The sequence below is a fragment of the Ammospiza nelsoni genome, chromosome 9 (assembly GCF_027579445.1).
Source record: "Ammospiza nelsoni isolate bAmmNel1 chromosome 9, bAmmNel1.pri, whole genome shotgun sequence".
In the NCBI taxonomy this organism is placed as follows: Eukaryota; Metazoa; Chordata; class Aves; order Passeriformes; family Passerellidae; genus Ammospiza; species Ammospiza nelsoni.
The window spans coordinates 13813947-13886035 of NC_080641.1; the positions used below are offsets into that span (position 1 = coordinate 13813947).

Consider the following 72089-nt stretch of genomic DNA (forward strand, 5'->3'; position numbering starts at 1 on the left):
GGGATGGGATGGGAGTTTTTGCATCTAAACTGAGGAAACAGGAATTAAACAGCATTGAAATGGGCTCTGAGCTTCCTTCCTGCTGCTGGGATGCCACGCAGCTGTTTCTCTTCAGGGGAGCAGAGCCACAGGAGGAGGAACAGTCTTTGCTGATTGCTCTTTCTCTAATTGATATGAATGCACTCAGTGTGCACATATATTTATATCGATATTTATGTTATACAACACAACTCGTATCTCGTTGGTCTTGATCCATAAAGAAGAAAGCCTGGGATTTTGTTCCCATCCATTTGGTTACTGTTTCTCTTGGAAGCATTTAAAAAGTTGTAAAAAAATGCTTATTTTTGGGTTTTATTTTCTAAGTCTGTGGGAGCTATCTACCCCCAGGATTATGTGGTACTTATATTTTTGTTTTTTCTATCTTAAGTGAGAAGCTGGGAGGTACTGTATTTATATTATGAGTGCCTAAAGTACAAAGACCAATTGCAGAAGGTATTAAATATCTTTTTAAATTTAAAAAATCACTACAAAATTGTTATCATTTACTTTCTCACAGGGCACAGTAATTGCTCTTAAAATTGCCTGTTTTGAGTTTGTCTATGCATACAGTGACATATTAATTATAACACATTTTAACCAGTTCACTAATTGTGAAGTATATGCTGCATCAATCTCGTGTCTATTGGATTGGTGAACTCCTCAAGACTGGAATTATACTTGTCTGCTCAGTCCCTGCTTTTAAATGCTGAGTGATATTTTTACAGTTAATTAATTTGTTATTTTATTCCTGAAAACGTTTACAAGAGTCTGATCCAAACAGTAGTTGTGCAGCAATTTCATGATTGTTGTTATGTGGAATATAACATTTGTATGTGTTTTAGCCACACTTGACTCAAAGAATGTGAAGTGCACCCAGTGACCTTCCCCCCCTGGATAGCTTCTGTGCATTCCCTGCTTCTGCTGGGTACGGCACCAGATGGGCTAATGTGGGCATGACCCTTTGTAGCGATGGGGAGCAAAGACACTCCTTGCTTGTCCTGAGAAAGATGGTTTATTGCAGCAAATATGCTCTTTATGCTCTAAACTTAACCCAGAACAAGAAGGTGTTGGCTGCCTGCCTCTCTGGCGTCACTGCTCCTGCATCCCTCCTCCCAGCCACCTCCTTATGGCACAGTCCTCACGTGCCTCGCCAGACCCTCACTGGCAGTCCCCACGTGCCTTGCCAGCCCATCACTTTCAGTCCCCACGTGCCTCGCCAGTCTGTCACTGACAGGCCACATGTGCCACGCCAGTCGATCACTTTCAGTCCTGACGTGCCACGCCAGCCCAGCACTGGCAGTCCTCACGTGCCTCCCAGCCCTTCACTGCCTTAGCCTATTTTCCTTCTGTCTGACCTGCAGCTGAACCCATCCCAGAGTGCTCACTGGTGAACAGAAATGAACAGAACTGAACTGGAATTTACAAAGGTGAAAAAGGCCCTTAAGGCCTTTCTTATTTCCCACTATCCTTTCCTCTGGATTTTTCCTGGTGGTGCTGCATGGACAGGCTCCTGTCAGTTGAAGCTTAAGATCTATGCCTGATCTACTCGTGGAAATTACAGCTGGAAACATCTCTTGTTTCTTTCCAAATAGCTGCTGCTCTTTTCTGCTCTCATGTATGTCTGCTGGTCAACTTGCTGTGCTGGTTTTAACATCCCTGATGATTTTTTAGGGTTTCGTTGTCATTAGTATTTCCAGAACCCTTTCTGTCTATCATAAGGAGTTAACAGCATTAACATTTTTCTCTGCACTGTGTCAAGGTAGTGTTCCTTTTTTTGGCAGTGGCAAATGATAAAAGGGCTTTCAGACAGTCTGTGTATTCAGTGTTGTAAATGATTTAAACATGTTTGTCTGTTATTTTGCCAGGCATATGCTGGGTTCTTACCATATATATCATTATATTTTTCAAAATTCTCTGACATATATTGTAGTATCATTAAAAATTTTCAGCAGCATTGAAGGAACTGTTGCCTGTAGCTAGATGAAAAAGTAATATGGTCATTTCTTTGCATTCACAATAGATTTTCTATGCTGTTCACCCCCAAGCTCTTAGTATTGAGGGAAATGCATTCCTTAATCAGACATGAGACCTCATTGTAATTGTAGATCTGCAGTGGAAAAAGGCCTGCAGACTACTTGCAATATAAGTGGAACATGTTCCAAGCTGAACAGTTACAGCTTGGTGTTTAGATTAGCGTGGAGTGGAGAGGTTTGATCCAGACCTGCAGAATTCAGAAACTCAGACTTGGGAATTGGAATATTACTGTGGTTCTTACAAGTCCTCAAACTCAGCCTTTCCTTTGTTTACATATACATTACACAACATTTAAGGTGGCTGTCTCCTAAATTTATGGGATAAAATACGTGGTTTAGGCCTCCAAACTTAAAGTTCCAATTATTGAGAAGTTTGGCTAATAAAGTGATCAAGTTACTAAGGTTTCTCAGGCAAACAATCTATTCTGCAATATGCTTGCAGAAGTGTGAGGAGTGTTTGGAGTTGGAACGAGATGAGGTTTGAGGGAGGAAGGCTGGCTAATAACCCAGGAAACATCAGTCTTCTTTTTGATCACTGCACAAGATTGTCTCTTAGCACTCTTCACTGCCGCATGTGCAGAATCTATTTTTTAAAAATCAGATGAAGATTTGTTGGCAATTGTTGCATTGTTCTAGTAGGAATGTTAAAGTTTTCAATATCTTGTTGTCTGAGAACATCCTAGATTACAACTATGCCCTCAGAGCATGGGAACTGCAGCTGAAGGCAGACTTTGGAACACAGAGTTGCACTGTAACATAAATTCAAATCAGGAAATTCCTCATTATGTGCCCCATTTTATTCAGCAAAGTGTTAACCTCTGTGCAAGGGGAACATGAGCCATGTACAAAGCAGGCACAAGAAGGAATGGATCACTGTACAATTAATCTGTTTTCCACATAAAAATACATGTATTATGATGAAATCTGGGCCTGAAGGAAGCAAGGAGGTTTCACCAGCTCTCAGATTTCTGTGTCAGGTTAAATAGCTTAAAATCACAGACACCCAACTGTTCACCAAATTCAAATTTCTCATCCATCTCCATTAATTATGAGGAACACAGAGGTTATGACTGGCCAGGTGTTTAGGTGGTGGTAATTGTGTGCAGTTTTATCAATGCCTTAAATATAGGCATGCAGTACCTACGAAAGCAAGAAAATAGGTGTGAACCCAGTAGTAAATTTCTGCAACATTACCAACTGTCAGAGTTCTCTGTACATATTTATTTTGAGGAAAGCCAAAATTCACAAGAACCATTCTGGTTCTGAAATTCTGATTTATATTCTTCTTCCATCTCAGACTTCACTTTTACAGTCAGCAGTCTCCAATTAAATAGAAGGACCGGTATCCCTTGAGAAAAAAGGCTGAGAAAGGGAATAGGAACATATAAGCAAAAATCGGAAATTGGAAAATATAAGCAAATTGCCAGCCATGGGGAGAAGCACTTGATGAGTGATAGGGAAAAAATAAGAGGAAAATGAGAAGAAATAATTCCCCAAATCTTGGCTTTGTAATGCTTTCTGAACCAAAGGATTTTGCAGAAATACATCTGTGATGAAAAAGACTGAACTAAGATAGGGAGCATTTGGGGCCATAGATGGTGCTGCTGAATATTGCTGACTAAACCTTTTCTCCCAAGAATAAGAACAGTGTGTACTGATGGTTTCCAAGAACTTGAAAAACACCCTTTTGTTTAACTAAATGGAGCAAGTTCCTCAGTGAAGTTTCCTTGTTTGAGCTGAGCTTTGCTGCAGTAGAACTGACTGTTCAAATCCCCGTCATTTTTCTCAACTGGGAGCAGTGGTGACCTACACAATCTTCATCTTGCTGTGATCAGGCAATTCTGAAAACTCTGCAAGTTTCTAACTCAGTTTGTCATTTTTCTGGTTTATGTTTTTTCTTAGCCCTTATTCTTCTTTAATGAATGTATTTCAAATTTCAAAATTATGACAAAAAACTGGCGTGCCTATAATGACAGCCTACAAGTGCAGTGGTTTTAAATTGTCTTATAGAGGAACATGAAGTGCCTTCATGTGATCTAAAGTAATTGAAATTAATTGTCTCTATTTCTTGCAAAGCAATTCTGCCATGCCTTTCCAGAGACACCTGCAGAAGGCAATGATGCATTCCTGAGCCTGCACTACACTGCTAGAAATGAAAAATGAAAATAAAAGCAGCCCTGGGTAAGGGGCAATCCCAATGAAACACTGATCTGCTGCTCTCTGACCTGTTTCCTTTACCCCTCTCTTACCTGGAGCCCTCCAGCATTTGCTGTGGGGCATTGAGGGAGTTTATAGTGGCTTCTCTAACACTTGTGGTCAAGCTGTGGCCTCACAATCTTGTCTCCCTTATTTTCTTTTTAACTCTTTAAAAGATCACTGCTGCCATTTACACTCTTCATACTTCTGTACTCTGCTCGCTCTGTAATCCCTGTACTTACAATAATCCAACAAAAACACTAATGGCACAGCACATAGTTTCCTCTGTCAATTATTATGTATTTCATAGTTGTTGATGCCAGCTGAAGTTTTGGACTAATATTTAAAATGTACAAAATAGGTGTATCAAGAAAAGGGAGCAGATTGTGGCTGCCCTCTGAAGATGTGTATATATTGCAGTGAATGTCATTCAAAGAAACTCTCAGATCTCTCTTGCTGAGGACCAACAACAGGGAAAACCAAAAGCCCTTAAACTCAAAAAGTGCTAATCTCTCACTGATCTTGAGTCACAGTGGGACACAGGCTTTCATGGAGTGTTCTGAATACTGGTAAAAGACTTGGAAAAAGAAAAGCTTCCTCATTTTATGGCAAACACTGCCCTAAAGTGTGGGTTTGAGGAAAAGAATAGTTTGTGGAGCAAAACTAAATTTTCATTTTGTAGAATCACTATCATTTGTGCTATCTCTGCAGACCTACAGCAGTGGGGATGTATGTCCCTACAAAGACCCTAGCACAAGCTTGGGGTGGCTGCCAAAGACTGCACCCTAACCAAAACCAGTGGAAGCATAATTAACTTGATTTGAAGCACTTAAGTCCAAACCCTATGTTAATAGTAAAAGTCCCATTCTACTACAAGGAACTCTTAATATCTCATTGTTGCTGTGGTTTTAATTTACTACTTTTACAGGACAAATCAATCCATTTAACAGTCCACATGTAAGCACTCAAAGAATAGGCTGTGTCTAAGCACATTAGATAAAACTAGATTTTAGAGATAAAATTTGGCTGTGTTAAATGTATTTCAATATGTGTGTGCTGTGTTTATATCCCACAGCACATTGTGGTGGGTATTATTTCATGCAGACATAAAAATAGACTGGGCATGCACTGCAGCATTAAGGTCTGAGGAATTATCTGTAGATTTGACAGCTTTTGAAAACTTAAGACAGTATAATTCAAATTTTGATTGGCTTGTGATGAAGCAGTTGTTTTGAAATCTTCTTTCTTAGTAAATCTGTAGCACAGATCTCAGAGGCTTAAGGAAAAGCACTTGGCCTTTTCCTTATCCCCAGAATCTTCACGCATAGATATATGTCTGCAGCAATTTTCTCATCTCCAGACTAATTATCTCATTTACATTTTTCCTGCTCTTTGCTTAGAATGCTCCATGGACAGCCAAGATGTAGTTGTGTGCTGTCAGACACAACTGGTTCAGGGACACACACACGTTGTGTGCATTTTATTTTATTAATATTGTTCTATATTACATGGTACTTTTAACATTAAAATAGCATATTATCTAGTGCTTCACATAAATATTATGTTAAAGATGATGCTCACAAAACTTAAAATATTCTAAAATTAAGGATTTTGTCTAATTGTTCCTGATCACCTCTTCCACCCTCTGGTATTACTTCCTCTGCACTTTGAGTCTATTGAGTGGAAGAATTCTTTCCTTTTGTCCTATTTAAATTAAGGGAATAATAAGATTATTGTACAGTTACGTTTTGTAGCTGCCATGCCATCCACCTAAAAGTTGCTTACAGTAGAATATCACTGATAAAATAGTGATCTGCTGATGAGTGCAAATACAGCAAGTTCTCAGCTATAGGTCAGTCTCACCTAATTAAAGATATAATTGGGTCCTTTCATGATCTGACAGTGCATAATCAGACAGTGTAGTTGGAGACTGCCTCAATTTGAGGCACCATCTATGTGCCTAGTACAAGTCCTGTCTTAAAAAAACAGTGATCTCCTGAGGCTACCAGCCAAGGCAGCACATTGTGGCTGTGTTCTCACAAGATCAAGCATCTTGGGGCCACACCTTGCTTTCACTTCAGGGAATCATGCACTCCTAAAGTGTAAGAGCCTGAATGAGGGATGTGGGACTCCAGGCAGCTCTCCAAAATGCAGTTTATTACATCCAAGACATTGCAGCAGTCCAGGGTTGTGGGTGACAGAGCCTGTGCCTACAGCTGTCAGCCCCAGCTGCAGGCAGCCCTGGAGACCCTTTAGTTTTGGTTACAAATGCATTATAGACTTTTCTTTGCTGAGCATCTTAATACAGTAGAACCAAACTATACCTTAACCTTTATCTATAGCCTATCATAACTGCTGTAATTACCATATTCATGTTACTATTCTCCAATCACTAAAAGTTAGTACATTACAATTTAAGCTACAAGTTGTTTTTCAGTTTTCTTGCAGTGGAAAATTCTGAGACCTCTTTCCTACTTGCAACATCTGCTGCCTTGTTTGCCTGTGCTATCTTTCTGCTTGGTAAAAACATCTTGTTTGAGGTGGGTTTATCTTTTGCTCATAAAAATCCCTTCTAACTAACACACCCTTTGCCTCCTTGCTTATCCAGTAAGACTGGCTCAGCAATTCTTTTCTTCTATACCAGAACTTGCTTCCATCTCCATTCCTTCATCAGTCTCTGCATTCAAAAATCTTTCTGCCAAGCATACACATCTGTGAGACTTTCTCGTCAGACTTTCATCCTTCCCAGCACTAAAGGTGTGGCAGGTGGAAGCCACAAAGTTGTTGTGCTCAGTGCAGGCTGTGGCTGTTCCAGGTTGTGCTCCACGGGTTTGGTGAGTGAGTTATTTCCCATGCAGGGCACAGAAGTGCCATGGGTCACTGGCTGATGGCTGCTAGCCCACTTCCCTGCATTGCAAGATTAATTTGCTACAGAACCAGCCAAATCAGCACCCATGACAGGCAGGATGTGTGTGCTCTCAGCAGCTGAAACCAACAGTTTTCCCAGTTAGTGCTGACCTTTCAGTTCTCCTGAAAGGCAGCTTTGTGCTGTTCCTTCATTTAGGGGCAGGAATTGCTACTCTTCCTCTCCTAAGCAGGAATAAAAAATAGCCGAACATGGGCTGCAATGAAGTTTAGACCTCCACACAGGTGGCAGGAGAACCTTTGGGGTCCTTTTCTGCTCTGAACTCTACCAGTCATTTTATATTTAAGAGTTCTGTATAGTTTACCATTGATTCCAAAAATGTCATGTGATGACAAATGAGCGGGAAATTTCTGAAGAGCCCCTGTCTGCAGGTATTATGCATGCATTACTGTCCCTAAAAAACCCAAAATATCTGAGCAGCCTCTAATAAGGAAACCTTAGATTAAAATAGAAGGTTGTGATCTATAGGTACAGCTACAAAATCAATAGGCAGTCCCTGAAACCACTGCTCATAAGAGACATATATTGTAGTGCATATTTGTCTGCAGCTCTGGAAAACAAATTCTGCTCAAAACAACATCAGTCTGTCTGAATAATTTAGGTGATGGAAAAAAAAAAACAACCAAAAACCAAAATGAACAAACACCTCCCCCCAGCCCCCAGAACATAATAGGAAAATATTTTGTGCCAGGTAACTCATCCAAATGCCAAATGTTGAGAACTATCTTTTGTTTTACTCTTGCCATCACTCTCTAGTGCTTTGTACTGCCTGTGAGAACAAAGAGGGCACTCAACTGCCTTTGTATTCAAGGTCTGTGCAATTTTTAAGTATTGCTTAGTGCTCATTTATGGTACCTTCACATACAGCAGCTTTTTCACACAAACCCCTCAGCAAACCACAACCCAAAAGAACCCCAACTACAAAAAATCCCAGTACAAAACCACAACACTTGAAGTGTTTCACAGCCACAAAATTAGAATCAGCAAGTTAGTAAAATCATGAAATGATGTGTAATAGCTCAGCTGTTGAAATGAGTATGTTCACTCCCTTCCATGTGCAGAAGAGCTAATGCTGTGCTCATCCTCAACCAGCTGAAACTATAAATACATTAAAGAGAAAGCCAGCTAATTATAATCTAGGGTGTATTTTCTTTTAACCTCCATAGGGGCTTCATAGCTGCAGTGTGCTTGACTTGTGGTGTTCACTGTATTTCAGTGATTCTGTTTTCTCCATCCCTATTTTAAACTCTTTGCTGCCTTACTCAGACTCTGTGCCCAGGAATTTGTGTCAAGAAAGAAGAAAGTGTTGCCGGGGCCTAATGGTTTTGACTTTAAATGTCCTGTTTAATTACAGTTTCCTAGACATTTGCACTCTTCCATATGTATATCTGGCAATTCCAAGGAAAAGGAATTCATCTAGTAATAACCCTGAAAGGGCATTCTATTTTTACACCTAATTTTGGGGATTCCAACATCTGGACCTGTGAAAAGCTCTCTCTGTCCTGAGGAATTCTCATCTATATGTTTAATATTATTTTTTTAGTTACAATAATTCTGCTTTCCATTGGGTATTTTAACCTTGAGGAGGAAGGATGTGCCTAAATATACTATTTTAGACCTTATTATTTTCAAATCTTATATGCAAATATAAGTATTTTTAAATTATCTGGCATTTCTTTGGACACATAGTGAAACAAGCTAAGATTTCCCTACTCCTAGGCCTGCTGGAAATTATTTTCCTGAAACTGAAGGCTTCTAAACAGCAAATCAGTTCCTTTTCTTCTTTTTTCTTCGGTCAGGGGGTTAAATTCCCAGATCCTTAATCAATTCATTGATTATATTCAGGTACAGTTTTCACTTAAATGCATAAAAGCTAAATTTAGAAGGGATGTTAACATTTAGCCCAGCACTCTCTGGCCACCTCTTGAGGGAGTCAAACAATAAATTAATATTTTTTTCTGAAAAGGCAAATGAAAAATTACTTGCCACTAGTTTAGCTGCATATTCATACAAGTTAATAGTGAATTTTGTGCTGATTTTAATGGGAATAATTAGGTGAGTTCTGAAATTCTGAGATTCTCAAGTGCCCAGCCTCTGTAATGCCCCTTTGTTTCTTCCAAAATAAAAATAAAATGCATCTGCAGTTGTTCCAAAGGCAATGGTTCCCATGGCTGGATCCAGGCAGCTCTGGTTAAAGTTCAGCAATCCACAGCTTTGAAATTGGTGCAAATATGGAGGTCCTTTAAGAGAATGAGGAGAATGTGGGTTTGGAGTAGTTCTGAGCTGCTGCACTCTGCTAGTTTGGAAGCAAATGATAATCACTCCTATTTTAAAAGTCCATATTCTTATCGTTCTGAGCAATTGAGTAAAATCACATTGCCAGTAAGAAAAGCTGTCTAAAATACCACAGTAATAATCAGCTTAATAAAAACGCTTTGAGTGAATGTCATCTCACAAAAGCAAAATGTGGCATGGGGCTAATTTGTAAAACCGCCTCGTTAACGGAAAGTATTTGTAGCTTGTCAAATATTAAATTGCTCAAATTGGTTTTTGTAATTGAATTTCAAGGAAATTAACAGTCTGTTGTAGTAATAAATTTAGTAGATTGCGTATTTGGTGCATTTTCTCCAAATGAAAATTAAGTAAATAAGTGGCTAAGACTTTTCACAAATTTCAATTTCTTTAATGGCTAAAAAAATCAAAAAGTTAACTTTCTTTTACTGCATTGCACTCAAAATCAATGTAAAGCTTAAGTTAACTTGAGAAAACCAGAATCATTAGAAAGGAATTTTGTAGGGTTATGTGTATTGTCATATTAATTTTGAAAATGAAATTACTCTGACAATAGTTTTCTGGTATTTGCTCAGTTTAAATTGTATTTACTCCATCTTTCCAGCCTTAAATGAATCAGCATGTTTTATTTTTTCCTGATGTATAGAATTTTTATAATAGAAAGAGAACCTAATTTTATCACTGTCTTGGAAGAAAATGCTCAGTAAACTTCTTATCAGTTCACAGCAAAAGTGGTGGCTGCTCATGGGCCCTGTACAATGAAGATTTTTCTGTGTACTGGGGAGGGATTTTTTTCCAAGTGTAAATAAACATAAGCCTTACATAAGAAAACCCTGTTGCAGAAACATGGTCCCCTATTACTGATTGGTTTTGTTAGCATTCATCATCGTCATCATCATTATCATCTATCCAGTGGATACAACTGGCTCACTCATCCAGTTGCAGCATTGTCAAGTGGTTAAATGCAACATTGTCAGGTTCTGAAGCATTTGATAAAAGCTGTGGCATTTTCTATGGTATTTTTGTGGCAATATCTATGGTATTCTTGAATAATTACCAATTATCCAATAAGTTGCAAATACCTGTGATTGTTCCTGCAAGTCAATAAAATGTACATGAATCATGTCTCTGAGCAGTAGAGGGGTGAAAACGTAACTGTTCTTTGTACACTAACAAAACCATTTTTGTTCCAGTGGACAAATGCTTAGTCAAAATTTGGGACTTTTCTGCACTGTAAGACAAAATTGAGGATTTGTGATGTTTATTCCCAAGAGGTGTGTGTAGGTGCCTGTTGTGAGAATCAGTGAGAAGGGAGGGCAGAGGTTTGGAGTCCTCAGAAAAGGTAACAAAGCAAATAGGAAAGCTTTGCTAAAGCAAAAACATTCACTGCTGCTTCCACCCTGTTTGGAAAAACTTTGCTGTCAATGGGAGGAACAAATGATATGAACAATGACATTCCTAAAGGGAGAAACCAAGAGTTTTATAGCTTCATTTGTTTGAGATGAAAATTCTGGAAGAGAAAGTGGCACACTGCAAATTGAAAAATTTTTATCAGTGCAGGAACTGATATTAAATGAAGTAATTTGGTTTGCCTTTTTTTTATTCCTGTGGAAAAAATAATCTGGAGTGTATGATTTGAAGACAGCTATTAAGCAATTTCACTTACATTACAGAATGTCTCATCTCCAATTCAGAAGAACCCAAATGCATTTACTTACTACAAATTTAATATAATAGAAAATAGTGTTTAAAGGCATTATGTGATAATGTCTGGTCATTAAGATTTATGGAAACTGAAGTAGATGGCTTCTGATTAGACAAGAATTCTCTTCCATAAAATGCTTTTTATGCTTATTTTCACTGCAGTAATTCAGCTGCTCTGTCAGGGCTCTGCAGTCTGAAAGGAGGAATGCACAGATGGAGCTGCAGTCCTGAGTTTCACCCCAATGAGATTCAGGTTTGACAGTGCCCTTCTGTTTGCAAGCACTGTTCACGAAATCTTTAAAAGTCCCCAAAGTTGCTGACTACTACTGGCCCTAATCTCTGACTTCCCTTGTTAAATTCTCCTTAAAAAAGTAACCACTGGGAATTTGTCATAGTTAGTCACAGGGAAGCAATTAAATATTACAGTAAAGCATGGAAAAAACCCTACTCATCATACCAGCACCATGAGTTTCTCAGCGTCCCGCTGAAGAGTTGCCGGCAGTTAAAGCCACCCAGTCTTACTGAATGGTGTTTGATCACTGAGCCACATTCCATCAAATCAGTGTGATAAATTTTCTGTCCTTTAAGAGTGTACATGATTCTGTTTTTTGAGTTTTTCAAAAGCATGCCCTCTTTTTCAAATGCCTTAGTGACAGTAACTAGTGAGGAATTTAGTTGTATTCATTAGCACAATTACAGAGTTACTCCACTCTTAAGCTAATGAAGCACAGCACTAGAAGTGAAGCAAAGATTTCAAAGTACTAGATGACAAAATGTTGTTCTATAAAATTCTGACAGCAGAAAATAAATTGATAAACATGCAAATAAATGAAAGAAAATTTGAAGTCTACTGCACTATCAAATACCCAGGAATTCCTGAAATAAGCAGTTCTGTAAAATAGTGGATCCTGATACATGTGCAGTGAGAAGTCAGACTTTTAAAAAATAATTTTGCAATATTTTTAATAATGCCTATTTTTGGCTTGGAAACAGAAGTGGTAATGGGCAACTGAAAAATAACTCTTGACATTTTGAATTGGTTCTGAGCCTGGAGGATGATCTTTTACCTGCAGAAAATAATGTACCTCCTAGAACTAGAATTCTTTTAGGTTCACCCACTTTATTTTCTCAATGGCAAATTGAGGTCTTGAGGTGGAAAAGCCTGCAGAGTGTTTCACAGCCCACGCATAACAAGTTCCTCCATCACTACTTTAATAATTCCAGGAATCACTTGTATATGTGAATGTGAATTACAATTATTTTTGTGATCATACTTATTACCAAAGATGTGTTATTCTGAATATTATTGTCAATCTATCTGGCCCTTCAGAGCAGTGGGAATGAATTAAATTTCCTGTATATTAAACAAGGATTATAAGATACTTTAGACAAACGAGAGTAATAAAATATGAAGTAGAGCTATTCATTCCTACATGCTCTGAAAACTTAATTGTGAAGCCTGCAAGTTATGACTCCTGTACTTTATTCCTTGCTTTGCTATGAAATTGATACATGGTGCCAATAGCTGTAAAGTCTAATTCCAGAAAATGCCTGAAAGCCTTTCTGCATTTAATGACACACTAAAGCATAGTGCTATGCTGTAGTGAAAACCAAAACTTTTATGTCTGCTGGACTTTTTGTAGGAAAGGTACCTTGAAAGCACATAGTCTGATATGATGGAGGAAGCTGGGGCTTGGCTTTTCTAGAACTTATGCAAGCCCCATAAAAGAATTGATGTCTCCTACTACTCACCACCAAGGCCTAGTTCTAATGATAAACATAGTAATTGCACAACATGAAAAACAGTGGGACAGCTTTAAAATCTGGACAAAAATAATTAAAAGCTCATTTGTCTAACTTCACTTTTATCTGGTGACTTCCTCACTTAACCCAGGAGTCGTTCAATGTGCTAAAATAATCCAATATAGAAAAAGTTGTAATAAGTTCACATGTTCAATGTGGAAAAAGTTGTAATAATTCCACATGGCAACTTTGGGGAATTTCAGAGCAGCAGTCTACAAGCACAGGATCATTCCTGCTTTCTGCCTGAGGGGCAGTGGCTTATCAAAGCAGAAAATCTGGCACTGCCATAGGAACCCTTATCAGGTAAATGTCTGCAGGCCACATATAATTTATGTGGCCCATTGGCTATTTGACAAAATAAGAGGCAAAGTCCTGTCCAAGAGAAACATCTCTCTCCAAAAGTAACTGCTCTTGGCTTTAGTGAGATTAGGTAAATCAAAGAGGAAATATTGCTGCACTTCAAAATACTCAAGGCTCAAGAGAAAAACAAAAGTGTGATGAGCCCTTACATTTTTTTTATTTGTGAAGATATTTATTTCTGTCGTCCAGCACAGGGAGCAGATTGCTTTTTCAAGCTTAAACACCTTCTTTACTGGCACTTTGTAACTCAGGAACAGAAAGAGTTGAAGTATAATTCATGTTCCAAATTAAGGATCCTTCTCTTGTCATTTAATGCTTTTGTGTTCTGAGATTTCAGCTTTGGTGCCCAGGATGCCAGTCTGGGAGAAGGCTTGTCAGTGCAGCCTCTCGCAGCAGAAGACAAGCAGAGCATGTTTTCATTGTGTTTAGAGATTTTCTTTGGTGCATTATTCCATGTAACCCTTTCCATTCTGCTCACCATCGAAATCACCTCAGATCTCCTTAATACCTCCAAAATCTTCAGTGACAAAAAACCATTTCAGCTTAATGTGTTAAGAAACAGTTGTATAGTTTAACTGTTTGTGCTTGCAAAGAAAAGCTTGGTGATATAACTGTAGGTCTGAAGAAAAAATTACAAAGAAATCACAGCAGTGCTATTTTAAAAACCAATCTCATGATAAACATATTTGCAGTTTTGGAAAGCTTGAGGGAAACTGTCTGTCACTTTTGACTCTCCCATCTCACAAACCTCAGAGTGCACCCTGTGACTTTCCTTGCTATGAATGCTTAGCACATCTCACCAATATAACAATGAAATTCTTATTTACAGCTCAGTGCAGCATGCCTAATAAAAAAGAAAAAAACCCATTAATATCATAGGAATTTATTCAAGAGTTTTTTGCAAGGAACTAAGCTTTTCCCTAAAGGATTGAGGTCACTGGACTGGTAACTGCCTGGTCACTTGTGCTGAAGTCTGATTGAGATGTTAACTAAGCAGTCAAGTGTCACAATATAAACAGAGGGACTCCAGTTTCCTCATGCTGGAAAGCCAAATCTTTATTACATAGCTCATATTTTTATAGGAATATCAGAAGGCACAGTATTAAATCCAATTGGCTAACAGCACGCTGAAACTCAGTTTATTGGTTGGTAAATGACCAGGGTGCATGTCCAGGGTCCATCAAGCCTCTCTATTTCTATTTCTTTACATATTTTTGTTCACTGATTCTTATGGGATAGATTTCGTGTTCATGCAGATGCAACCTATTTTTCTTACAAGAATATATTGTTATGCAAACTGATTTTCATTCTCATAATTATTTCTCATGGGAAGTTAACAGGCTGGCTGTTAATTCAGCTGAGCAAGGCCTGATTTTACAAGGCCTTTATTTTCTAAGGTTTTTACCTATGTGCAACAGCCAAGCATCCCAGACATGTCCTAAATACAAAGTGGATGAGATCCTTTACTTGTGACTGTTTTCCTGTAAATTGTGTCTGTAATAGACTCCAAGCTTTATTCAGTGAAATGTAGCTTATAGCTTGAATCAGCCAGCAATGATGGTTTTCAAAATGGACTAATACAAGACTACATAGTACATGCAGGCCATTATATTAAACCTGAATGAAAATATCTGTGGGGGGATAGAATATAAGAAAATAAAGATAGTGCAGAAAGTAATCTTTCCCCTAAGGAGTTGCAGCTGGGCCAATTATCAAAGATTAGGAACAGGCCTGACTTTAACAGGCCACAGCTGTAACCAGTGAGAAGAAGATGCTATAAAAGAGTGGGGTGGCTGGGTGAGAGGGGAATTGGAATTAGTTGGTTATGGTGTGAAGAATGAGCCAGTGCTCTGAGGAGCTGCCCACGAGGAAGACAAAGGTATGGAGCTCTTGTGATAAGGAGACAGCAGTATGGAACCCCTGCAATAAGATGAGAACACTCATCTTTTAATCTGGGGAGTGTTGAGTATCCCACCATCCAGTTACTACATTGGTATGATAGTGTGACCTCCATTTTGACTGTTTTAAAGGAGGAGATTAAAAGGTTAATTAAAAAAAAAAATCCTAATGATAAATTCCAGAATAATTCTTACCGTGTTCTCAGAATGCCTAATAGAAGAAAATCTGTGATTAAGTGCAAATGTAGCAGAATTAGGTGCAAACAGTTGCAGTTAAAGAAATTTCTAATTGCATTGTCTTTGTAAGACAGATCATAGAAAAGGTCTGCATCTGTATTTCTATTTCTGCTTGTGATGGATCCATTTACTGGTAATCAAAACAATATTGCAGTTCATGCTGCATTAGCAGTTACAGCTTAGTTCTTGGATTGCGTATTTTTCCTTTCTTTCACTCATTTTTAAAATGAATGATTTTAAATTACCTGAATAAGGAACACAAAACACTTGGCAAATTAGGCAAAACAAATGAGGAAAACCACTGATAGCAGGTAATGCCAAAGGTGTTTTCATGTGAAATGTTATTATTTAAAATAGTACTTGATCAGCTATCTTTAAGCATGCACTTGGAGCTTTTAGAAATGAAATTATTTTAAATTAATAAGGCTATTTCATTAACTGCATTGCAGGTATGGAAATGAGGCATTATATTTTTTTTCTCAAAACCCACATATTTTCAGCTATTCAGAATCCTACTGCTGATAGGATGTGTTAAACCCCTTTTACCTTCATTTTATTATCTTGTAGAAACATTGAATTGAAACATCCAGTCATAATAATTTTTCATTCAAATTGATCACAGCTTTGAAACTGTTGCTATGAAAGTAATCACATCATAAGAAAGACAAAAATTTAGGTCATTTGAATAAAATGGAAATTATCATACAACTAGAAGACATTCATATCTCTTCTTGCATGCAGCCTTTCAGGCAAAGTTGCACATTTAGCATTTTTGTATTCACTTGAATGTTTTAAGTTTTAATGAATTATGAATGATATTATAGCTGCTGTTGCCTTACACAGCATTTTGAAAAATGTTTCTAATTACAGTGACCTGTGACAGTTCTCATTAGCTTGTCACTTTGAGTACTCTCTTGAAATAAGAAACATGTCAGGGTTCAAATAAATATTAGTAATTAATAATAAAAGATATTTGTTGTCATAGTGGCACCAATATTTTCTAAGTGAATAATATGTCTGAAACAAGCAGAGGGAGATGGCTCTTCTGAAAATCACATCTCAGATATGATGACATGGGAAGGCAGGGATCTAAGAATAGAAGTGCTTGGGTAGGATCAGCCTGTGCCTGGAGCAAGCCTGGGGTGCAGGGGAAGCAGGAAGGAATCCCTCCTCCTCCTCCTCCTCCTGTGGGAGGTTTATCTTCCCTGCTGGCACAGCAGGAGCTGCTCTGGACAGCCCCAGCCACGGCAGGGAGATCCCTGGAGCCGGGTCCCCCACTAGAATCAGATGGCAAGATAAAGCCAACAGTAAAAGTGCAGAGCAATTTATATCTGTCAAGGCCAGTTTTGAAGTGTTTTTTGCTCGGGCAGTAATGATGATTGCTTTTTACAGCTCCAGCGTAAGGGCTCATAAACTAGGAAATGGAAATGAAATTCTGTTTAAGACCAGAAAAGTTTTTGCAGATTGTTCTTGCAATCAATAAACAATAACGTTTCTTTTTTGTCCCACCTTTCTTGCACTTTCTGCACTGGGTGTGCAGAAATCCCTCCTGGCAAGCCTTAACTGCTGCCCTGTGCTACATAGATCTGAAGCTCAAGCAAAAGCACCTTTTGCTAGGAGCCTTTTGGAAATAACATAGAAAGTAAAGTAGAAAAAAAGGTGATCTGAGAAGAGCATCTTTCAACTAGAAATGTAATTAAAATCAGATGCCTGATATGCAGTCAGTGTCATGGATTTTCCACTAAACAGATGGTGAATTTGCTTTTCTGAACACTAGACAATTTTGTTTAGCCTCACAGGAAAGCTAAAATATTTCTTAATAAATAGAAGATTAAGCATAATAGATAAGGGAAAAAATCTTCCTGTTTAATAATCAAAGAGTATTGTTATTTAAAAAAATATTTGCAGCAATATTCCTACTCAAATCAGTGTGTGTTCTGTGGCAGAGTCACTGCTGTGTTTTCTACTTGCAGGCTGTCTGTTACTGTATACTCCTTATTCCCGTTCTTTCAGTAGTAAATTAAATTTCTGGTCATTCTACATCCTTATCGGGAGGTGTATGGCTGTGTAGGGGGGAATTAATTGTTTCTCCTGCTGGATCTAGAACGTCTCTAGCACATAAACCACTTTGCAAATGTCTTTGCTTACAGGGGAGTGCCAGAAGTTTGGGCTCACAATGGGCTAGGGAGAGGCAAAATACTCTACTGTGCACGATCAAGATCCTGCTGTCCTCCAACTCCTTGATGTTATGTCTCTGTTCAAAATTGCTGATTTGAAAGCTGTATTAGCGGAAAAAATTTCTATTAGGGCTCTCCAAATGAAAAGTGGGACAGCCTAATCCACCAACATAGATAATTTAAGGTTTTCCATCTCTGTGTGTGAAGCAATTAGTAAGGCAGTAGGAAGTGTCACTTTTTGCTCTTCTAACAGGAGAATGAAAGATGACTAAAATAAAAACAGGTGTTAGGTTTTAAGACCTTGTTTTGTTACTTTTCATGCCCAGTTTTATGTGATAACATTTCAGAGGTTTTGGATGCATAACTATTTTAACCAAGCAAGCAATATATTTCCAGGTCACTGACAGGTGATTTGAGTTTGCTTTTTGAACATTGCATGGTCAGAAATTACCATATGTGTTAATATGGAAATAAATTTTCTTTCTCTGAAGTGTAATCAACAATCCTCAACTTTGTCCTCAAATCAGAAAAGCTGTGCCAAGTGTGGAAGTGCTGGTCAGCATTTGCATTCTGTGAACTTGATAAATAAACATAAACCAGTAAGAATGCATAAAATCAATTAACCAAACAAACGGTGCATGGCACTCCAAAGATGTAACTGAGTGCTGCAAATGCACTCATCTGCAGCTCCACTTATGCTTCCCAAGATAAGCCAAGTTATTTATACTTTTTAACATGTAAGGTAGTTGCCAGAGAGTAAATATGAGTTTCTGCTGAAATTAATGAGGGAATTCTGATTCATAATCACTCATGTATGTTTAGATTAATGAGAAGTCCAACATTTCCTGGTACTTACATCTCCAGTAACAGTTCAAACTTTGCAATGCAATTAGAGAAATTTAATTAGGGGGAAAAGTACAGCATTAGTTGAGTTTTCTGGATGTTATCTGGTTTCCGTGAATAGAAATGGTAAAACTGTCTGCTCAAAGAGCATTTTAAATTTTTCCATGCCTTCAATAGCAATGTCTCTTCAAACCCCATAGAAATGCAGGGTGAGCGCTGAGAAAGCAGCACTTACTTCACTGTGGGGTTTTTGTTAGCTGGAAAAAAACAGGCATGGGGTGTTGATTCAAAGCATGGCAGCCCCTCACTGGATCCAGTGGCATTTTTTGGTCTTGATGCACCTCTGTCCTGCATCTGAAATCAAAAGCTGTGGAGCACCTTCCTCTAAATAATACTTTAAATTTGTTTAACACCAATATGGCATTAAACAAACTGGTTAAACACAGATTGCCAATTTAAAAATTCTGAACTCCTCTTTAGAACATAATGATTATAACAGGACTTCTAGGACTTGCACATCTTTTTCATTTAACTATTTGATGCCTGTCCATAGAACTGGATGGAGGTTTTTGCTATCAAGAATATCTTTATTTTAGGTGTTAAAAGTGTTAAAGGAGTGTAGTGGCAGGGAAAACTCCATTCGTTAGGTGAGTCAGTGTTTTTTAGCAAGAGCTCATTGCCAGTGTCATTTCCAGACAGCCTTTTCACACATTTCGGTAGAATTCATTTTATTCCGAAAGGGATCTACTAATATTTACATCAAAAGTTTCTGCAGGTTGAGATGTTCGGAATTATTCATTTCTGCCTTTGAAATCTTCTTTCAGAATCAAACCTCTCACAGTGTAATAGGCTGCTTCTGCTGGCAGAGCTGTTTAGAGGTGCTGTGAACCCTCTGTGAGTCACTGTGAAATGGTCAGAATGACCATTTAATTAGGAAAGGGACCCAGTGTATTTCCAAACTAATAGCAGTATAAATATTCAAACTTCTGGTGGCACAGAAATCTATGTGTCAATGTAATCTTAATTTCCCCAGGCATCAGGATTGAAAATAATTTAGAGCCTACAGTAAAAATCAATTTTGAGAATTACCTTAGAATCCTACTTGCATTCAAACCAATATTGTTTTGATTGAAACTTTAATTTACGAGCACCCTGAAGAATTCTTTATGTTTCTAAAAAAGCTGTGTTTTAGAGGTAATGAAGATAAGCTATATAAGTATGAAATGAAGAAATCTTACTGTGTACAGTGCAAATAACTTATGGTAAAATGTGTTAACACAGGGCCATAAAAGTGAATACTTGGCTTTAAAAAAAAAAGTTACAGGTCTGCCTTACAGGAGTAGTTATGGTTAATAGATTTGAAGATTAGGAATATACATCATCTACTCACACTGCCCAGTACTGATCTAGAGAAATTTTCTTGTTCACATACTTGACAATCCTCCTCTACATAAGGGGTTGTTTTTTTCTCTTAAATTATGATTATGCACATAGTAAGCTAATATTGAAGGAGAATAAGGTATAAGAAAATAGTAATTAATGGATTTTTATTAGATTTCGAGTTTTTTGACAAATAAATCTGCAGTAAACCAGGGCCTAGCATTGGCATTATGATTTCTTTGGTAGTTTGACTTGAATCTGAAAATCCAAATAAAGGGAGCATTTTCATTTGTATAGTAGCTTACAGTTAAAAGTAATTGCTATTATTGTTGGCCCTGGTGGCAGTGCAGGGAAGGCCTGTGGAACAAAAAGGAATATCAGCATTTTGACAATTGGGAATCTTGTGCATTAAAAATAACTTTTCAGTAACTGGAAAGGTATCACTGCTGGGAAAATATTTGAGAAAAATACCTATTTTCTGTCATGATGAGAAGTGTGTTAAATGTTTGCCTCTGCTTTTCTTTTGCTTATGCTTGTTCAAATGTGTTTCAGAAGGAAGTTAGCAAAATGTGCTAGGAGTATTTAAAAACCTGCAGGACATTTTGCAGGATTTTGAGGGGACTGAATTAAGACAAAGGCTGTGACATGGCAGGAAGGAGATGTTTAACATAATGACATTTTTCTTTACAGTGTTATATTCTTCTAACTTGAGTCACTTGGCATTTTTCCTTCATGGAAGTGATTTTGAACCTACCACACAATTAATTTTTTTTTTCCTTCAGTGACTAGTATGTGCCTCCTAGCGGGAAAAAAGCATTAAAAGAAAAATCATAGTCAAACCAATCAACACATTATATATAAAAAAAAAATATCTTTCTTCCTTTTGTTGTGGATTTTTGTTTGTTTGTTTGGTTTTGGTTTTTTTTTTTTTTTTTTTTTTTTAAATATCAGCTCATATATTCCTATGGGTTCATTTACCACTGCCTTGAATTAGTTTACTCATATGCATGGAGAAAAGCATAATAACAAAAGCACTTTTCTGGTTTGGTTTATGTGGACTTGTTGGAGGCTGGTTAAAACATTTACCAAATAAAACTGTTTATTTTTTCTGTATCAGACACCATTTTTCAATTTCAAATAAATAATTGCATGACAGAATGCAGTGTAAAGCTCATCCAATTTGATCAGGCGCTGGAGTTTTTGCCTCTCCTCTGCTGTTCCATATTCTAAAGCCCAGTGTGCCATTTGCATTAATCAGCTATACAGCTGATCATTCATTAATAAATAGCTCCATCTCAGTAAAGAATGGCTTCACTTGGAAAGAGCTGAATCAATGAAGATTTTTCATGCATTTATTTTAAAAACCTAGCTTATTGAGTGTTTCATAAATGGAAACTTTCTTGAGCAAGCTTGATTAATTACAGTAGGTAGGTGTTTAGGTGGCTATATCAAAAGCACTGTAAATGCAAGGTGCATTATCCATAATATTTGGAGTTAGTCCTCATAATTCTGGAGTCTCTTTTCATTTAAGTCTGGGTCTTGAAAAGACCCCAGTCAGACAGGCTACTTATGTCTCTCAAATCTGAGTGAGATAATTAACAGGTTTTCCCATGAAATGTGGGTTCTTGGGCAGATTTGAGGCCTTTGTTGAAACTCTCAGAACTCCTCTTATGCTCACTGCTCCTGTGCACAGGGCATGAGAGAAATCATGGTTTGGATCCACTTCGCATGACTGCAGACAAGACAAAATGCTTTGGCACAGAGTGACTCTTTTCCTTCTACATAATTTAGTAAAAAATTACTGTTGAAGGTCTGATGTATAAAAATTGTTCTTTTGTAGCCAATAATCTGATTCAGGAGAAGTCTTTGCACCATGAGGCTCTCAGAGTGTGATGTAGGTGTGCTGACAAGGTGCCAGCAGTGTCACCAAGCACTGCTCACCCCACAGCCCCCTTGCTGGGTGTGACAGGATTTCCATTCCTGGAATCCCTGCAGGGAGCTGTTGTGGGTGCTGGGGACAATACTGCCTTCATATTAAAGGAAGGACAAAATCTACTCTTGCCTCTTGCCCTCTGTTTAAGGGGTCCCTGCCTGATGGCTCAGCAGTGCCACTGATGCCAGCTGGAGTTATTATTCTGTGTCTCACAAATACCAGGATTACAGAACACAGCAGTGATCCTAGTGTGCAAGCAGTAACAATCCAGTTATGGATTATATGTATCAGAACAATTCATATATGCTGGATGAATGTGTTGTGTTTAACAAACAGTCAATCTCCATCTCTCCATCAACATAATGTGTTAAAAATTATCTATCCTACCCTTTGAAACTGAAATCATTAGAAAATAATTTACCTGTATAACACGTAAACTTATTATCTGTAAATGGTAAAAGATACAGCATACATTTTCTTGAAATGTGCATAACTTAAGGCTTACAGAGAGATGATATTGCCTGTGTTGCTTTGATTCTGGAGTCAAAGTTACATTTATCATTGAGCTTTGTTTGACATTCCTTGAGGTTCAAACTTCTTGGGAGTCTGAATATAATCACAGCAGATACATGTGCATCTCTTATTGCTTGGCTGAGCACAGAAGACTCAGAAGCAGCCCTAGAGGAAAAATTCCTCTCCCTTGATGAATTCTTTGAAATCATTAATGCTTTCTGGCTGCAGCATGGGAGCGGGTGGTGCCAGCAGAGCAATGCAATTAACCTTCCTTATAAATTAAATGTGCAAATGTGTTATGTAGTGCACAGAATTTGGATGGAATTATTTCTACTTCAATGTAGATTTAGCTGGGAAAAAATAATTTTCTAACAGCTGCTCTGTGGCTTGGGAATTTGAAACAGCTTTTACTCTCCTTAAACCAGCTATCAAATACCTGGGGCTGGGAATGGCAAAATGTGAAATGTAGTCATATATTATTATATACAGGATCAATATTTCAAAAGGCCATCTAAGCTCTCTGGGAAAAGAGGCGTTGGCCATTTTTTCTGCAAACCACAAAAGATGCCTAGCTGGAAACACTTTTTTTCTTATCACTTAGAGTTTAGCAGACAGGCTTCTTCTTAATGAAAAGATGACAAAAGAATAAATAAACTATTCATCATTAATTGGGAAGGCTCTTTAACAGTTGTAAAAGGGGGAAAACCCCCTGCATAATTCATAAAGGTAAAATATTTGAGGAAAAAAACAAAATAAAATTAACAATTATGAAAAAAGTTTTTTTATTGTTTATATATAAATTTGTGAAAAAAATTCATTTTCTTCCTTTTGCTAAGGACAAGTATGCTCTTTAGCTTTTGGAGGGAAAAAAGCATTATTTCCTCTATGAAAGAAGACAGGTTGTTTCTTCATCTATTTAAAACAGAGAAACATGATGAAAAGGCAGCAGATTTAAATGTTTAGGTGTTTTCATTTCATTTAAGAGTTTGTGATAGTCCTAAGTACAGCTGGAGGTGTGGCAGCATAAAGAGCTGTTAATCAGCATGTTCTGGCCAAGTAGGGAATCAATCCAGCTGTTGGTATGGAAATTCATATGGCAGCATTCTGACTGAATCCTGGAGAAATCAATGGTGTGGCATGAAAAATTATTCATTATGGCTTCTATTATAATGGGAAATAAACACATTTTAAAACAAAAAGTCCCTCCACAAGGCTTGGTTAGTTTAACATTTAAATAAAATTTTAAACCAAAACTGTTGTGGCTTTATGTAAGGAAAAAATAAAGGGCACACTGAAAAGAAAATTTGATAAATATTTCCATCACTCAATGCAGAGGTAAAAGTTTCCCCTAAAATAGTCATACAGCAGTTTTTGACTCTGTGGAGCATGCTAAAATCTGGACGAGTTTAGTAGAATAGAAAGTAGTATGTATGTAATTTCAAGATAGTTTAGATTTTTTTTTCCAGTTACTAGACATTATAATTTCCTTATTTCTTCCTTCCCCCCCACCTTTTCCTGCCAATGCTTTGATGTGTGTTTTGCTAAGTCAGTGGTTTCTCTTATCTATACCCATATGCATTTTATGTACATTAGAAACCATGGAATTTATTGTTTCTTCAATTTATAACTGATATCAGAAAACATGTACAGTTCTCACAGAGAAAGTACAGCAAGTTATGCTATGACGTGCAAGTTAATTGGTACTGGCAACAAGTAGGGAACAAATACTCAGGTTTGTTATTCATATACAACATTCTTAGAACTTTGTGTAAGATTGAATTAACTGAAAACTGCTTCTTAAGAAGTCCAATTAGCTTGTGGCACTTTTGAAATGAATCCTAACCCTGCACTAATCTTTATTGACACATTATTCCTTATGGAATTTGTCATTTGTTCTGAAATGAAGAAATAAGTGAAATACAGATAACCTCACCTCTCTTGTCCTTCTGGATCAGTAGATTGCTGTTTGGGAATGAATAATTTTGTAGGAAACCAACATAGAACACTACTCTCAAAATTTGAAAGTTGCCTATTTTATGTTAGAAAACCTCATTCATGATTGATGTGGAGGCACAACTTTTATTTATGTCTTGTGTATAGTTATTCAGTGTGGGGCATGGGATTTACATTTACATGCCTGAGTTTTATCCTGCAGGTGTAAGACAAATTAGGCACAATGAAACATTTTCAATGGGTAATCTAGTTCTTCCCTGCTGCTCAGGCACACTCTTTTCCCTAGAACTTCAGGTGCTAGGTCTGACACTTCAGTCAGGATGTGTTTGCTGTGTGTTAAGCCTGGACAGCACAGATGGCACCTGATTGTCCAGGCAGCAGAATTAAGGGGGTTGGGTACAAAGGTGAGCAATATCTACAGAAACTGGCTGACCTAAAAGTCAGCCTACTGTCCCAGTAACGATTCTTTCATTGCATGATGGACAGCATTGCCAAATAGAGTGTGATATTTTGGTCACAGTATGTGTGTGCAAGCAGGATGTTATCACTGGGGGAAGTTAGAGGCATGAGACAGATCAGGAAAAATTAAGGGAATGCATTCCTATTGCTTTGTCCTAATGGGGCAGCAAGTCACAGGTAATAAAATAGATTTAACTTCTCAGAAGGGCTCCTTAGCACAGCAGAACACCTGTGCCTACTGCAGCTGCCATCTCTGACATGTGTATCTGTATTTATCTGCTGAGCTGCCCACAGCCCCCTGAGCAGGGCTCCCCGTTCCATCGCACCCACACTAACCGTGCTCAGGGTGCACCAAGGTTTGGATGATAAATGTTGGAGGAATTGCAAATGATTGCCCCCTGAGGTATTCATCTACTGTCTCAGCATGACTTCAGGGAGCTCTGAGCCTCTGCTTATGCTGCCTTTTGGATCAGCTAGTCTATATCAATTCCAGAGGTCTGCATCAGCTGTGATCCCATGGTACCTTCTGTAAATAGGATCACTAACCCCAATATGCTGCCCAGACACCAGTTCTAATAACAGTCAGTCAAGCCAAATTCCTCAGCATTCCAGTGTTGCATATAACATTCTTCACTGCCTCCCGTGCTGTTTTCCTCTCAAGCCTCATGAAAATGAAAGCACTGACTACTCTGCAAAATCAAACTCTATTTCAAGCATAGTTTTTCCTTTTCTCTTCCAAAAGGTGTTGCAAAACCTAAGTTGAAGCTCACTGCAGAGTGATTTGGGATATGCCTAGATTGAGATTTCAGACTCATTATAAGTTACTTAGCCCTCTTATCCATCACAATTAGAGTTAGACACCCAAATATCTTCATGTCTAGACATATTGATGGAAGGTACAGTCTCTATTCTCTCATGGAAGATTATAGTTAATAATTAGGATTAAGGAATTGGCAGGCATATTAGAAATTGCTGCAGCCAAAGTACCCCTCTATCATCTCAATCTGCTGTAGGTGCAGGGCAACTCATCAGGGGCTGCTTGTTCCTGCAAGCTGCTTTGTGTAGGACACAGCAGCTAATAACAAATGTTACTCTCAGCAGAGCAGCAAAGATCCATTCCAGTTCTGACTGTAAAGGTGAAAAAGCAGCTGAAAACAATACCTCAGCCAGGCTGAAAGGAAAATTAGCAGGTCCAGTTCTGAGTTTTGAGGGTTTCTGGATTTACAGAATCTGGTTTACAGCACCAGTTCTGCGCTTATGTGTCAGTATGTGCATTAACATGGCTGTCTCTCCTTCCCAGACTCTCAGATGGAATCCTTTCCATCTCTGTTCCTCTCTGAATGGCTTTGCAGCATAGATTTGAATAAAATCACACAGTTTAAGGGCTGAGATCCAGATCAGATCCTGTTCACTTGGCAAGCAGGTAGTCTGAGACCCTTGAGAAATCTGTCACAGGAAAAATAGCTTTATTTGAAAAGCAGTGACTGAGACTTCCTGAGCTCGTCTGGAGGCAGAAAATCTGTGAGGGAGTTCATCAGAAAGAATAGGGCAGTTTAGATATTGGAGGATTTCCATCACTTCACAAGAGTCCAGAGACTGGAAGAAAGGAAAGGAGAAGGCTGAGGAAAGCAGTCAGTGGTGTAAGCAGATTGAGAGATGTCTTGTGGAGAGCAGACACCAAAAAATTGTCAGGATGGCTCCTGATTGCAAAATGTGAGCTAAAAAATGATCCTGCATGTGGGACATGGAGCAGGCCATGCAGTCATTCAAAGGTAATCAGATCTTGTAAGCAGGAGGGAAGAACTCTTTGGAAAAGGAAAACCATTTACAGCAAGTTTTTAAAATTTTGGGTGTTCTTAATGGTTTTACAACTCTCTAGTATAGCATGTTTTATTGTCAATATCTTGTAGGATTTTTCTGGAGTGCTCTACTCCTCCTTGAGTTAAATATATATTAAATTTTCAGTGTTTGGTTGTTTGATGCCAGTCTGTAATGCAGCAGACACTTTGAAAGGTATGACTGCCATATATACAATCTGATCCAAGAGCAGTATGCAAATTTTTTAAATTTTTTCTAATGTTGGCAGGAATTTCTTAGTATTTCCAGCCAGATCTGTAGTACATCTGGCCAAGTGTTTCTGCATGTACTGATCTTGTACTCCAATTTATTCCTGGGCGAATTATTTTAAATATTCATAGACCTTTGTGATTTCCTTCCTCGCTTTTTCCAGGATATCACATTCTTGTTTTGTTTTGCCTGGGTTGCATCTTTGAGAGTGATGTGATTCTAAATTAGTTTCTGGCTCAATTTAGAAGCATTTCCTTCTGAGTTCTTCAGGTTTTAGTTAATGCACACTGTATGGAATACTGATCCATAGTATGGATGGTATAATGGCATTTTCTGGCTTTTCTTAAACCTTACAGAGTTACACTCATAACTGCATAAGTGGGGTCATTGAACAATGACAGAAGCAGCAAGCAGCACTCTGTTCTTGACTGAGTCTGTTCTCAGTTACCAAGTACAGCTATTTGTAAAAGGCTGAGATCAGAATGACACCCTAAAGACTTCTGTTCCACTCTCCCAGGCCCTGCTAAAAAGATGTTTTATTCCTCTTTTATGCCACCCTCCAATTTTCATGGAATGCCATTTATAACAAAAGATCTTCAAGCATAAAAGAGGTATAATCAAATTTAATTGAAGTGTATAGGACAAATTCAAAAAAAAAAAAAAAAAAAAGAAAGAAAAAGAGCTTTGTTTATATTTGAGATATTAAAGTATTTTTAATAATATCACCAGGGTCATTTAAGGGGAAAAACATCTTGGGATCCTTAACTGTTCTTGACAGAAAAAGTACTCTCTTAGGTGCATGATTCATTTCAGTAAGTACTTTGAAACCAGAGGAAAGTGAGCATATTTATTAGGGCAACAATGAAACTCCTGATTTCCTCAGGTGCTTTGAAGAGCTGGCAAGCAATGTGGTAACAGGGAGTACAAAGATTTTTCTTGATGCTTGTTCACAGCTATAACTCTTTGGTGAGCTATAATGAGGTCCAGGGAAAAGGAAAACAACTGCTGCTATTTTAATAACCTGTCCTGTAGGACAGTTGAAATTTCAGAGGTTTAGGTCCATGTGTTATGCAGAGTGTGAAGTTTATGAAGAATCTGTCTTTCTGTCCTATTCTTTTATTCCTGTTTCTTTTGTATCTCCCCCCACAACTTATCTTCCTATAGCTTTTCTACCAGACACTTGAAAGGTTGAAAATCATCCTCTCTCTTAAATAGAATATTATAGAATATGCTGTCCTTTGCTTAGTTTATCATCTGTAGAGGTTTGTGTAGCTTTTGAAGTTCTCTTAGATGTGGAAATGCTTCACGTATTCTGAATACTAAAGGTGAAAGCAGGAGTTTTCCACTCCCATCTCAGCATTTATTATCATTCCTACTTGCAAAGTAAATATCTCCACAAACTACATGGCAAGCTGCAGCTGCAGGCATGTCAGTCAAAACTAAAAAATAAGAACTGTAATGGAAAATACTTGTTTAACTGTATTGGTGTTCCTTTGATACTCTTCAGGACATTTAATTTGTGATCAAATTAGTATGAACAGAAATGGCTCTTGGGTGCAATCTGCAATCTTTCTGTGAATGTGATAAGGATGTCATTTGACATGTGAACTCAGAATAGTGAAACAATTCCGTATTCTTGTATTTCTGTAAGAAGTAAAATCAGTCTAATGGAAAAATAAGAAACAAAGGAATCATTACAGAGGTTACTTAGAGTTGACCTTTGAAATAAAGTTTGGGAAAGGAGATTGGCACAAAATCACAAGCTTTATTCCCAAGTACAGACTTTAGGGTAGTCTTTAATTGTTTGTATAAAAAAAATGCAATCACTTGATAACACAAGTCTTGCTTATGGCAGCCAGTTTGCTCCTAAAAAGCTCCTCAGTGCACACAGCTGCAAGGGACAGTGCCACAGAAGCCAAGTGTGATAAAAGAAAAAAAAAACAATCAGAGGAAAAATATTTCAATGAGGAAAAGGACCTCATGAAATTTCTTACTAGGGATTGCCAGATAAGATTGAGCTGGACACATTATTTGACTGCACAGCCCCCAAGAAACAAACTCCACAATTTCCACCTCAGCTCAACGAAACTTTGCAACACAGAGTTACAGGGAAGAGCCAAGGTTTTAATTTTCAACATCTACAATAAACCCATTCCATAAATCTTAAGGATTCCTTGTGATTTTGATGTCGAGAACACATGCCCGGAATTCAGAGTGCACTAGTGAATCCTTAGAATGTTGAAGCAAATTTTACAGGAGGAAAGAAACCTTCTAAAAAAGAAAAGTGACACACAGAAGAATCGTAGCTTTCCATTTCATCTGATTTCATTTTGCATCTGCAGAGTGGGGTTATGATCACACTGCAATTAGTGAATGAGATCACATTAAAGACACAAAGAGAGAGCCCATGCAGATTCCATCCTCCAGAGCAGAACAGGGCAAGGAGGACCAGTGGAATTAGAAGTGATTGGAAAGCTCCAGTAAAGGTTTATATCTGAAAAATATGAATGTAAAAACATAAGGAATAGGAAAAAACTTGAGGGAATTGTGGTCAGGGAAGGAAAGGCTGGTAGAAAAGCCTGGTTTGGGTACAGGAATGTGCAGAGCTGACAGCTCCTGAGCTCCTGATTGAGCTCCTGTGTATCCCTGGGCTTTCAGAGATTTGCTTTATTCAATAAAATTAATAACATGCTGCAATTCTACCTTGAAAATTACCAGGATGTAACTGTGTATTTACAGCAGCAAAGAGAGAGCTATCAAAGGACAAGGCAGCACAAGTTTCAGGAGCTTTATGACAAAAATTTATACATTCTAGTTGCAGTCCAGAAATTATCATGCCTTTTCAAATTCCAGCAGAGATAGCAACTGTAAGAGAATTTGAGAATAAGCTCAGCCTTCCACAGAGATGACATGATTTTCCTGCAGTAAATATGAATTTACTAAACAAGTTAATTTTAAAATTAATGAGAGATGATATTGCAGATATAGGCCTTAACACAATATAAAGAGTTTAAATGATTTGTTGAGAATCTAAAACTGCTCTGGGGACAATTTCTATCCTTTATACTGCACACACAAAGAATAGTTGGCAGAATGTAATAGAGGCATTTTTCATTTTGTTAACAACAGGGTAGAGAGCATGCCATTTAAGAAAAAGTACATTGTAAGGTAATGCTGTAAATATTGCATGGCATTATTCTGACCCACTATGGCTATGTAGATGCTATGAAAAGGAACGAGAAAGAATGCCTTTTTAAGCACTATTAATCTGCCTGCTTTTGAAATGTTTAATATTTAAAGCAACATAAAGCCATTTTTTATCCTTTAATCAACTTTCTAGCTTGAATATCTCTTGGGTTTTTTTCAAAATTTTCACTTCTGCTATTTATTTACTATTATTTTAGATTGTCACTGATGCTGCAGCTGCTTATGCAGTAATAGAAAGGAGCTTTTCTTCTTACTGGAAAAAATAAGATCCTTCATTTGGGTCTGAGATTGCCTCTTTCTGTGGTATTTAATTTCTTCTGCTCTCATGAGCATCCGTTCAGATGGATTACAAAAAATGCCTTGTTACAGTGTTAGAACTTTTTACAATGTAGGTAATTTTATTCATAACAAGATGAGAAAGATTATCTTTAATATGTTGAAACTTTTTTGTTCAAAGATCAGATTTAACAATCCTATATGTAGGATTCAACTTCTCCCTGAGGTTAGTAATGTGTATCAATCTTTATCTTCATGAATAATTTTTCTATTTATTTGTGCCAAAAAAAAAATCAGTGTTATTCCAGTGTTATTCTGTTATTCCAATGTCAGTTTATAAATATTGAGGCTCTGCTTCCCTACTAAGAATGAAATGCTCAGGAAGTGGCTCCTGCTCCCTTTTGTCTCTCACATTTCTGGAGGCCCTTATATGCAATTTTGTATATAACCAGGCATTCTTTTTACTGTGTTACGTGTATTCTACAGGTGAGTCTAAATCAGAGTCAAGCACAGCACCGTGTGCTAATGATCCTGCTCATCCTTTGGTGATCACAGAGACAAAGGAGCAAGAGCTGCTCGAGTTTCTGTCATTGACTCCTTTAATTGGAAAATTGCAAAAGTAGCTTAGAGTTCTCTCTTTTTTTCTCTGCATAAAATAGCTTTAAATTGTCTTCATAAAATGTCAAATGATCCTGAACCTCTCCTGGTTTCCATGACAACCTGAGAGTGGTGTAGTCACAGACTGGAGACTCTCTGAAGCCAATAGTGACTTTATTAAATATTTTTGTTTTAACAAGGGAGGATGTCAGCAATTTCTGCCAGGTGAGCTCTCAGACCATTGTTTTAGTCTTTGGTTTTAAATGTCCTGCTTTGTAGCTTCTTGCCTACTTCTGTATCAACAACGAGGAAGATACAAAATTGATGAGGCTCAGCTCAGATATTTTATGCACAGGAAAATTGCAACTGGTTTTAACTAACAGACAATCAATATCTCATTTATTAATAGTTGTGCTCTTCTTCCCAGTACCACATATTTGTCTAAAAGGAACAGCTCCATTTCTTGGTGCATTTTTGAGGCCTAGCAGTAATACCAATGACATTCTCTTATATGGCGTGTGCAGAGAGAGAATTGGATCCACAGTGGGTGAAAAAATGAGAAAACTTTATTGCCTTTACAGCTGAGTGTTCCCAGCATATAAAACCTGCAAAGTAGCAAAATTTTCCTAATTGTGCTAACCCGAAAGCCAAGCTCCTTTCCCAGGAACAGAAGAGTATTGATATTTAGCTTTATGCTTTGCTTGCCTCTCCAAACTGAGCTGTTTTTTTGCTAGATTAGCTTGATCAGTCTGTACTCACACCAAATCATTACAGACTGCACCTCACTGTGGTAAAATCAGAATGACATGATTGGGAAACACTGGCAATTTCTGCTACCATTTCAGCAGAGTTGGTTCTGACTGAAGAGCATTTTATTTCAGAAGGAAAATTAAAAGCCTAATTCTAAACAGGTAATCATGACACTTGTGCACATCCTGTGCTATCAAAATGTACCAAAGTTTGCTGCTAGGACCATCCCAAGAAGGCTGTAGGGTTGTGGTCTGGTATGGGGGCTGTTCCAACCATCAGAGGTTGCATTGCTATTTCTGTGTATGTTCATTTCCTGAATGCAGCCGCTCAACAACGTTTTTGTTGTCCTGCATTGATCAAATTATGCCTGCAGTGTTAAATTGATGAAGTGTGCAAATAAATGTTTGTATTAGTCAGGATGTGGGTGTCCATTTCCAGTCTCTCAGTCCACTGAGAAAAGCTAGCTTTAGCAATGGCAAATTTGGAGTGTACCAAATTCAGCCTATAATTCAGCTTGCTTTACAGAATCAGAAACAAGGAAATGACATTTGGTTAAAACAATAAATGTGGACAGTGTCAGAAATTAAATTATAAATCTCTGGCCTAGTCCCAAACATGTTTTTAATGGCTAGTTCATTCAGGGCTCTGTCTGCGCTGCTGAAGAGTGACAATTGAAGAGAAAATAAAAACAGAAGCAAGCTCATCCACTTAGGTAAAGATGACTTGGTATAGGATGGCCAAACAGGTATGTTTTCCTTCTGGAAATATGAATGTATGTGTCTGACCAAGAATCCCCTTAAAATCTGTGTAATGTCAAGAAGCTGGATTAATATAATTTAAATAATTCAGACTGTGCATCTCTGAAATCTAACAATACTTTAAAATAATGAGAAATTTATAGAATCAGAGGCCCAGATTTCTACACAAAGCTTTCATTTTCACCCTGCAGCCCAGTCCTACCTTCAGTAACTGCACAGACGCCTCGAGAGGCGCTCAGGCGCTGAAGGGAAGCAGAGCAGGGCATTGCTGCAGACAGAGCGTTCACTGCTGCCTGGGAGTGGAGGGGAGATGCTCTTCTCCAGGAGGGGCAGAGCAGCTTCCCTCCTCTGGGTCACAGCTCAGCATATCTCTGTGCTGGCTTCACGTACTGTCAGCAAAACAAAGGGCTCAGAGCAATGGACAGGCCAGTACAAAATTCCCTGTTTCCAAGGGGAGAGTTTGGAATTAATTAATCAGGTATTGCTTAAGTAGGAAAACTTCTTCCTTCCCAAATTGTTGATCTTTATTAAAGAAATGCTGTTGGCTTTCTCTTCTAGAAACAGAAACTCAGATGTTAAGGAAAATAACTTGCCTTAAATAGTGCTGTCTTTGGAAACATACCACAGCAGAATCAACTACTGGGATTGTTGATAACTCAGAGCAGCTTCAGGGAAAAAAATATGGAAGGCTGCATTAAAAATCGTAGCCAAAATGTTAATATTAAATGATGGAAGCAAAGTTACGCAGTGGTCAGTTCTGCCAAATCTGTACATGGAGCTCTGCAGACATGAACATCTTCAGGCTTGGGACCTGCCCAGGGTGAACCAAGGCCGTTGGGTGTTTCCAGGTTAAAGATAAAATTCACCTGATGGTGAATCACAGAGCTGACAGGTTGAAACACACCTTTATTGCTTGAGAAACAAATTTGGTTGGCAAAATTAATATTAATACAATATTTTCCATAAGACTTTCAAAATATTTTTGTATTTTTAAATACAGTTGGATAAAGTCAAAGCTGGAAGGGGTGGGAAAAAAATCCCAAGGGATACCATTCCTTTGATTTTTCTCAATGTTCTAAAGAGTTCAGATCAATTCAAGTACTCTTATCGTGAACAAGGCAGGTAACTTTTGCCAAACTGAATCTTCTAAACAAGCTTAGACATATAAAAAAGAATTTTTCCTGTGATCTCTAATATTCTAAGGAACTAGCACAGTACTTTACCACAGCCTAAAGCAATGATGATAAAACTGGGGAAAAGAGTTGATAAGGAAAGAAGAAATACAAGAAATAGTGTGGGAACTAGTAATGAAAATGGAATAAAATTGTTCAGAGATCAACTTGGATTTTCAGAACTGAGAATGCCTCTTCTGGAGGTTGTTAAGACCTACACAAAAATGTTACTCTCCAGAAGAGATCCAATCAAGTCACTCTGCAGTAAGGTCTCTGAGGACTTTGTTGTCTGGCTCTCCTGATATCAAAGATAATGCCAAATGTTTAAATTTCATGAACAGTGCAGGGGGAAAGCAATTTGTAAATCCATCATAGCAGAAAAAAGTGTGTTTTGGAAACATTTTTGGTGAGTCTTGGCCTCTGAAGTGAATAGCAGAGTTTCCATTGCTTTCAGCTAAAGTAAAATTTCACCTTTGACTTTTCTGCAGTCTTCAAAAAAATGATAATGGACTTTTTTTTTTTTGTCTCTTAGAAGAGCCAGCAGAAATATTAATTTCCTTCCTGTCTTTTTGCAAGAGGGTAGAATGGAAAATCTAGTTATACTTGAAAAACTTTTTTTTTCCCCAAGGAAGGAAAAAGAAGGCATAAATAACTTTCCAAAAGTAGTGAGGAGTAATGGATTATCAAACCCCAAAATGCTGAATAAAATTGGGGGAAATTTGCATTTTGTTTGTGAATTTGACTGTTTTGAGGGTCTTGTGGATTTCTTTTTGCTTTTTAAAGCAAATTTAGATTCTTGTAAAGATCATATTTTCATCAGAATCAGAGAAGAAAAGCAAGATAGAACTTTATTAACAGATAAAAAAGTAGGGGCAAAAAACTGAGTTTTATGTTTTCATTTAAGGCATAGACTGAAATTCTATGGTTATGATGAAAATTACTTTATTTGTCTGAAATGATGACAGATGGATTGTTGAAACTGAGAATAAAATAAATATTTTCCCCCAGATGTGAGCCACTTGTTTTAGGATCAATCTTTATTGCAGAATATCTCAGTCATTTTGAAAACACTGAAATCTAAATCCTCTGTTAATCTAAACCATCTGAATGTTGTTTTGCTGGATGGGGGTTCTGAGCATGCAAGTGCTATCTCTGAGTGGGATGCAGTGCAGTCTTGGAGCTTATGCAGTCATGCTACTGCTGCTGAAATCCCCATTTTCCATTTCAAGGGAAGCAGTGTTTTTGTGTGATATGGACATTATCTCAGGAGTGGAGCTCTGCAGCAGGAGCAAAGTGCTCTTGGCTGGCCTTTACTTTCAGTCATTTATTTGTTATTTGCTTGGTCTGGATTTGTAACAGAGCCCTAAAGATATTATCAAGTGGAGTTTGAGAGCTCTCAGCAGGGTAGGAAATGATCCCAGCAGATGCTGCAGGAGGCTGTGCTGTCAGAGCTGCGAGTGCTGCCTCGGCTGCTCCCAGCCCGGGCAGCCCCAGGGCCAGCTCTGTGCCAGGCTGGGCAGGGCGGGGGCACAGGGCCAGAGTGGCACTCTCCTCATTGAGAGAGCTCTCCTGCCTGGCTTTCCTGCTCCAAAGGCATCTCCCTGCCACAGCAATCACTCAGTGCCCAAGAACTGCTGACACTGTGTGCTGGCACAAAGCAAATAAAAGATTAGCACTAGTATACATGAGTGCTCTCAACAATGCATTTTTAAACCCATTCTGTAATATTCTAAGTTCTTTGCATCACATAATTTCAGAAAGCATGCCTGTATTAGTGATTTCTGAGACAACCTGATGATTTTGGGAGCCGAAGTCGTTATTGTTGTCCCATGGGAGCACACAAGGATGGGTGAGTTGAGGTTTGGGTGTTTCCCCTGGCCAGGGAGCTCAGTTAAGGAATGGCAGGGCAGTGCCATTGGCAGGAGTACATCAAAGTGCAGGTAGGCAGCTTGGTGAAAAGCAGTGGAAAAGGTGTTCCCAATCCAGCCTCAGGCTGGTGCCTTGGGGGGCTGGGTTTGCTTATAGCCTGTATAGAATGGATGCAGTTGCCTTTGGCACTGGCTAAAGGAATGTTGGCGTGAGTGTGGCTGCTTGCCCCATTTTTCTTCTGTGATTACACCTCAAGTTACAGAAACTTTTTTACATTTCTAGAAAGTCAAAACTCAGACATTCAGTAACATAAAAGGAGGAAATCAAACCCTGCAAAGAGTAAAGATAAATGGAAGCAATTTTGGAGGTTAGTTGCAAGGAGTAATACCTGTCATTATAGACCAACAAACATTTTATTTTGGCTTTTTTCCACCTGTTCATTTGGCATTTACTCTGGTTTCACTTTTGCTTACACTTTTGCTTACTACACTGGCAATATCTGGGCTCAGTGTGCCAAGGCTGCCTTTTTGCTTCATTTTCCCAAATGGGCCAATTGTAAGTTTTCTTCTCATGCATTTAAACTTCTCTTATCAAGGGGAAAAAAATCCCAACCAACAAATAAAATAACCAAGAAATAATATTTAAAAAAATCTTTTGAACAGGCAGTTTACAAAAATGTTTATATTATAAAGTGGACTTTCTTGAGCTCAAGCTCAACAAATGAAATTCAGCATTGTGGTCACACTTAGCTAGAATAAAACAATATGACACTAAATACTTAATAGAAGACTTGGGCAATGATCTTGTGAACCCTTTACAGGCATTCTTGGATTTAGGGAAATGAATGATCCAACTGATTTCCAAGTGTCATGAAATTGTACCTACAGAGTTGATATGAGGTGTTTTGAATACAAGGGAAAAATAGCCAAGAATGGGCAATCCAACCTCTAGAGAAGGCACAGAATCAAGGCTTCAATTTTCCCATGTTTTTTGTTATGATATAAAAATAAACTGTAAAGTTGATGGATTTTTCTTCCAGGCAGCACCTGAAAAACCAAACCTCCAAGCCAGGTCTGCAGCCAACATCCTCCCTGTATTGCTGAAGTCTGGTAGGGAACTCAATCCTCAATAGCCACATATCTAATAAGGAATATTTTTTTCACCTGTGATTCCTATTTATGCTTATACCTATGTGTACCATATTTTACTTTAAAATATACATTGCCTAAATATTTATACTCATTAGAGAGTAGCTACATTTTACCAGCAGCATTCTCCTACTTGGCCCGTGCTGATTCTCCTCAGAATTTTGTAATATTCACAGCTGTCAGGTTTTTCAGATTATCTGGTGTTTTACAATATGTGATCACCATTTAACACATCCTTGAACACAACAGTGTTTGCTCTCAGCTAAACAGAAAATTGTATTTTCAACAGATAGGAGCCATTATCTCCTGAATTGCAGGGAAAAGCACCTGTATTGTTCAAGAAACAAGGAAATGATGGTTTCCAAACCAAAGGAATGGCTTGGTTTGGAAGGAATCTCAAAGACCATCTCTTACCAACCCTGCTGCCATGGACAGGGGGCCCTTCCACTGGACCAGGCTGCTCATGGCACATTACATGGGAAATTAGATTGCAAAGGGAATTTAAACGTGCCCTCTGCAAAGAAATGCCTTTTACCACACACATTTGACATAATGTAATCATGTAAGATTTTGACACTAGGACAAGTCTTAATTTCAAAATGTAAATCTACAAAGTTTGTGTGAAGCATTCCTGCTATTTATTCCAAAGAAAGCTGTCTTAGCAGAGCAAAATAAAGCAAAACATATGAATTGCTTCCTTTTTTAATACCACATATAATTCATATTTGAGACAGATTGCTGAACAAGAATTGAATTGAAGAGCTCTGGAGGATTTATAAAAGAAATGCATGAGAACTTCCACAATTCCATTAGATATATAACATTTGCATAAACCTGCACACTCAAGGCCATGAACTGCTTGAAATTCAGAATATCTTTCTGCTAAGCTGGTATTTCAGAGCTGATAATTCAAAAGTAAAATATGGTTTGTCTTCAAGAGCTGACTTTTTAAATGTCCTAAAGTAATTGGTTAAATGATATAACCTAGCACAATAATCCTTATTATTCACCCAAATTATAAATTGAGATGAATACAAACTAAGATGGAGGGGTGCCTTGAAACCAAAAGCTGTGAAGCAAAAAATCCTAGTTTTGGATCTGAATACAAAAGCTGGTGAAATTCTGATTCTTTGGCAAAATATCCTGAATCCTTTTACTTCAGTAGGAGCAGGGGATTTTCATGAACTCTATGATTTGGTTCATAATTTTGCAGGCCATTTCAATTCTTATATCTTTATCATAGTGTTTGTAAAATAACACAAGCCCTAAAAATCCCAAACTCCTGACCTTTTAAGTGACACTAGGAGTTGTAATGACTCTAGATTAGAATTGTAAGCAAGTTTCCCCACCAAAACCCCTCAGCACTATGACATGCTGGGTGTGCTGTGTGGGAAGTTAGGGCTTTATGAAACTCCAGTAGTTTTGTAAGAATAGCCTACTCTACTGAGTTAAAACAGGGGAGAATGGAGTTTTCCCATTCAAACAGGGATTAAGCCAGGCTATTTTCCTCTGTGAGAAATACACTGTGCACTGCTTTTTAAAATGGCTGGTGTAAATAATAATATCAAATCCTATAAAACAAATGGTCTGTGAGCAGCTTCACAGGATACCACTTCCTATATTATATTCATATATTAGCAGTCTGTAAGTCTGTGCTGCTTATTATTAGCTGCTTTAGCATGTAGAACCAAAATCTGAGCACTGCTCAGCATTCTTTCTGTCACAATGAAGCCATTATGAGCTGAACTTCTGCATTTGCTGTTGTATTTTCAGTTTAAAGGTTATTATTTCTTTGGTAATGGAGTTTTATTGGTTTTGCATAATTTGCATTAATTACAGTAATTAATGGTAATATTACTCTGCCTCTGTCATGTACCCAAAAGTTGAGCTTGTGACAATTCTTTTTGAGTATTGGAAAGGACAGATAATATTGTATGAATAGCTTATAAAAACTGGTCTTAAGTTTTTCAGTGATAAATTTTAATGGGGACAAATAATTAGAGCTATTATTGCAGCAAAAAGGGCTTTATCATTCCATTTGCTTCTGCCTTTCGCATTGAAAAATAATTTTTCTGTAAAACAGGATACTTTGCACAAGATCTGTTTTGGATATCAGTGCACAGAGATGAAATTGGAGAGACAGGGAGGGTCTCAGTAGGTACAGACAAGACACTTGATTCTTTATGCAGAATACCCCAATCTTTATTCTTATATTTATAGAATATTTTATTTTAAATCCTTATATTTATAGAAATATCAGAAGGCACTGTGTTAAATCTAATTGGTGAATAATGCATTGAAACTCAGTTCATTGGTTGGTGATGGCTAGTGTACATGTCCATCAAAACTTTCCTTTTGTAGAGAGTTTGCAGCTTTTCTTCATGGATCCTCACAGAATAGACTTCTTATTTTTGCGGGTGCATGGTGTTTTCTCACAAGAATAGATTGTTATGCCAACTGGTTCTTGTTCTTATAATTCTTTTCTCATGGGAGTTTAACAGTCTGGCTGTTAGCTCAGCCAAAATAGCAAGGCCTGATTTTACAAGGCCTTGAGTTTATCAGGTTTTACCTATATTACAATGAAGGGTTTTCCATGTATTTTGTTCTCTGTGGTGTATTCACAGAAAGGAATTGGTAATGCAGGTAAAAGCATGATTTACCCAACAGCTTGTTGGATTAGCATGTAGCAGTAAAGGTTACATGTATGCATTGACATGTCTTTATCCTTATTTACATGCACCAAACCTACCATACCTGAGTATTTTTGAAGTAATAAATTCCCTGACAGCACAGTCTTATCAAAATACTCTTCTGTGCAGTCAGAAGGAAGTTATTTCTTTAAACCCAGCAAACTGCTTCATCGTTTCCACACAGCAAATTTGCATCTTCATTGTATAAAGTCATAGCTGCGTCTTGCTAGCTGTATTTCATTTTCTTGATATTCTGATGGGTTGTTTCTGCTGGTTTTTAATATTTAAAAGAAACATCATGCCTTGGAAATATTGTATGTGATTGTTTCATTCCTTTCAGGAGAAAAACTGCTGCATATGAAAGTGTTGTGATGCTGGCCGTGGCAGCTGGAGCCAGCCATGCTGGGAGCAGGTGCTCCACGAGCTTTCCCCACAGCTCTGCCAGCAGAGCTCTCTCCACTCCAGCCAAGCTCTTGTCATCTCATTGCTGCCTCTCCTGGCAATTGGGCCAGCTTTCTTTTGTGCTGATAAAGAGCAAATTGGATTAGATGGCAGCTATTTAATTCATCTCACTTCTGAAGCTCATGCACCTGGGTGTTGTCATGGCCCCAAGGGCAGCTGTAGGCTTTCAGCGCCCTGAGCAGCCTCTCCTGCCTCCCTTTCCCTGCTGCTTCTCCCTGGGCTGTGCCAGAGGTGTGCCAGGCTCTCCTGGATCCATCTCCTGCCTGCGCTCCCTGCTCAGGGCTGTGGGGTGGTGCCAGCTGGCAGGGACACAGCCTGGGCTGTGCTCCCCTTTGGCTCCTGCTCACCCTCCTTCACGGAGCTGCTCCTCCACAGGTGTCTTCACAGGGAAGCCAACGTTTTGCAGTTCTTTACAGAAAGCTCAGAAATGCTGGAGGACCCGCACAGTCACCATTTTGATCCAGAGAAGTGGAAGAAACTCTACAGTGAGATAATTGCAGCAGTTTATTTCCTTTGCAACCTGTAGGGAGTTTTGAATACACAAGATTAACTGACCAGCTCAGGATCATGAAAGAGGCTTGTGGCTCAAGGCAGAAATTCAGACCTTAATCCCCTTGTTCCACATTTGCTCAATTTCTGAAGTAGCCTCATATGAGAAAAGAAGCAATTAAAAGGCAATTACAAGCCATTAGTGTTGATTTTATAGATGGTACTCAAGCAATACCTGTCTAGCTCAAGTTTTCTATATTCACATCTACTCAGAAAACAGGCATTGTAATGGAGGAAGGAAAGCATTTATATCCTGCTGGGTCATGTGTTTTAGTGCCTTTCCTATAAATTAAATGCGCCCAATCTTTTCTCCTCAAACCCTTGGAATTCTAAAAAGAGGAAAGCCACAGTTAGAAGCAAACTCTCTTAAGTACCTGCCATGGAGATAAGCTTGCATTTGTCTTCTGGCTGCTCAAGAACAAGGATTTGGCTGATATACATTTGTACTCTGTCTCCTCTTTCCCCAGCAATCCTGCAGGGTGGTTCCTTTAAACTCAGTGTACTTGTGCCTGGCCATTAATTGTACCTTCAGGACATTAGAAGCCTTGAAATGTAAATATGCAGGTTTTGCTCAGTCCTAAGGAGGCCTGTGTGCTCAAGAGGGGAATCAAAGGGCAAAATCCCAGCCAGTAGTTTTGGCACAGCTATGTATGTCCTGTGAGCCTCACCTTTTGGTATGAAACAGAAACAAAATGGCAAAATAAAACTCCACTCAATGTTTATGTAGCCATCCTTTATCCCTTCTTAAAACATCACTGGTAAGATTGGAGCTTTGTAAACTGAATTCCCTGGAATTCTCTGAAAGTTTTTGTTATTTATTAAACAGAACCCAGCTGGAAATCTCCAATGGTGACAATTCCACACCTGCTCCCCCAGACCTGAGTTTGTTAATCAGCACAAAGGCAACGTTTCCAAACTCCAGTGTTCAGGAGAGCCTTGTCAGAGTCTCTGGCAGCTGTTCATCACAGGAGGTGCCTCAATGATATTTCTTAACCAGGTTCTTTAAACTATTCTATTTTGAAATCTCTTACCATTATTCATTTAATTTCTGGCAGTGCAGTTCACAGCATTTCATATGAACCTGTGCCAAAACAGATGTAAATGCAGTCAATTTCTTTTGTTTTAATTTCCTCTTGAAGATTGATTTTTAATCAAAGCTATCCTTTGTAAACCTTATCTACCCTCCTTTTCTTCCCCAGAGGGCTCATCTCAGGGCCACTGAACTCACAGGGAACTCTTTCAGGGTATTGTAAAAGCTTTCAATGAGCTTTCAAATGCTGCCTTCCATGTGAAAAACAAGCAAACATCAGGATCTTTTCCTTTTTTCTATTTTTTCAATAGGTTAGCATGCACTTTGAGTCATGTGCATTCACTGAGACTGGAAATGCCATTAATTTAGAACTTGTCAGATGCTTTATAGCACTTTCTATTTGCAAATCTTGTATGTGAGCCTCCTCAGTTTGCTCAATACTCACCTCCCTCCCTCTGAAGATTAATTTTTGCAAATATATTTTCTTCCTTATTTCTAAAATGTTTGCTTTAACAAATAACTTGTCATGTTCATTGCTGGGATCGTGGGATATTGATTTTTATTTGGGAGTGATTTACTCAGGTTTTTTTTAATACTAGAAAAATGTTTAATCTCTGATAAATTTTTATAAAATTGTTTCCTTAAATGAATCACTGAAAACAACCCCAAAAACCCCATAGTGTTTTGGATGCTTTTGTTGCTTTTCAACATTGTTGAAGTCCATGGTATCAAGAATATGGAGAGTATGGAACCCCCTGTGCCCGTAAACACTGGCAAAGTCCAGCAGTGCCTTCAGAGCCACCTTCTGGTTTAATCAAAGTTGCCGTGGAACTAATACCATGGGAAGAAAAAAGCCATCCCCACAGCTGACCTTTGTGTAATTTCATTTCATGATGACTTTTTATTCTTTCAGCTCTAAGTATGCAGTTAATAGAAATAGAGGTAAAGGGCAATTGGTTTCCTGCCAGTAACCCAGGGGTCAGGGTTTGAGGTAAATTAGATAATTACCCAAGTCCCTAAAGCAGACCCACAGTGGAAAGGGAATTTAGGGAATAATAAAAAGACATTTATAAAATTATTCACAGGAACTGGAGGTGCTTGGAAAAACCAGCAGCCTTTCAATTAAAGGGACTGACACTTTTAGAATTCATAAATGACAAAGCAAACCCATCTTCAGGGAAACCAAGTCTGAAAAAGCCCTATTTCTTCCAACTTCTGATTTCCCCACGTGGTTTTAAACTTTAGGTAGTAAAATCACAATTAAAGTTGGAGAAAGGACTATTTTTGTGAGACATAACAATTAATGTTGTCCTCCATAGAATCAGGGTGGATGTTATTGAGGTCTGTGCCTTGCAGCTGCAGGCTGTATGTGTGGGATAATGTCCTTTTATAGGGTAAGCACAGATAAACACATTGTGGGGTCCTGGGAGAGAATGGCCTCAGCTTTAAGGTACAAAATGTGCCAAGGGATAAATGCTGGTAAAATACCAATATATTTACTACCTACATGGGTTTTGGGTGTGTGGTATTTTGGTTTTTTGGGATTTTGTTCATTTGAGGTTTTTGTGGGGGACAGTGGTGAGGTTCATTTGTTTATTTTTCAGAATATGTTCCTTGTTTTTGTGATTACTGGAGTTTACATTGCCTACAGTAACTGGTAGAAAATTTGTTAAATAAAAGTAAGCTGACAGAAGACAAGGGATGTAGGAAAAGGCATTTATATGATCACGACAAGATAATGCTCAAGTTGTTGGGAAAAATGGAACAAAACAGCTCTGTTGCTTCAATGAAAAATGAGAGTTTACTGTCTGACTTGGTTTTTGTAGCTCCAAAATAGGGCCACAAGGGTGCAAGTTTGATTTTTAGGGACATTTCAGAAAATGTGTAACGTGGTAAAAAGCTAATATTTTGTTTGTGTAACTATCAGTGATTCTATTTGTTAAAGCAAACTTAGGAGGATCAGAATAGCATTTGTTTGCAGAAAAATATGATATCTGGTCTGATATATAAGTCTGTGCAATTCTGCCTTTCCACCAGCAGAGCAAATAGCCCTGGAAAGGGTTTTGTCATAATTATGTGACACCACACTGCTCTGGGATAAAGTTCAAACGCACCGCTGGGATGAGCCTGATTATCCAAGCCCTAAATAATTTCATTTAGATTCAGTTCAAAGTCATGGTGTCAGATTTCTAACAAATGACAGGATGGGAGGTTTTTATCAAGCACCTGACACCTGAAGGTCAGCTGTGCTCCTTCAGCTTCACAGAGCTGTGAAATATTGTCCAGGACGTTGTCATAATCCCAAGGGAAGAAAAGTTGTGCCAGGGCCTGAACTCGAGTCCTACAGTGGGAAAGGGACAAGGTGGGAGGGAGAGAAACACCTCTGTGCTGTCCTAAGCCCTGGAAATAAGATTTTATTTGGTCTTTACCCTTCATTCCCCACTCCCAGGTTCTGCACTCCTGGAACACTGCAGTAGTACCTGAATTTGCTGCCTGAGCTGGATCCATGTGCTGTGGGGAGCTCGCAGGGCTTAATCAGCAACCAAGGTGTGTCCCAACTATGGGGAAAGCAATTACATTGTAATAATGCAATATAATAAATTAAGGTCATTTTGGCTACAATCAATTTGAATAATTTAATATCACTGAAAACCAATATCACACACCTATTGAAACATTCATTACAATAATTGTTTAGGCTATATGAAAAGCTTATAATTCAATATGAATATTAACAGCCTCTGTTTCCCAGGCAGCTAGAAAATTATTAGAACTGATGCTTTTGTAGGTAATATGGAAATCATGTTCTTAATGGCAGTGAATGTTTTATTGCAGTGAAGATATTGAAACCAGATTTGAACTGGCAGTTATGAATTGCAACAAAGTGTTGGGTAAGGAACAGTTTCTTCCTAACTCAATATTTTTAACAAAGTATGGTTTAATTTTTTTAATTTTTAAAGTAGCAACGGGTTTTATGGCCTTTTTTTGTTTGTATGTTTTGCTTTAAAAGTAAATAAAGAACAAATAAAAGCCCCCCCTTGGCTGTAAAAGGGAGACTGAGCAGAGGCAATATGGTTAATGACCTAAAGAGGTTTGTGTTCAGTTGAAGTCTTTGATGAAAGTTCTATTTCTAAGGGTCTTGCTGTGTTTGGGCCCCAGGCCCTCATCTGTGAAAAGGGTACAATGTGCTGTCTGTGATTTTTTATTTGTTTTGATTTTGTTTCTTTGTTTGTTTGTTTTGAGCTGTTTTGGACAGATCTTGTCTTTGTGCAGTAGAGCTGTAGAGCGGTGCGATATTGGCTGTAATACTCTAATAAAAAAATCAAAGATGCTTTCTTCAAATGTCTTTTAACTTTAGAAACAAGTAAAGGAATGTTTCTTTCCAGTATTCTAGAAAGGGTAAGAGAAGTCATATTGCCTGGGCTGATGCTGTTGTAGCAGGACACATCTGTAAAGTCACTGGCAGAGTTGTACTGAATCATTTTCATACTGTGTTCTTAAGAATTTCTTCTGATAGGTGGACAGCAGTAGATGTTTCCTTCATAAAGCACTTCAGCAAATTTATCAATATTCTTAGTTCCTTGATTTCTTAGGCTCTCTTAATAACTTCATAATTGCAGATATTACAGAGGTTCAAGGGTTGCCCTTTTCATCCCAGCAGTAGAAAAATGTTTAATTTTGGTTCTATTCCATCTGAACTTAGAGGAAAAAATTACTACAATTTCTTACCTAAACATTGATCCTTAGGTGTTTTATAATGCTTGCTAGATGTGGCTTATTGGTACACTCTAGGAAATGTTTCACTTCTGCTATTGACTTTTGGAAAGCACAACAAAATACAGTTCAAGACATGCATCTTTGTTCCTTTTTGCTTCTCTGTGACAATGCAGTCCAGAGTTTCAGAGCTGTTGTAAAGCTGGGAGCTCTGCACATACCCCAGCAAGTGAAAGGGAGCAGAGCTCACTTCAGATGCTTCTAAAATTCAGGGAGAATTTTGGGAACTCTGACAGCGCACAGAAGAAATATTACTTACAAATATATCTCTAAATGATTACATTAGGAAGCAAAACCCCAAAAACAAAAGGAAAAGCTACTAGAAAGATGTATGTGTCACTGCCTTGGCAGCTATTTTATGTTTGTCATTGGGCTATGCAGAAATCAGTCTTTGTATTAATTTTATAAACTTACAGTTTGCCATTACATTGCTCAGGATGCAATTGTATGAGACAAGACAAAAGAAAACATTTCTCAAGTATTCTTGAATATCTGAGCACATCTTTTTCATTACTCATTTAGTGAGTTTTAGCAATCTGCTCAGTGCTTTATTGGGAGAGTGCTTCCCAATAAAAACCTCAGTCAGAGTGGAAGGGCTCCTCCCTTCCATCCTGACCTGAATGCCTTGGTGTCACCCAGGTGAGCCCGGCTGGGATTTCAGGTGGTGGCAGCAGCAGCAGCTTTGCTCTCCTAAAACAGGAGCTGTCTCACTGGGACTGAACTGATCTCTTCCTGCATGAACCTGCTGCTCTGGAGCCCAGAGAGTCTCTTTAAAGATCAGTTGGAGCTCTGGGATAAGGATGCTGCCTTATACTGTGATTACATATTTATGGAAACATAACTTAGCTGAGTGAAGACTTAAATTTGCTCTATTATAAATGCAAACAAGGGGGTTGCATTCTTTTTTTTTTTCCTTTTTTTTTTTTTTCCTGGAATATGTCTTGGATTTTTCACCATAAAATAGCAAAAGATGTTCCAATATTGTTAATTTCATATAGAAAATTATTTCAGTTAAACAAATCTCCTCAAGCACAAATAGATGTAAGTAAAAATAGATCTGAATGCATTTTGATTACCAGTTGTCAGGGAAAGGGAGAAAAGAACAAGAAAGATTTCTGCATGTACAGAAAGTACTAAAGGTATGGGCAGTGAGACAATTCCAGTAAATTAGCAGCCTGCTTAATTCATTACGAATTCATCTCTTGGGTAATTGCTGAAACTGAAAATGTTGACAGCCTATTAGCAAAATCTCTGTAGGATCCTAATGTGGAGCTGAGGGATTTTTCTGTTAAGTGAATGACTCCTTTGAGTCAGAGAAAAGAAGAATGTTGCCTACCACTCTGTAGTTTGCCAGAATGAGTTCTTTACCATTAAAGTATAAGAATAGAAGAAAGAATCTTAATTTATAAAAGCCCATGTTGGCATCAGCCCAAAATCTGAGTAAGTTTCTGAGTAATGGGATGCTAGAAAACTATAATGTTTTGTCTTTGAAGAGTTTGAATCTCTGTGTACTGCCAGAAATGATCATATGTTTTTAGTTTCTTAAAACAATTGTATCTGTGAGATGGATGCATGGTAACAAATTTGAGATTGTGCAAAGTGGGCCTTTCTGGATAAAAAAAAGGATTAGTTATGTGAAATACAGTTGCTTTACTTTCTTATTGGTACCATCTCTATTAAGCAGATTTTGCCACAGCCAGAGCCACTGTGCAACTGAAAAAAGCATCACAGGTGCGGGGATTTTTTATCCTTTTTTAATTGGTATCTTTCACTGCTGAATGTTTCAGTTTTGTGCTCATCTAATTCTTTATGTTGCTATAAATCTTCTGGATTGTAGCTTTGACAGTGAATAACAGGCTAGGAGCCAACTCCTTAATTCAAGTGCAATTTAATTTTCAAATCCATAAGTAGAGTAGTTGTCAGAGAAAGGTTTGAAAATTAATGTATTTTTCTATAAATAATGCAGTTCTATCTGATAGTGTAATCTCCCACAGTATTAATCTTTAATGATCAACTGTTTCTACATTTCTCTTAACCATAGGTCTACTCAGAATGAAAATGACAAAATACACAGTTACAAACAGTGTCTGGTATTTCCCAGCCCCCCTTTCTTTTAGTGCCTGACAAATATCTTCAGTCTAAGAAGACACTTGGTAGACTTAAAAAAAAAAATAAAACAACAAACATCCAAAGCAAACAGTAATCCACTCAAATCAGCACACTGGAATTTAAAAACAATCATTAAATAGCACCTAGCATTGCAGTGTAGATGGAAGTGTCTCTGCATTTGCAGAATTGCTGGTTTTGAGAGACTCTAAAGAAACCATTAGGACTTGGTGTTAGGGTGTTTTTCCTGTGAATTTATTCAGCCCACTGGAAAGTAATCTCCTGAAGTGATCAGTACTTTGCTCACTTTGCTGATTGAGTCAGGCTTCCAAACATAAACAGAAGAAAATAAAAACCACAGATAGTTTATAAACCTAACCCAGCCATAAATGAGTCAACACATTCGTTAAGATACATTGACTTTCCATCTCTTCACATTTATAGTAAGTGCAGATTGCAAACAGGAAATTGTTAGCTTTGTGGGAGGTGACACTAATTATGCATCACACTACCACCCTGGAAGCTGGTTTTGCATACTGCTTATTGAAACTTCCATTTTGGTATTCTTACCATGAAACAAATACAGTTTTATTTTGCATGATGTTTGTCCAGATTGCCATCTTCCTAGGAAGAGTAGTATTAGTGAATTCAACATATAATTCAGAGTGTGAACTTTGTAAGATTTTATTTCCTTATCTTTGTATAAACATGATTATTCAGGCCTTTTCCATTTCTAACTGTGTTTAGCTCATGGTTCTAAAATCTTTATACATGGGGAAAACCTTAGAGCTCCAACTTCACAGACATTATTTCAGAACTTCAGTGGTCCCATTCTGAGAAATGCTGTGGCCTCTCACACCCCGCAGTCCTTCCCTGTTCAGTGAGCGCACACAGCAAATCCACCTGCTGCAGTGCCACCCTGGGGCCGTGGCTTTCCATCCAGCTGGGGCTGGGACCTCCATACTGGGGCCAAAATCCTTGGGTGTGTGACATGCATTTGCTTTCCATCCAGCTGGAGCTGGGACCTCCATACTGGTCATACTGGGGCCAAAATCCAAGCCCTGGGTGTGTGACATGCAGCATTAACAGCGCACACATTGCTCTCCTGGTAGATAAACAAAAAAAGTCTTGTGTAGACACTGGTGAGCTTGTGACTCAGGTATTTCTGGTGTGTCTGCACCTCTCCCACAGACAATTAAAGGGACTCTTTGGTTCATTCCTCACTTTGCAGCCCAGACTTGTTCTGAACTGTGCATGCAAGGCAGGGATTTGTCACGTGCCCTGACACAGCTGCCCCAAACTGAGCTTCAGCCTTAAATCCTGAAGTAGGAACTGAGTCTTGCTGTATGATCTAAAGTAGGATCAGTTCCCCTCTATTTTAATGAAAGCTGGCTATCCTAGCTGAATGGATAGTGATTAAACACAGCATTCCATGAGCGAACTAGTGAAGTGATTTCAAATGGCTTAATTCAAACTGAGAATTATTTAATTCCTAGAAAAATGAGTAATGACTTAGCTGTCTCTATATGCTCAATTACCATCCAAAATTCAAAATAAGATCTTGTTAATGATTTCCTCAAGTCCTTGCTATTTGCATTTAGCAAAGCAGTGAAATGTGAGTTGTAATTTGTGATGAGTAGCACATTACCAAGTTGCTGTGCCTCTGTGCTGCTGCACTGAATCTTCTCTGATGTGAAGGAGAGGAAGAAAAACAGTAGGGAGAGGCAGAAAACTGGGTGATAAACATGAATAATGCAACGAGTTCCCAGTAAAACAACAACAAAAGTAGTAATGACACTTAGTAATTATTGTTAACATGCCAGTAACAAAATATATAGTTCTTATATTTTGTTTTATAGCTCATTATATTCTAATCCAGTATGTTCTGAATAATGAGATGCACCACAAGTGTAACCGGCATAGATTGCACCGTAGGTATACTTGAATTCAGGGTGCTGTTTTCTGGCTTGGAATGTAGTGATTTAAATATAGATAATATTTTTTCCAAGTAGCTGAATTGTTATGGGAAGCAAACATTAAGAGGATATAGACTTTGTTGAAATATGTCAAGCTTGAAAAGCTAGAGGGGAAAAGTGCCACTTCTTCCTTGAGAGACAAATATGGTTATAACTGTGTGTATTGCATTACAAACCTTGACCCTGTATCAAACTTCTCCTGAAAAAGCTTTTACAGTCTCTTTATGTGTGTTTCTGGCTGTGCTGTAAGTAGAAACACTACAGCTGTCCATAAGCTGTTCTCAGATAATCCATCTGCTACAGGAATATCAAAATCTCCAAATGAGAAAAGCCACGCAGGTTTCAAATGGGAGGTAACATAACTCTGCTTAACTGCCCTCTGTGGATTATCTCTTACACAATGCCCAGTAGTGCAAGGCTTTCAATCAGTGCTTAAATGGGGACATTAATTAGCTCAGAATAGCTACTCATTTCTGGTTGATTATTGTTGTAAATGGTTTATCTTTAGATAAATTATTCATGAATTATTACGGTCATCCTTTCTTTGGCTCTAAGGAATTTATATTACCTGATAAGTGACTAATCTTTTGACTTTTCTTCATTAATCATGGTATAGTGTTTTGTATTCCACCAGCTCATTTCACCTTTACTTGAAGGAGATGCTGACATATCATAGTAAATAATAATTGCACAGTAAATCCTTTACACTTAGCTTAAGTACCTTACAGGATCTGTCCCATCTCACCATGACATTTGGGAGAAAGAAGATAATTTTCTTAATAAGCGTACTTTAAGTGATAGATTTTCTTGTATTTCTACTATTAGTTCTGTTAGCTTGTGCTGTCATTTTATGTTTAACTAAAGAAAGTGAAGGATGACTGTTGTAGTTTTAATGCAATCTTCACATCTGTACAGTTAAAATTTGCTCAAATACAAAGTTCTGTTGTGAATCCATCACAGTGTCACACATACTTCATGCAGGGATGAACAGTTCAGCCTGCAGGGAGGAAAAACTTAGGGAGTGCTCTGTGGTTTGCAATGATCAGAGCATCAGGATCTGTGAGATAAGTGAAGGTGTAGAAGAATATGAGCAGAAAAATTGTGACAATAGGAAAAGGCTGGGGAGGAGACATTGGATAGGCTATGTTTGAGACAGTATTAGACATGTGAGTGGTGAATTTCTGCTGTTGGGTGTCACTGAACATAAGCTTGTAAAGCTGTACCCTTTTGGTATGTGAACCTGCATTTATCTTGATTTTTCTGGTTTGGGATTTAAAAAGGCATAGCTAACTTGCATAGCCAATTCCTTACACCAACTGGAATGAGATGTAGTTTGGGGCAGATGAAGCAATGGCTTGACTCCCAAAGGAAAAAGGAACAGTGCAATAGAGAAGAAATGGCCTCAGAGTGTGTGGGAGGTGCGGGCATGGGTTCTTTTGTTATTAATGTTTTTTGACCAGGGATAAGTAGGCTGTTGGATGGCGCTGCACCAAACACACATTGCTCTGGCTGGACAGGGTAAATACTCTTCAGTGGAAAGAATTCATAAACATCTTGCAAACACCAGAAAGACGCACAGCATTTTCTCTCTCGTAGGTCAAGAAACCAAATGAGATTTGGATCCCGTGGGATGGGATTTCAGTTTTGTTTTGCTGGTTTTGAGGACAAATGCAGAGCCAAGCAGTCAGTGGGACAGTCCTGCCCTCAGGTCACTTGTTCAGGGGTGCTCTGGGCTCACTTCCCAAGGGGATTGCCTGTTCTGTAGGGAACACTGCTGCCAGGAACACCAGCCCTTGATGCTGCACTGCCAGAAGTGCTGAGTGACCCCCGGGGTGTGACCCTTCCTGCATGCAGGGCTCACTGCTGTCCTTGTGCCTGGGGAGGTTTGTTAGAGCTCTTCCCAACGTGCCCACGTGCTGGCAGCCCGCTTAGAGCGCTGTCACCCACACAGACAGGTCCAGCTTTGATGGGAATAAACAAAATCCATGACAGGAGAGGGAGGGCACTGTCAGACTAACAGCAGGACTGCACTGTACTTAGCTTTTGTGTGGAAATCTTGATGTGATTTCTGTTCCGATGGATTTTCTTCCCCTGGGAAATGGTATATCCAAAATGTCTTTCACAGCTTTCTGCACAGAATTTGAAGTCATATTATATGCTTTAAAAGCAGCCAGCACATTTGCAATTGTTTCAAACAGAAAACATATTGAGAGCCTGCTAAAATACAGCTTTCTGTCCTTTGGGATTTAATTTGCTTAGAAACAAAACATTCCCCTGAAGATAAATAGCAACAGGCATTGATTCTATTAACTGGAACAACGCTTCCAAATTAATTGAAAAAGATTTCCTAAAACCACTGAAACCCTTCTATCAATTAAAAATATGTCCCAATTGGAAAGTTTGGTGCTGAATTATAGTTACAGCACACTGAAAACTTACTGAATTAACTTTTAATTAAGCTATTTCATATCAAACTATTTTAATTAAGCTACTTTATATCAGGCTACTTTATATCAAAGACAAATGCAGCATTACTTCAAAGAGTTCACACTGAACATGAAAATCATTAACACTCAAAGCTGTGCCATATGGTTTGGCAGGAGCAGGAATACTCAGACATGGGGGCAGATTGAAGCTCCAGTTTTGTGAGTCCATTGGTCCAGAAGCAAAATATGCTGAAGTCTTCAAAGAACGTGGATATTGCCACATGGATCTGTTTTAATTCATTGAGTAATCCAGTCCTGAGTAATTTCAAAGTACTTCAAAGGTTAAAATAAATGTGCAAGTGGAAGGACAGTTGATTTCTGCTAACATGTTGGTAAATAAATTATCAAAGTGTACAATGCAAATTTTAGATATAATTTCTTGATCACGGGAAAATCAAGGGTGGCAAAGTGAAGGGAAAATATGTTCTTTGAGAACAGGTGTTTGTGAGAAAGTTCTATGCACTGGCTTCTGTCCTTCTGAATTCCAAGATATTCTTAGATCCTGGTGCAGTGATTAAAGCCAAAAGGGTATTTGGACAGTACTCTGTGACTATAAGATAAAGTGCTTGACTTTTCAAATGAGGCAATACAGACTCTACCTTAGAATACATTTAAATCACTGAGAAATGCCCACAGTGTCCAAATGGGAGAAAGTTTTATGTAAACAGAAAGAAATAATCATGTACCTTGGAAAACCTGTAAACACGACCCCCAGACACTCAGCATGAGCACTAAAAGCTGACAAGTGTTGCAAGTGCAACACAAATCCCACAAACAAATCAGTCCACTTCCTTTCTTTCTCATTTTCTTTCTCAGTTCAGATTTCAAGATGCCTTTTGCAGGGTGGCAGACATGGATCCCTCTGGTTTTGTTACAGACCAGTCATTTTCACCAGGAGATGTGGGGCTGGGCTGAGAGTGGATGCCTGCAATGGTTGCAATTATAAATTAAGGATTTCATTCTGCTTTAGTCGGGGGCACAGTTGAAAATGCAGAATAGCTTGGAGTGTTTAACTCTCCTGCCTCGAAAATGCTTTCCAGTCTTCTTGTAGTGCAAAGGATAAAACTAGAACTAATTATTTTGAGTAAATATGTAATGGTTTGGGTTTTTTTGCTTCCTGAGTATTGAGAGTAACTTTTTTGTGTGCCTTTTTTTTTTTTCATGACAAAGCTTGATTTTTTTGGAATATATGATTTGCTGCTACAGTGAAGGAATAATTTAAAATATAGAAAAATAAGCTGAGAAGATGCAAAATCATGTGATGTGACCAATAGCATTTATCATCTGGCCAGTCATATGGCAGACCTGTAATTGAGGATAACATGGTAGTTGAGGGGTCCCAAATAAAAATGACAATAGTCCTCAAAAATAAAACTGTTTTAGGTACAGAATTATATTAAGTGTTTTATTTTTTAAAAAACTTGTGCACAGCTTTACATTTGCAGATCTGAAGTCTGCAAAGATAAAAGTGCCAACATACAGACATTAAAAACAATTTTCCAGGTACTTCTGAACTGTCTGGAATTTGGGAGGACTGTAGATCTTGTGACACACACTGGTCTCAGGAAGTATGGGCAATTCAGATAAGCTTTGAATAATCATCAAACATTTTGCTGCTTACTGCTTATCTTCCATTTCAAACTCTGAAATATTTTAGGCTTATCTGTCACAACAAAAAGGGAAAGGAGTCAAGGTGCTATCATGGTGAAAATTTTGTACAACCATCAATAATAAGAGGTTTCTCAGAGCTCTGAGACATTTCCTAGTACCTGCACTCTCAGGCTGGGAACTAAAAGTAGGCAGAGGTTTGGGTTGTGTTAATTTAACAAAAGCATTTAAAAATATCAGCTCTTATCTCTAGAAGTGTTACTCAGTGTAGAGAAAAGATAAGATTTCAATTAACTGGAGGTGAAATATTGGTTCAATGTGTTTTCCTCCTTGTTTTTGATTGCTTCTTGTTTTCAGGATAGTAGAACATATTTAATAATCATTATCTGAGTATTAAGCAATTATTTTGAAGTTGTGCTGAACTGACCCTTTTTCCCAACAGCTCAGCTCTGACACTTTGTAATCAGGCAGTGTGGCCAAGCAGACCCAGTTTGGCTGAAGCAAGTGCTGTAATACTCAGTTCTCAGGTAAGTTACAGTGATGCTGTTTTTATGATGCTTCTTTCTTATAAATTTCTGTTAAAATGAATTATGAAGAATTTTCTTTGTCTTATTTGTTAGTGTACTTCTCAATTGTAGAGAATCTGTCCAAATAAGAGTATAAAAAATTCTCAGAGCTATTTATCACCTTTCAAAAGCAGTCCAAACAGTTCAATGATATTTATGATAAAATTCTTTTGTGATCAGCATTTTGGGGTGGGGATTTGTTTTTGGAAAATTTTTTGGGGGGAAGAGGATTCACTTTGGGTTTTCATTGTTTGCCCAAAAAGTTTTCCTAAATAGCACAACAGGTGTTTGAAACTCCAGTGGTTTACTGGAACTGATACTTTTCAATGAGTCTGCTTACTGCTGAGACCACTCTGCTCACTCCAGTTTTGCTCATGATAATTAGGATGGGCTCAAATTGATCAATAACTTGTGACATGTTTTCACTGTTCCAAGTCATCTTAGACCATGCTTCCATGATGGCTTTTACCTTGTGTGCAACAGAATCATAATTTCCCTGAGTCTAAATAGAACCTATTAATCCTCAAAATGAGGCAGCAATATGTAATATAGGTGCTTATACATAAATACATAAATGAAGAACTCATCTGTATGTAATGAGTGCTATGCTAAATATAATAAGTTCAATTTGGTTTATAGAAATAAGCACATTATTAAAAATATGCTGTTTTGTTTGCACTTTCTGTGGGAGAACAATGGAAATCCCCATGATAAAGACAAACTACAGTAATATGTGTATGATTACTGACAGGACCAGAGAAGTTACAGCAAAAGGTCAAGGGATGAGCTGCAACATCCCTATTAATCAATTGCTCCCTCTTGTCCTATAAAAAAGGAGAAAGCCAAAATGTTTTATGGTAAGTTTAAAGACCATAAAGTAAGAATATCTGGAAGTTGGACTTCTTCACCCTATATTCCCCATATTGTTATTTAACATTATTATTGTTATTATTAGGTTAGTCTTTCATCTTTCTTGAGTAAAATAAGTAGACCCAAATGCTGCAGTCCTGCAGGTTTTCCAAACCTTCACTGACATTTGCAGTAGAACCCTCTCAGTTTCTGCAACACTTCTTCACTGCAGACCTTGGCCACTATTCCAGTAGAAATTTTATCCTGGCAAGTAAGGACACAGAGTAGATGTTCTGTCTCTGTGTGCAGCAAGACTTCTGCTTGACACCTTTTCTGCACTGTCACTGTCAGCTTGGGCTCAGGATTCCCAGAGCTCTCTTTGGCATTGCTTCTTCCCAATTCCCTTTCCTGTCCCTAAGAAATATGAGCTGCTTTTTTTTTTTTAATAATTCTCTATAAAATTCTATATTTAGTCAAAAACAAAGATTAATGATTTCTATTTGTGCCTGGTTTACCATCTAGTAAACTTTGTCATGATTATTCCGCTTCTATTATTACTCTTTGTCTCAATCTTTATGTATCTGCAAATATGACAATGATTTCATTTCTTTCTAGTGAGAAAGTCATTCATCAGAGTATTAGTCTGGTTACAATATCCAAACTTGGAGGAACTTCTTAAGTGACACCTAATTAAAAGTAATATCATTCTATAGGGTCCTTGAGGGACTTGTGATATCCTAAAGCAAATGTTTAGTTTGAGATCTGTTTTGTCTCCGTCGGTTTGTTGTATATTCAGATTCCATGCCAAGAGATTTGTGTTTACAGAGGGTGATGATGGTGATCGAGGTGTCATTGAGAGAGTTTTTTTTGGTATAATGTAAAAGATAGCTACCAAAGACCGTGTAGCTGCTCTTTATTCCAAGTTCATTTCATGATCGAGTCCCTCTTAAATTTACACATTTATATCTTGTCTTAGGTGTTATCTGTACATGGTTATTTCAGAAGAAATTTGTAGCCACTGGCTGCTGTAATTTAGTTATTCCTCTCTAGAAAGTAATCAGAAGCTGTCCAGACTTAATGGAACACTTTAATAACGTTAACAATACTTTTAATAACTTTAGGGGGAAAAGGTTAAACAAAAGAAATCGCATACAACTTACTACACTTGAACTGATAAAACACTAGCTATAAAATATTTTGCAAATTCAAATTTAGTGACTCCTGCATTGTTACAAAAAATATTGAATATAATTTATTTATTGAAATTAAATTTTCTTATTTAATTCCTCTTGAACCTATCAGATTTCCAAAGTTTTGTGAAAGTGTGATTATAAACACTGCATATTTATAGTTTTTTATTTAATATATGAGTAAGTTGGAAGGAAAAAAATCCTCTTCTGCATAGTAAAGAGAGGGACATGAGTGGTGGTTGGAGGAATGGGAGTTATTGGGCAGGTGGGCATATTCCCAGATCTAAAGGATGATTTTAACTGTGGTGCCTTGACCAGCTCCTCTCAGCGCTCCTTCCTGCTCCCACAGCCTGAGCAGCACCCAGCTGGAGTGTGCTGTGTGCTTGGGGATAGGTACAGAGCTCCACCTGCACAATGTGCAAGCCAGGATCAGTACCTGGAGGGTGGAAATGCAGCATAGGCAGCTCCCATTTACACTCTGCTGTGTCATCTGGCTTTTCTGGGCATGCACACAGAGCAGAGCTTTGTATAAAATGGAAATCAGAGCTGGGCTGTCACAGGGGAAAATGCTGAACTCATGGCTTAGAAGTAAGGCACCCCTTTGGCTCCTGGGGAAGCAGCTTCTCCCCTTTGACACAGCTTTGTTAGAGCTTGGGGCTTTATGCACCTTATCCTCACCTAAAACCTGTAAATCCACTAAACCTGCTGGGGACAAAGGCACCATGGTCACCTACACACACCCAGGGCTGCTCCTCTGGCTGACAGCATTGGTGAGGTGACTTCTGTCAGTGCAACCTTCTGCTCTCTTGTCCTCTTCTCTCTCCAGTATCCCCCCTGATATTGCAAATTTTCTTGATTTCAAGTCTGCTTTTCTCCTCAAGTAAAGTTCAGCTTCATTCACTGTGTGAGAGGTTTAAGGAAATATTAGGAACTGGACGTGGCAAAGCATGGCTCTGTCCCAGTAGATGACAATGAACCAGTCTGCTGAGCTGTAACTAAGCCTGACTGCCCGGGTGTTCCCTTGTCAGAGGGCAGAGGAGAATGGGGGTGAGCTGGCTGGGGAACCAGAAAGCATTAGAAACTTCACCTGGAATAAATAAGAATGGAATTATTTGCCAAATCATAGTGTCATTCCTCAGTCACAATCAGTGTCACTTTGGGAAGCAGTCTTCTGCATTCTTCCCCAGTATACTCAGAAACAAGAGCAAATCTCTGGAATTGCTCTTTATATTATTCATGTATACTTATTTATGTAGCTTTTGGGGCTCTGCAGTTGAAAAGAGTATTAAAATTGCATTGATAGCATTGATAACATGGGACTCAACTCACAGTGTTTCAGTAACTGGCTGCCTTCTGCTATAAATGTCCTGACTGCTGTGTGCTCTGGGAATTGAAGGTATTAGCTAAAATAGGAAGTTATAAAATAATTGTTTTTGAAGAAAGAAATCCATAAACTTGAATGAGATTGTTTCATTTCCTAAGAACGTGGCTTAATTAAACAAGAGATGTAAGGGTTACGGGAAGGGAAACACCAGGAGAAAAGAGAAAAACAGCTATAATGGAAATGCATTTAATTGCCAGTAAAAAGTGTAAGAACATGACAGATATTTCAAATGTATATTTTGTTAAGTAAAGATATGACTTTAAAAAAAAAAAGTAAAGTGACAAATATTTTTCTGCAAATGTATTGTTGTAGCAGGTAATTATTGTAAAGTTTCAGCTTGTTCCATACCTGTGATGGGTTTGATAAACAAGTTTCTAAAACATTCCCAGCAGAGAGGGCTGTCAATACCACTGATGTGTGTCTTGTACTTTTATTACTCTGCAATTCTTTTAGGGGTAAGATGAAGAGGCCACAAAACATAAGCATACAGAAATAGGCTTTCCTTGTCACTCGTTTCTTTAGTATAGAACAGGCATTAGAAAAAGGTTATTAATTTTTGCAGGGTTGGGATAGTTCTTTTGTCCCTGAAACAATTCATTTTGACCAGAGAAGACAGACTGGTTTCAGCAGCTACCTAAAAACTTTGGATAACCATTATGCTCGCCAGAATTCGATAAATCAAACTGATTTTGTTTCCTTTTGTGAGAAAACTGTGTCAGGCTGTGTGTATTCTTTCTTCCACATATCTTGAGCCACCATTTAATGTTGGTGATGTTATGATATTTCTTATTAAAACATTTCAGAAATGGATTTGCATAGTAAAAATTGTAGTGTATATAATCATAGATATTAGCAGGGCTATAACAAATGTGATTTTTTTTTTTGGCTTTTTGTATCTTTTTAATGCACAGTGAATTGTTGATCTTTCTTACTTCAAAAGATAAATTTGGGGTTATTCTCTACCTTGCACCTTGATATCTTATTGACTGCAGTACATTATGAATCTTACTCGGTAGCAGTCTGGCACCCTACCAAGAACAAGCTATTCCCTACTCCAGTTCATTGCAGTGTCTGCTTTGCAATGGAGCAAAAGTCCCTTGACAGATGTCCTGACAAAGCAATAATGAAAAGGTCATACCACATTTCCTGCAGCATTTATCTTGGTTTTTTAGTGGCTGTGTACTGAAAACTAGAGCAAATTACACCTAATAAGGGAGACTAAATTCTGCAGTAAAGTGAAGTGTCTTTTATCAAAGTTATTACATGTTGTATTTGAAAATCCTAAAACTATTAAATAGCATCTTGAAAACATTCTTATTCAGATCCAGTCTTAAAACATTTTACCTTTTTTAAAGATCAAGGTCACAAACTCAGCAGTTCTTTTTTTATGGGGCCTTGGGGCCATTTTGAACTATTACTACTGCAGGAATTGTTGATTATGATTGAATACTGAAACAAAAGCAGATCATAGACATTCTGAGCAAGTCTTCCCTGACAGCATTGTCAGCATATGGAATCAGAAGTGCCCAATATTTAATGACAATTATGAAAATACTTGCTTATCAATTATTTCATTTTCCCCTGCTAAGTCATAAATAATTAAAGGCTAATTCTAAAAATACTGCATGTTAGAGCAAATACATGTTTTGTTTCTTTTATCACAATCTGGTTTTAGAAAAAAAAGTAAAACCAATTGATGATGATGAAGAAAGTATTCTGTGTCAGTATAGACATGTAATTTGTTTAAGTTTGGAACAGACTATCTGGAGAGGCTGCAGAAGTCTTTCAGCTGACTTAATTAGTTTTGCTAGACCCATAGGCTGTTAATTATAGTGCAACAGTGTCATCATTATGTCACCAGTAAAATAGGTGTTTAATTGTGCAGTTATTACACTGCTTAAAAAGGACTTATTTATTTTCCTTGATGTCAGACCTTTCTGCATTACCAATAACGACAGTAAACTTTATTACATTCCAGCTTGCTCCATATTCTAAAATGCTTAGAAAATATGGTCCAAAATCAAGCAGGAGTTACAAGTCACTAAGATTGCTTCCATCACATTTTCTTGTAAATGAGAAACATAGATTATGATTAGTAAATCTGGGGAGAACCTACTCACATTAAATCTTATTGTCCTTCTGCTTTGTGTAACAAGTAGAGGAGAGTCAGATTAGAGTGTTCTAATTAATCAGATGCAAACACTGGCTCAAAAATATTTTTTTTGTAGAGGGGAAGTAGAAATAGTTGAATTTTTTTTCTCTGACATACCAAACTAGGGACTTAGTAAAGAAATTGTTTAATGCAGACTCATTTTGCACAGTTGAGGGTGTAGCCTCATCTACCTCAGTGCAGTTCTGGAGCAGGCTCCTGAAATTCTTCCAGTTCTCAAATTACAGGTGCTGTGCTCTACTGAGTTATAAACAATTGCAGAAACAAATCATGTAATGGTATGGAGGCCTATTACACATCAAGATGAATTTCAAAAGCAAATCACGGCACCAAGGTGATAAAGGATTGGGATTTTATGTGCTGCTAGTGTTGAACCACAATTATCTTAGCCAAGAAAGAGTAATTATTCAAAATAAAACACAATTTGCTGTCAATGCAGACTGCTCAGAATATATGGGGTGTAAGTCTGTCTTCTCTGATGTAAAATAGTTTGGCTCAAAGGCTCAGTTTTGAGAATCAGTGTGACCTTTTCCTGTCCTTCTGTTATCAGTCTGTTAGCATGGATAATTTTTCAGGCACTTTAAAAATGAGTCTGCAGAGAGAGAAACTGGTTTTATTCTAAGCCTCTCTATCAACCCTCATGTTTTGTTTCTGTCATGCAATTTTGTTTGGTTGTTTGTTTTTTGGTTGAGGTTTCTTGTATGTTATGTCCTGTCAGTTAGGGGTCAGTGACCTTAGACAACCCCATGTTTGAATGTTCCTGGCGGACACTAATAGAGAGATACACCTGCAGGTACTGGGCACTAAAAATTCTCCTTGAGAACTTGAATGGAGCTGTCAGAGTGCTGTGAATTTGTCCTTTTTAGAACAACAAAAGCAAAACTCTGTACAGAGCACAAATAATTTCTCTCTTGCTAGGTGGGGCATTGTCAATGGAAGCAGTGATCCCTTGGATTTGTGCTGGACCAGAACACCTCAGTATGAGGTGAGGGGCTTCTGTCAACTTGGGGTCTCCAGAAGTGCAATGTGTCCTGGCCCAGACATTGCCAGGGAGTACTTGTACAAGTTCCTGTCTGGTCAAAAACCCAGTGAATCTGACTCAAATGTCATCACCTGAGCTCCCTGCCAGCTGCAGGGGTACCATTTACCTTGATTTTTTTTAGCCATGACATTACAGATTATCACCAAAAGAATAAAGGGTAATTCAAGTGGTTCTCAGAATCCTTAGGAGACTAGGCATCCACTAAGTCAGACAAAAACATAAGGGGGTATATTGAAATTGTGCCTTAAGATTATCAAATCAGCTTGATAGGTTCATCATAAAGGCACCAAGAGTTTCTTTTCTTCCCCAGTGAATTTCCTATTGTCAGTGCATGGAATTTACATCAGGTACTTTATCATATCCTACAGACACTGAATGTCAGGATGCTGTTGTGGTGCTACTCCATGACAGCAGGTGACAGAAAGAGCATTTCTGAAGTGCCATTTTCATGACATGTAATTTGATAAAGTGTTCCTTAACAATTTTCACTTTTGTTACATAATGTAATTTCATTTTAGTTATATAATGCATTTCAAAAGTTAGTGCATTCTCTGTATTTCCATGTTCTAATAAATTCATCCTCTACAGTTTTTAAAATACAATAAAAAACTAATTTTCATTGCTAAAACACAGCTACTGGCTTGGCAGTTTCCTCAATACTAATGTTGTCTGACTGTACTGTTAATAGAATTTAGGGCAAACAAGCATCTAAACTTATCACAAATATCCTAATCTAAACTTATCTAAACTTACAGCTATCTAAACTTATCACAAATATCCTAATCTGTTTAATTTAACTTACCCTTGGATTGTGCGTATTTCTTCAGCTGCAACGAACACCAATCCTGTGATTGAACTAAATAATCCCTTTGTTATTTTATGATTTTGGTATCCTACTCATGAATATCAGTGGCGTGATGAATATAAATATTATTTTAACAGAAATAAACTTCTAAAGAAGAATCCACGTTATAAGAACTTAGGACAGGTTTGGGGTTTTGTTAATGATACTTTAGTGCCTTTTTTATTGTTCATTTATTTAAAAGTGAATGATTAAAAGTGAAAGCACCTGTGATGACTACAAGAAAAAAAAAAACTAATTTGTAAGGCGATACTTGTTTTTTTGCCTAATGAGAAAAAAGCTGTATAGAATAAATTTACTACTTAGTGCTATACCATCTAGAACAGTATTCTAGGGCAGCAGTTGCAGTACGTTATCAGAGAACAGGGAACTCTTGGGGGCATATGCACAGATCATGAAACTTATGAAATGTTGATGTTCCCAGAGCCACGGTGAGTTGGAGTTGGGGCTCAACCCAGCTGCCAAGGTTGTTTTAATATTCTCTGAACACAGAAACAGCTTTAGTTTCAAAACCAAAGGGTAATAAATTGTTCATACTGTAGCTGTCACTGTGAGTGCTGTCTCCAAGCAGGGCAGCCTCTCATTAAGGGGAATAGCTGTGAGAGCTTACACTACATTTACAATAATGGATACAGCAGTTCCATCCCACCTCTGTGGAAATGTGTGGGCATTGAGTATCTTGGATCTTTTGCAGTGATTTAAGCACAGCTGTGCTGACAGCAGAAAAGTGTTAGTGATGAAATCTAGAAGGGATTAAGGCTTATTATTGCTAATCTAATCTGTTTTAATGGAACTCAGATTGACTGTTGTATTGTTAGAACCTTTTCATCTGTTAAAATATGGCAGGAGGAGTACAGATCAGAAATTGTAAGTGATCAAAACTGTTCAGAAATTATAAGTGATCAAAACAGTTTCAGATGGATCTTTCTTCCCCTCCTTCATCATGTGAATGGATTCTGGGTACCTGAATGGATGAAAAATGCAGAGCACCCTTGTCTCATTCTAATGCTTCCTGACCAGAATATTAACGGGCAGTGCTGATTTGTGAGTTACCCTTTTTTCGTGTCATATGACAATTTATGGTGTTGTCTCAAAACAGACGTTTTAACAGAAAGAGCTCTTTGCTTTCTCAGATGTTCTCCGGTACATCAGGCCATGGTGCCAATTGGATTTCAAACGTGCTGGATTGCAGTGGAACCCCTGTGGAAGAACCCATGACATTCACATGAACACCACATGACTTCTCAATAATCTGCAGGTTATACTGAATACTGATTAAATTATTAAGACAAATATAACTATATTCCATCTTAGTGATCAGGGCAGCTGTGTGAGTAGAAAAGTAGGCATTTCCTTGGTAGAAGCAGTAGGAGAACTTGTAAAATCACAAAGCAGCACCTGTAAGGAAGGAGACAGATCTGCTAGGCAGCTGTGGGAGGAATGAAAAAATGCAGGCATGCCACTGGTATATTGTGTGTGTGTGGGTAATAGAATGAGTTATGGAATATCATGCTAAAATGTTAAAATGCCACCCCTAAAAAATTTTCAAGACCAGAGAGGTTGTCTTATCTATTATTTGAACATTGCAAGTACACTATCCCTGCAGGGTACGTAGAATAAAATGAGAAAAAGAACAATTAGTCTTTCCTGGCTTTTGAATCATGTTGCTAGTGATTTTTTTTCAGGATATTTTTGGGGGGAAAGAATGGCATCTCCTTGGTGAGTGAGTCAGGGCACTAGAAAGAGCAGAGGAAATATAGTCAGTGATAGTCAGCATTGTGTGGGACTGAGGGGGTGGAATTTTGGCTGTGCTGAAAAGCTTGGAGAATTCCTATTCATTAATTTCATTGTTGGTGTTTTTTTTCATGAACCAAAGCTCCCTGGTGTAACTGAGAAGGAAGGGCAGTAGAGGGCTTCTCAGTGGCTGAAACCCCACTCTGCTGGCACCTTGTCCTTCCTCAAGCAAGTGTGACCAAAAAAAACAGTAAAAGCATTTTCACTGGAAAAAATGTCAACGAAGCTGTAAAAATATTATCTTACTGTTAGAATATTTTCTCCTTACTCTATAAATTCTCTTAATGTTTTCCCTATAGACAACAAAGAAACTTAATGTCCCAGGAAACACTAACCTCTATTTCATTTTTTTAAAAATTCTTTTTGAAGAAAAGTTTCTTTTTAATGCTTGCCTTAGATCTGGTTCAAAGCTGTGAAATACCAGCAACCCAAAGATGTATCTGAAATCTTTGAATCACCCAGTAAGAGAACTTCTTCCCATCTCTCCCCAAAGGTCAGAAGTTCAGCTTTCCTTATTACTATGGAAAGACTGTTAATGATTCTTATTGAGGACTTAACTGTTCAATATTGAAATTACTTCAGTACTGGATTTATTGGGATAAACTTGCAGTGTTAACAGGAGCCAGTCTTATGCACATACATCTACTGCATAGATAAAAATGAGTAATTAACATAGTGCTGTGTTTTGTGATATTCAGTTCAACATAATGCAGTTTAAAAATACCCACAGAAACTCAGAACTGTTATAGCTCCATAGGCATTTAAATTTATAGTCTGTTTTACATAGATAACCTATTTATTGGTGGAAGGGGTGTAACTGTATAACATACATGCTGTAAATAATTAGGATTGTCCAGAGTTTTGGGGGTTTTTTCCTCCATGATTTTAAAAGGACAAAACTTCTCAGGAAGTTTTATCCTCTGAAAGTTTGTCTAACATTTTTGAAAATCTTCACCCAAATGTATGGAGGTATTTTGTACCTTACTATTGTATACCTGACCATAACAAAGTAGCACTAACCTAGAGCACCAGATGAAGTAGGAATGTTCTTAATCATGAAGATCTCTTGATGATTTTCCTTTTGTCTGGATCTGCTCTTAATCTGCTTTATCAGACTTGACAATTCCTACTGTTTAGGTTGTAATATTTACAAGAAACTATCTTTAAAACAAAAAGAGGTAAAAACAAATTCAGGCAAAAAATAAATTCAACACGTAAAAATAAATTCAACTTTTTAAGATTTGTAAGTTTATATAAGTGACAGGTTTAAAAAAAAAGCTTGATGTGTTTGGATACTTCCACTACTCAAGGCTAGCATTGTGTTCTCTGCACATCTCATTATATGCAGCTCATGAATGTAATTAACATATTAGTCTATATGCAGATATCCATCTAAATGCCAACACATTTTTATATAGCAATTTCCTTTCTATCCCCAAATTGGTATTGAGGAAAAATGTGCAAAACACTTGCTGAAGTCAGAATGGGAGGCACTGAACTCATGAACAACACTTTTTCCGACTGTTCTTAGTAGATGCACTTTCAGTTGTCTCAGTGTTCTGGATGCTCTGAAGAAAAAAAATGCTGATTTTAAAGAAAGAAATTGTGCTTGAAATTTTTTTTGTCAATTCTTCAAAAAAACCCCACACTTCTCTCAATATTAGTAGACTTATTTTTGTTTGAATAAGGCATTGCTGTTTGTTGTTACCTCAACCATTCTGTGATTCTGCACTATCTCTAAATACCCTTTAAAAGTCATCCCCTATAAGTGAAACCTGGAAATCTCTCTCCGGTCTTGTACTGTAATGGCAAGTGGGGAACAAAACTAATCAGAAAATCATTTGGGTTATGTTCATTCCTTAAATAAAATACTAAGTTATCTGCTGCTTTCCATAGAGCTTGTTCTGAAAAGTGGCATCAAGGAACTGGATGTAACCTTTTTTGGAAGCAGACTGGGAATGTCTGCCAAATCTGTGTGGTCTGGTTAATTCCAGTAGCAACTGCACCTCTCAGGAATGTATTCCTGGCCATGGAACCTGGCAGAGCTGATAATACTTCAGCCTTTTACAAACAAACCAGCTGCAGGAGAGTTATATCACTCTGCTTTGATTTTCTTGAACATAAACAGGAGACAGCCGAGTATCAACAATCAATGAGAAACTGGGACTAAAAGCTTCTGCATTTTTGTGTTAACCAGCATACAAAAATTCTGTCATGGGAAGTGACACAAAGAACTGGTGAAGTAAAGGAAGATTATGTAAGAGAATTCATTGTCCTAGATGCTGAACAAACACCCTTTCTCTCAGAAAATTGATGATCACAGTGAGCCAGGAGTGTTTCCCAGGGTTACCCCTTTCCTCTGTGTGGGTTATTCAGAATCAACTTAGTACTGAACTCAGTGTACTACTTTTGGGGTTACTTGGCTGGTTGCTTAGTTATTTTTTTCCTCATCTTTACAACACTGAGTCTGAAATGCAGTGTTTTGTTCCATCTCAGTATTTTCCTAAAGCATTTAGTGGATAATATCAAAGAATAAGTAAGTTTGAGCTGCTCAGAGAGCTAATCATTAGCTGCTCCAGAGAGTTCCCAAATGGAAAAGAAATTTGCATTAGAAAGAGAAGATCCAATCATAAAAGTTATGTAATCCAATTATAAACACTTTGTGATTCTAGAGTTCATGGACTGTTTGCCTTATTTACTAATGAGCCTAATTAAAAAGATCCCTGAAGCCAAAAATAATGGGGATGACAACTGTTAAACACCATACAGTTGCCAAGAAGAAGTCTGAAGCTCTACTTCAAGTCTTCAGTTCTGGAAATAGTCCTGACTTTTAGGATCTAGTATTTCAGAAGGAGAGTAATTGTACAATTATGCATCCAGTCTTTATTTCCAAAGTTTGGAGTTACTGTGATTCGAGGCAAATTACAGCAACTTTTTGCTGTCTTGATTTAACCAAATCAAATGGGTGACTTCAAAACTTTGTGACTCTTGACTCTTTAGCTCTTTATGATTATTAGTTCTTCCCCATCAGCATGCTTGATGGAATTTTCAATAATGTTTTTTCACTATTTTTGACTAGCAGTTCGAACACAGCTAGAATTTTTACTATTAAGATCAGGGGATATTACCTTTGTTAACTTGGTTAAGGACAGTTTTCATCATTAAACAGTGGAATTTTTTCCATTTTTTTCCCAGAGAAAAGATTTTAACTCTCTCCCTCCCTCTCTCTGGTATGTAGATTTGTCTATCTGACCCACAGACTGGATAATCTGGGGTTTTTCACTCTCAATTCCAGAGAATAAGCAAAATGTCAGAGTCAGAACTAAGATCACTATGTGGAATATCAACAAATAAGTTATTGATGAGTTGCTTTATGACCCTTAGTATATTTACTAAATGCTTGAAAACTAGGGATGCAGGTTCATTTCTAGTGTTAGGAATCCTATGAATTCCTAAATGTTAGGACTAAAAAATAGTTATTAATAGTTTAGAAACTGCCTTAGGCAGGGCTGGATATAGCCTTGGGCAACGAAAGAGAATATTTTCTCCAAAGAGCCTGTTGTAATAAAAAAAGAATAGTAGATGGTTTTATCTGACTCTGCTCATTTTATTGTTTCACTGTACCTCAAGAAGCTGTGGTGCCTGCAGTCTCACTAAGTTAAGATTTTTATCTATTCCTAGGAAATCTTGTCATGGAATAGGACTGAAGAAAAGTATGTGATAAACATTGTTCTCATTAAATGGATGTGTTAAAAAGCTCATATGTTTAAATAACAATTCCAAATAAATTTAGAGGTAAAGGAATGAGCTAAAAAACCCAGAAATGTATGATGTTGTGTGTATGACAGTCAATGCACCATCAAATTAATGAAAGTGAACATTTCAAGATACTCTTTTGGTTATTTGATTTTATTATATTTTATTTTAATTTTTAAATTTCACTTTATTTTTTTATCTTTTATTATTTTCCTTTAAATTGCCATGGATTCAGTTTGCTAAATTGATTTGTATGATTTCTGGGTCTGCAGGATCTATGGTCAAACTCTGGTCTGATGGACAAATCATCCTCAAGCCTGTGTTATGAAACAACACTGGGCTCATGACTTACTCTGACATGGCAGTGCTGCCCTTTTTTTATTGACTTGCCATTCAATCCAGAATATCCCTGAGAGAAGAAAAACATTTCATTTCACTGTGCTAAATGCAATCAGATTTTTACTTTATTGCTGTCTGCTGAGAAATTAGAACATAGTTCTACAGAATCAACCAGAGAGTTGCTAAATTCTAAAATGTATATTATTTCCTCTGAATATATATTTCAACTCTGTTTTCTATAAAGGATTAGATCAAGTTGGATGATTTTCATACAATGATTGCAGCATTGTCCCAATGCACATGCTTAGAGAAACCTTAAAATTTATTAATCTGTTATAGAAATGTTTGTATAAAACTTGTTTCCTCCTGAAAATGCTGCCAGAGCAAGAAAAAAGTGAATCCTCTTAGGAAACAATGTGCATTTGAATGGATTTCACAGGAAAACTGAGTGCCAACAGAGGTATAATTGTATAACTAAGTGGCAGAGTTAATATACTTTTTTAAAGACATATTCAAATTGCCATGCTCTGCACTTGGGGGATTTCTGCAAGCTGTCTTCAGAAAAGCTCTGGCAGTGGCACACGCTTTTAGAACTTGGGGATGTTTGCCATTTATTACAAGCTGTAATATGAAGACAAAACTTCTGCAGCAGAAACTTTGAATGAAGTTACACTTCTTGAGTGGCATTCCATTAGGATGCTCAGGAGTCAGAGCCCAGTATTTGGTGTTCAGCCTTCAGGAGCCAGCTGGGTCTGCTCCTGGCTCAGTGCAGTGGCTTTCCTTGGACCAGGAGCATTTGCAGGTTCCAGAATAAACCCTGCTGGTGGCTCTGTGCCACTCAGATCCCATGGGGGCAAACCTCTCTGTTCCCTGAGGTGCAAATCACCATCTCAGGGCTCTGAGGCTTTAATGATTTTGATCAGTGCCGTGGGAGTTGGAATTGCAAACTCTCTGTGTCTGAAGGATACAAAGTTCCTGAGATGAAGCTCAAGCTTTTATAACCAGAATGGAATGAGCCTGCTGAGTGCTCATACGATATGGAGCTCCACAGTGAAACACATCTTACAGGCATTATAAATCAATTTGGGTAATGGAAAACAAACTACAGGCAGCTGCTGTTTGGAAGTTATGTCTTTTTGTTCCTTTTGTTGCTGTCTTTACAAACATAATGGGAAAGTCAGGAAAACACATTATGTCAGGAAAATAACACTGAGGGCCTGCAGGGCAGTCATAAAGGTGTTTAAATAACCATCTCAAGTGTTTGTGATTAGTAGAAATAAGTAGAAAAATAGATTGTTTTTAGCCAATGAATGCACTTAAATCAAACAAAACTTCTAATCAATCAATATGGCCATTAGTTTTCTGATCCTAATGTCATTAAGATCGGTGAATTGGAAAAACTCTTGACACAGCCTAATTCTGGCTTTACACTGTGACAGGTTCTTTGCCTTTTACTTACAAGCTCAACCATCAGTCTGCAACTTGTGACCCAACAGAATTTTCTTCAGAATTTACAATACTCACATGTTTGGTATTACTGCTTCTCATTCATGTCATGTGAATGAGAACTGTGTACTAACACAGACTTTATTTCATCTACTGGCTTCAGATTTTCAAGAAAAGTTTTCATTGTTATAAAATTTAAATGTTAAATACATATCTGTAGATTATAAGTTCTTTTTTCGAGGAGAAAAAAATTATTTTATTACAGTAGCTGGCTGTAAAAGCTACTAGATGGTGAGAGGAGGCAAAACCTGCATAGCTAAGTGACGAGGAAAGATAAATTAGGGACCAGAACAGGTTTATTTCTTCTCTTAAATGTTCCTAGGTGTCTCGAACATAATATATGTATTTTTGTGTTATTTTTTAAGCATTTTCTGGATGCAGGCACTTAATACAAATAGCACATGGTGCAGGACGGTCTTTAATGTCAGGATTAAGTTCTAAATCCTACTTATTCCAAGGAAAAGGTAGAGCACACAGAAACTAAGCAAATAAAGGAGTAGGAAAGAGGAAAGAAATTTTTACAAAATTTCAATTGTAAAAGGTATATGTGAATAGACTTCATCACATGTGTACTTCTGCATAAATGCTCCATTCCTACAGGCTGTTCTGGAATGACTGAATTGAACTGTGCATTGAAGCAAGCACTGTGATAAAATCATCACCTTGATAGGAATAATTGATCAAATAGTTCTAAAATAGATGTTCTGTTGTACCTTTACAGTGGATTTTACACTTCATGATGGGCATGATATATCAAAAGAGAGTCAGGTCAGAGAGATAAGGTGACTCTTTCAGCAGTACCACAGAGCCTCTGTGGATTTAAATGTAAAATCCAATTCCAGAGAGAATCACATCAGGTCTGTACTCTCTCCATGCAATGATGATAAGGGAGAAAGAACATGAAACACAAAAGATTAAGGAGATTGAAAAGTAGAGTAATAATGGGAAGCTTCAACTAACTTCATAAATTTTGAATAAATGTCATATCAGGACAGATTGCTTGCTTCTGACATATCTAGAATTTGAGTCGGTCCTTTTCAGAGAAATAAGTCAGGAAATCTTCAAAAGTAGATGTAGCACTCAATTATTTCGATCTGACTCAAGATGTACTAGAGATCATAATGGACTTACATTAAACTTCTCTATGTAGGAATTGCATCCAGGAAATTTCATTCCTAAAGCATTTTTAAGAGAAGAAACTGCTTAAAGGAAAATGGGAAGAAAGAGATAAAAGGTTAACCTGGTTAACCAGGTTGATGATTCTGTATGTCAAAGAGCTGGTTTAGAGTAATGTATCTGACATTATATTGGAGTTAATGTGTACCACAATTTAGCAAAAAGTGCTACAGGGGTGACGGGCCAGCAAAATTCATCCAGCAGCTTGAGGAGGATTTTAAGGCCAAGCTTAGAGAGTGAAAAACATTTGTGGAAAATAAGAACAGAAAATTGCATCAAGTCTGTCAGGTTCAAAACAGTTCAATTAAGCAGAATTATTGAACATTAATTTTGAGGTTGAAGAAATTAAAGTCATAACATTTTATGACAGCAAGTGTAAACAGCAGGAGTTCTGCCTGAGAACAACTGTGCACACAAACACACAGAAGTTAAATGTGCAGCATATGTAATGTAGTAACCTGTGATACCTGACAGATATAATTTTTATATATTATGTTACATGTTAGATAGATAATATATTGCAATTATGTTATAAGTATGCTGTGCATAGCTATATATAGCATGTTACAGCTCCATGAGGCATATAAACAATATATCTAACAGATCCACTGCATATAATTCTATATTGTACATTGTAAATTCTCTCTAACAATGCTCATGATAGAAGCCTGTGGCAAGTGCACACAGTGTCTGTGCTTAGTATTGATTGAACTGTTCTGACCCATCAAGGCCTTTTCAGCTTGGAATCTGATCTAACCCTCTTTTATATTAGTATTTATATTAGTATTATATTTAACTTTTTACTTATGTGAGTGGAGAATCAGATGCTTTATAAAGAAATTGAGAGATTCCATTTCTAGAGGATAACCTGGATTTTTTCATTCTTTGTCATAGAATTTTATATCTTAAGCTAAAGAAGATTCTACTATATCCTGTATATCACCCCATATTTGCTTTATGGGCATCTTTCCATTCTCTGTGTGCTATATAAACATATGGAGGGCAAATAGAACTCAGAAGAACAGATATGTACAATAATGGGGAGATAATATTTACAGTCATGGGAGGGGTTGCTTGCAACTTCTTCAGAAACTGCTACAGTCTTCAGTCATTATTTTTTAAAAAAACAATTATTGCTGCATAATTTTATTCCTCTTCAACACTACTAAAATCAGTTTTTTTAATGTATTATTAAGATTTTGCATTCAATGACAACTAATACAATTGTTTGAAAAGAGGTGAGCTGAAGGAGAGAGAATGAAGAGAGAATGAGAATGAAGAAAAATAAGAATTTTTATCTCAGAGAATGATTTGTGAGGTAACATTAAGAAGATAAATACATGCAATCAGAATAAGTGATGTCTGAGAAAGAGCAACAAGCTGAGGGCAAGGGTGAACACTTGGATAAGATGAAATATATTCACAAGAAATGTAATGGCATAATAGAGTGATGGCAGGTAGTGGAATTTTAGTCTGGCTCTTATTGCATTTCTTTGCACACCTCTTTGATGGAATAAAAAATGATGGTTTGATTTAGCAATCTCACTGAGTTGAAGTTGGCAAAGTAATAACCTGCTTTTGTTGGCAGCTGAGTTTAGAATGAGTTCTTCAAGCAGTTCCAGAACCTTGGGGATTTTTCAATTTTTATTGCTATATTTCTTCCCAGATGTTAAAAACTCCCAACCTGTTATATATTCTTCCCTATGAAGAAAGTCGTTTTCAAAATAATTGGCTCACTAAAAATAAGTTTGAAGAATTTGAAAATATTAGTATTTCATTTTAAGATGTCAGTTTAAATTTTTAGAAAGATCTGTAAAATTTCTGGTTCGTATTCCTTTAGAGTGAAGATGGATGGCCACAGGAGACAGTGATAACAGCTCAACTTGGCTTTTTCAGAAAGTATTATACCAGTTGATTTTTATACCCTGTTTCTTGTGTAAACCTGATAAGCCCAAAAATTATGAAGCCATTTGATTTAAATAAAAAGATCTGATTATTTTAGGGCAGGTCCAGAGGAGGCCACAAAGATGCTCAGAGGGCTTGAGCTCCAGATGGGCCAGGGCTGTTCAGCCTCAGGAAGGGAAGGCTCTGGGGTGACCTCAATTGCTTCATTTCTTCCAGTACATGAAGGGGAAAGTGACTTCTGGTGTGGGCAGGCAGTGACAGGACAAGGCAGAATGGTTT

General features: G+C 37.7%; 1 long non-coding RNA gene across 1 annotated transcript; it reads left to right on the forward strand.

The window, feature by feature from the left end:
* The first annotated feature begins 15184 nt into the window (after positions 1-15184).
* On the forward strand, positions 15185-53789 carry LOC132076689 (uncharacterized). Its single transcript, XR_009418956.1, has 4 exons — positions 15185-15232; positions 43771-43868; positions 44157-44212; positions 53714-53789. It is a non-coding gene; the product is annotated as an uncharacterized LOC132076689 (long non-coding RNA).
* The last annotated feature ends 18300 nt before the right edge of the window (positions 53790-72089 follow it).